This window comes from Salvelinus alpinus, chromosome 26 (genome assembly GCF_045679555.1).
Source record: "Salvelinus alpinus chromosome 26, SLU_Salpinus.1, whole genome shotgun sequence".
In the NCBI taxonomy this organism is placed as follows: Eukaryota; Metazoa; Chordata; class Actinopteri; order Salmoniformes; family Salmonidae; genus Salvelinus; species Salvelinus alpinus.
Window position 1 is genome coordinate 7208475 of NC_092111.1, and position 72089 is coordinate 7280563.

The 72089-nt window shown below is 44.1% G+C and overlaps 1 protein-coding gene across 2 annotated transcripts; it reads left to right on the plus strand.

Annotated features, from left to right (window-relative positions):
- The first annotated feature begins 12820 nt into the window (after positions 1-12820).
- On the plus strand, positions 12821-54243 carry LOC139554532 (prolyl endopeptidase-like). 2 transcript variants are annotated; one of them, XM_071367393.1, is made up of 15 exons: positions 12821-13000; positions 13943-14017; positions 14116-14249; positions 40981-41111; positions 41370-41579; positions 43102-43223; positions 43538-43643; positions 44052-44243; positions 45650-45847; positions 46142-46245; positions 46335-46471; positions 46636-46730; positions 47086-47217; positions 48109-48265; positions 48428-54243. In XM_071367393.1, the coding sequence occupies exons 1-15, from the start codon at positions 12959-12961 to the stop codon at positions 48720-48722; spliced, it is 2130 nt and encodes a 709-aa protein (XP_071223494.1). In that variant the 5' UTR covers positions 12821-12958; the 3' UTR covers positions 48723-54243. The 2 variants fall into 2 exon arrangements, with proteins under 2 accessions (XP_071223494.1, XP_071223495.1); XM_071367394.1 differs by lacking the exons at positions 12821-13000; positions 13943-14017 and having other exon boundaries at positions 14132-14249; positions 41003-41111.
- The last annotated feature ends 17846 nt before the right edge of the window (positions 54244-72089 follow it).

Consider the following 72089-nt stretch of genomic DNA (forward strand, 5'->3'; position numbering starts at 1 on the left):
TGGATATAGAGGGTGCAGTTCACTACCTCAGGAGTAAATGTCAGTTGGCTATTCATGTACGAGCATTCAAGACATGCAGATTGTACACCAAGTAATTGCCTATATAAGGAAGACAAAGTGAGAACTCACACTTTCTCAGTAGTGTCTTTACCCACCAAAGTTGGAGATGCCATATGACTAGTGTCAGACAAAAATATCTAACCACAAAATTCACACCCCTGGGTACTGTAGCATGCTATCAGAGAGGAAAGAGGGAGGTATGTAGCTTCACAAATAAGTATACAGCACTCTTTTCTGCAGAATCCTTGTCTTGTCTACATTCGTAAGACCGTGCACCTTTGCTAGCATAACCTAATGACATTATCACTGCAAGCAATACAAGTAATACAACAATGGTCTGCGATAGCAAAGCTGTGATAGTATTGGTCTTGGGATGTAAGGATCATTCATGTTGCCCATCTACAGCTAAATGCTATTCATGTGGTAGCATAGCTAAAATCTCTTTGTCTGAGCTCAGTTACAGTAGTTGGAAACAGCATGGTACAAGTTCATTCACTTACATTTTTATAGTAGACCTGGGCCCAGATTCACAAAACCTTCTTAATTAAGAAGACATTTCTTCTTAACTGCCAGGTCTAGATTTAAGGAGAAAGTTAAGCAAAGTTGCTATTCCTTAAAAAGGTTATTGGAATTTTTCTTGCGCTATTTCTTATGTTTCTCTTTAAGCAAAAAGTGAAGAAAAAATTAGATTCTTGAAAATAAAGTTATTGGAAATGTGCTTAATTCGAAGATAGCTAAACCCTTGTTTTAAACTCAGGGCCGTGAGAGAAAAAGCTCATGAAAGCAATTGAACATGTTGAATTCACTCCCGAATTTAATCTGAAAGTTTCAGTATTAATTATTTTAAACGCAAGAACATGTTTTAGAACAGTAATTTTACTAAGAAATATGCTAACATGATTGCCATTGCTAGCTAGATAACTAGCTAAAACGGCTGCCAAGCAACACATCTTAAGAAGATTTGTAAGAAGATATTTGAGAAGTTCGTAAGAAAATAAGAAAATCTTAAGATATTGTTGAGGAATTGCACTTACGAACTATCTTATGAAGTCCTATTTTTTTTCTTACGTTTTTGTGTAAGAAGTGTTTTGTGAATCTGGGCACTGTAACTCTAACATTGTGATACTGTGGCTTCCAGGCTTCCAGACTAAAATCACACAGGTAGATAATGAATATCTCCTGTTTTTATTCAGGAACTTCTACCAGCACCTGTATATACAGTGTATCACGCTACTCACTGCCTTATGGGATACTTCTGAGAAGAGTGGTGTAAACCAGCTTTTAAGGGGAATATCTTCAAAGAGACTGAGCTAAAGTCTGAACGGTCTGATTTTGAGGCTATGAATCTATCAGAGATGTAAATTCTCTCAACTCTCTAATATTTATTTTGTACATAGGACGTAGTGGCAGGGGATGTTGCATGGTGTCTGTGCCCTGGACTGTGGCTAGCTCATGCTTGCTACTGTAACTTAGTTTGTTAGCTGGCTAGCACACACTACCGACACTAGTTAGCAAACTTCCAGATTTTAAAACCATTAGGCCTAGATTTTTGGTAGCTTAGCCTCTTATGGCTCAAAAATCAGCAGTAAGTATCAGCAGTGGAAAGAGGTGGCCATTTCAAACGGCCTCGTACTCAATTCTTGCTCGTTCAATATGCATATTATTATTACCTTTGGATATAAAACACCTTCTAGTTTCTAAAACAGGTTTAATTATTTCTCTAAGTGAAACATAACTCTTTTTACAGCCCATTTTCTGTAAAAAGTGACATTTCCAAGAAGCTATGTCTCTCTTCAAGATACTCTCTATAAAAGGCCTTGGCACTTAGGACTGTACAAACACGTCACACATCTTCCCCTGGTTGTCATGCGGAAGTGAGAGAAAAAATGACTTGATTATCTCTGTCAGGGACTGAAAAGAACATCTTTGAGTGATAAGTGCGCACTTTATTTTTTTTTCTGGGCGCGAAGTAGGAACTGGACTGCGCTCCTGGAAAACACTCGTTATAGGTGAATATGACCTCCAGCTTCGATTTTCTTTGATACATGTCACAATCTCATCCTAAAGTATGTTTTTTCAATATACTTTAATTATATTATTGAAATTTATTCTGGACTTTAGACGTGATGCGATGCAAGAATTTTGTCAAGACGGAGAGGTTAGCACGGCATGGCCAGTGTGCCATGCTAATTCAACAGGGACATCGTTCGTTCTAGGTCCAAATGAACACGGTTCTGAACAAAGGACCCTTTGGAGAACATTCTGATGGAAAATCAACAAAGATAAGGACCCAATTTGGGATGCTTTTTCATATATCTGTCGAACTGTGCTATCGCTAGCGTTTGACTAGAATCAATGCTGCTGTGTGTTAGCTATTGTAGTAAGCTAATATAACGATATATTGTGTTTTCGCTGTAAAACACTTCAGAAATCGGAAATATTGTCTGTATTCACAAGATCTTTCTCTTTCATTAGCTATCCACCATATATTTCTCTGAAATGTTTTCTGATGTGTAATAAGGTAGTTGACGTTGGTGTCTGTATTTTCTCTGGCTACTCCCGTGCGATTTCTTACTGTAGCTATGATGGTAGCAGTAATGTAAAACTGATTTATAGCTAAAATATGCATTTTTTTTGAACAAAACATAGATTTATTGTGTAACATGTTATAGGACTGTCATCTGAGGTAGTTTTTTCTAGGTTATTTAGGTTGGTTTTAGGTTAGTTAGGTTGGCTTGTGCATGCTACTTCATCCTACTTGTGCTGTGAAAAATGTCTGTCTTTTTTATTTGGTGGTGAGCTAACATAAATATATGTGGTGTTTTCTCTGTAAAACATTTAAAAAATCGGACATGTTGGCTGGATTGACAAGATGTTTATCTTTCAAATGCTGTATTGGACTTGTTAATGTGTGAAAGTTAAATATTTTACAAAAATAGATTTTGAATTTCGCGCCCTGCACTTGAAGTGGCTGTTGTCATATTACGCCCGGTGCCGGGCTTGCAGCCTGAAGAAGTTTTAAGCAAGCACACGGTAACTTGCTATCTAACTTGAATTCTTTATTGATGTGAACCATTACATTTGTGTTTAATGTAACTAGCATGCTCAGTCTAGCTAACTTTCCCTGTTTTTACTATGTTTATTCTGTTTTTGTTAGCTGGAGCATGCACATGCTAATACAAGCTCCTTAACGTCTGTTTTTTTGCTGTGTGACAAAACTATTTGATTTGTGTTAGCTGGGGCCGGCACTTACTAACTCATGATAGCCGTTTTATTTTTAAGTTGGGACACGCTAGCTTTTTAATTTTACTATAGATCCACATTATTCGATTTTTGGGAAGATTTGTCATCATGACAGTTGTAGCTTATCCCCACACTAATTAGAAAACATGCTCAATTCCACAATCAACAAACACAGGCTTTATCCACATGCCACATACGTACGACCTCCAAAATACCCCCTCAGAAGTGGATGAGGGGTGTTACACTGTCTGCGTGGGCTAGGGGTTAACAGGTGGGCTCGTCTACAGGGGCGAACCACCAAAAACCCCCAGAGCGACTTTACCACAGATCCGTCTACCAGACATGGAGGATTTGGGCCCAAATCCTACAGATCAATAAAAGTGTCTGCTAATTACGCTGGTAGCGAGAGGGGAAAAAGAATGAGAGGAGGAGGAGGAAGAGTGGAGTATCCTATGCTGATTCAGTGGTGTCTAGACAGTGGAAAAACCCCAGACAGACACGCCCAGGGAGCAAAGCAGGAGAAGTACAGTGGATGAGGTTACCTGACTCACACATCACTAGGCAATAACATATCTCTTAGTCCCATTATAGTCTCTCTCTCTCTCTCTCTCACACTGTCCCTCAACTTATGGCAGGCAGCTATGTAGTGCGCTGCCAACCCACAGCTCTCTGCGTCCTCCCCCAACAGGACGGGTAGCCTATCCTCATCAGAGAGGTCTTTGAAACCTTGAAGAAGGGTTTCAAATTTTGGGAAATGACACTCTCTAATTGTTTTATATTTTTGACATTTTATCAGGAAATCTCTCTCTCTCTCTCCACTTATTTCTTGGCACTCTTCAGTTCAGTGTTACCGCAATCGGTTTCTCTGACCTCAATCCCCGCCCCCCACCTCCTTCTACTCCCTCCTTCTTCTATCCATCATCATCACTTTGACCTAATTCTCCATATTTAATCTGCTTTTTCTCCCCTTTCTGACAACAATCAACCCCCTAATTGTCTTTAATCCTGCTAGTCTTTAACTGTCCCTCTAGGCCCTACGTGTGCTCTGCCATGGGGATGGAAAACAAATATGATAACACGACTGTATATCTGGTATATTGCCACCACCACCACTCCCTCCTCATCCCATCTATTACAACTGATTCATAATACATGGAAATTGGACCGGCGTATTTCATGTAGCGAAAGATAAGGGAGGAGATGGTTAGTACTTCCGATCAAATGAGTAGCGTACAATAACATTTTAGTGGTGTTTCGATTTGATTTTGTTATCTGAAAGGAATAGAAATGTATGAGAATATGGGAATATTTTTAATATAGTGGTAAAATGTCATGAATTATTTCAGTTGTGTATTCACTGGTAATCATGAGCGAGATGATGTGAAAAGGAGGTGAGACATACCATTCAAATCAAGCTCTTGGTACTAAAAAGCAGACAAAATGTATTGAAGGGAGGAACATAATTATCATAGCAGTAAGGTAAGGAATAATACATGTACCTTCTGTTGTAATAATGGACATCTAATGTATGTCATGTCTGCCAATGTCCATGAAAAGTAACAATAAGCCTAACCAGATGTAAACACATTCATAAATACTCCCAAGCCTGGCTTTATATGATGTCTAAAGACAACACATCTGCACATTGTCAATTTCTATATGAGGAGTTTATAAAGCACCACGCTCAATTGTAATATGGCTTACAATCTAGCATTTCTGAGCCAAACATATTAGCTTTGACTACTAAGCAGATGATCACCAATGGAAAGGTTTGTGAGGTACATCCGATATTGAATTTATAACCACAATGATAATCAAAATATTCTATATGATATGTAATCACAGATTATCACTTGTCAGCCCCTCATCCTCTACACCATCTGTTGAGGAGGGGGCTGATCACAATGCTCCCCTCACTGTGTGTGTGTGTTTGAGTTCTGCAATTACCTGACAATGTAATGAGTGAACGCATCATATATGCTCTGAGCTCTTTCTTTCCCTCTCTCTTTATCTATGTGTCTTTTTCAGTGCCCTAACAAGGTCTCCACATCACCCCTTAATTTGGCAGTGAACAGAGAGCAAGTACAGTTCCAGCCACCACCAAGTCCTCTCCCTCTCAGGCTGTCTGTACACTGTGCACTGTACACTGTGCACTGTGGCAGTCTCGTGGCTTCTCTATAATCTGACTGGCTAATCCCAGTGCAAATTGGCAGGCTACCTGACTCTATGTGTTAGTCCATTAGCCCATATGCACGGAGGGAGGGAGGACCACTGTCTCATCGGCCTGTCTGGCTCTGGCTGCTTTCATTACCACCCATCTGTCTGTGGCCTGGTCTGCTTTCCTCCCCACTAAACCCAGCCACACCACACTTTAGTTAGAGCAGGCCAGGTAGGGCTGTATGCGTGCTGACTGATCGATCAATCAGCTCACAGAGTTGCAGTATGGTGGTACGGTAATGGATAGGAGATGCTGCTGTCCTAAGTGCTAAGTCCCAAGTCTTGTTGGCGTTGTCATCATCATCACCAGTCGTCAGATTCATTGCTCTCATATTTATCTCCACTGATGTATCATATCATTGCATTTAACAGTTCATACTTATCATCATCATCATCATGCTCACCATCCTCTTTTTTGCTTATCTGGCAAAGATAAGTGTACTTTAAATGTTCTGTCTTTTCTGTCAATCCCTGCCAACTACATTTATAAATGGGCATTACTGATGCAAAAAAAGTTAATGTTCCACTATTTCAAGCTTCCTTTGTCTGGGGCTGTGTCCCAAATGCTACCCTCTTCCTAAAGGGTTCTTCGGCTGTCCCCATATGATAATCCTTTTTTGTTCCAGGTATAACCCTTTTGTTCCCTGTTAGAACCTATTTTGGGTTCCATGTAGAACCCTCTGTGGAAAGGGTTTTACATGGAACCCAAAAGGGTTCTACCTGGAACCAAAAAGGGTTCTTCAAAGGTTTCTCCTATCGGGATAGTTGAATAACTCTTTAAGGTCCTAGATAGCACCTTTTTTTCTAAGAGTGTATTCCCTATGGGCCCTGGTCAAAAGTAGTGCACTAATTAGGGAATAGGATGACATTTTGGGATACAGACTTGCTTTTCACTGCAACACTAATTAGACCAAAATTAGCCTTCTGTATGACTCAATGATTATCTTCCCTCACCCCTCCCTCCCTCCTTCTCCAAGTCGTTTTCACAGCTTTATGGATTAGACAGATTAAAACGTCTGAAACTCAAAACCTGTTTTTGTTCTCTCCAACTTTAGGGCTAATCCATGATGCGCTACGGCTGCGCCATATCACAACAACTGTCTGTTTAGACAAAACCCTTTTATTCCTCAGTAAATTCATATCTGAAACCGCAATAGAGAAATAACAGTACATTGTGGAGGCTCACAGCCTCACATTCACACTAAGCTGAAAAAGAGTTTGTGTAAAATATGCACTCTTATGACTCAAATAATGTTACTCCAAAAGTTGAACTGTTTACAGCATCTTGTTTTTGAATGTGTACAGCATCTTGTTCGACTGTTTACAGCATCTTGTTTTTGAACGTTTACAGCATCTTGTCTCTGGCTGTTTACAACATCTTGTTTTTGAACGTTTACAGCATCTTGTTCGACTGTTTACAGCATCTTGTTTTTGACTGTATCTTGTATGCTTTTTTATGCTTCACAAACAATGTTTCTGTTTCACAAAATCATATGGAAGCATGCAACACAGACCTCAAGCCTTAGACACATGAAAAACAAACATATCACTAATAGTCTACTATTGAAAAGTAGTAGTAGCAGCAGCTGTTTTTGACAACAAAAACAGTGAAGCGATCAGTCAGATATTATTATCTGCTTATCTAATTTCTCTAAAAGTGTTGAGTGTTGAGAGGACCACCCAGGGTTGGTGTGTGATGTGTAGTGGTGTTTGGTCAGTGGCTTGCCTCTGTAGTTCCTCCACACACCCTGAGGAGAGACTATCTGTCTGTCTGCTAGAGTCAGGGGAGTCCAAAACACCTGCTCCAATGGGGGGGGGGGGGGGGGGGGTTGATGAGGCATTGTCAGAAATCCCTCCAATCTCCTTCAAGTTAAACAACAAGAGTGATTCACTCTCTCTCAAGGCCGTACACAGTGATCATTAACCTCAGGAACGGAATTAGGCATCATCACACTATTTCAATAGAAAGCACAGTAGATGGCAAATTGTTGACATCAACTTCTTCTTATAACCAGATTGTGTTATAAGGAAAAGTGTCTAGCAGAATGGGGAGTTGTGAACCGGGAAAAAGGTTGATTGGCGACATCATTTCCTTTTGGGTGTGACTTGCTGAATGTCTAATAGTCAGGTGACTTAAAAAAAATCAGAATATGTTCTCTTTTATCACATACTGCGTCAATAACAACACTATGGTCTATGAAAGGATGTACTACCCTCTCCCATTCTTGTGAATAGTTTGTGCATAGTGTACAGTACGTTTAAACATATACGATTGTGTCTGTGCATTCAAGAGAGTATGTAGGTATTTATTATATGAGTGTGTGTCCAGGCATGTATGTACTTCTATACAAATCTATACGTGCATAATCTGTGTGATGCTCCTGTCACGTCTACCATGTTGACGCATGTCTGTCAGCCTGCCCTCTAAGGTATGGCTAATGTGGGGGTGTTTTAGTTCCCGGAATGGAAGAAGACAGACAGGGTGGAGAGACTTCAGAGCAGGATGGGCCAGTGTGTTTGGGCCTGAGGTGAGGACGGATAGCCAACCCCTGAGGACACAGATAGGTGAGTGCTGTCAGGACACAGGATGAAACAACACCACAGGAAAGGTAGTGTTGCTAACGCAGATCTGTCCATACCACCACCACCTCTACTGTGTTGCACAACAGGATCCTGGAACAAAAGCATCATACACAAGTGTAATACTGCAAAATCCTGCTGAGAGAGGGAGAGAGAGAGAGAGTATATTGTGTTTGTTCATAAATGCTTGATACCCAGGAATAGGCTTCTTAATTTAATTTTAAAAACATTTGTTGGGACAGTTTGTCTTATCTTAATGTCTTTGTTGTTTGTTGCCATTTTTGTTTGCCCAATACAAACCTCTGCTGAAATTTGGGAAATTACAAGACAACTCATTGACATCAATGCCAGAAAAATGTCCCCGGATCTCTGCCAAGTCTCTGCCAACTGGCATTTAATTGACCTGCCTCAATGGTGTGTGTGGGTGTTTTTTGTTGGGTTATGTTTGTTTTAGAGTGCGAGGGTATGCACTTTCCAGGCAGTGGTGTAAAGTACTTCAGTAAAAATACTTTAAAGTACTACTTAAGTATTTTTTTTGGTATCAGTACTTTACTATTTACATTTTTGACAACTTTTACTTTAAATTCACTACATTCCAAATGAAAATAATGTACTTTTTACTCCATACATTTTCCAAAGTACTCGTTACATATACATTTAGAAGCTTTTGATAGGTTAATTGACATCATTTGAGTCAATTGGAGGTGTACCTGTGGATGTATTTCAAGGCCTACTTTCAAACTGTGCCTCTTTGCTTGACATTATGGGAATATCTAAAGAAATCAGCCAAGACCGCAGAAAAAAAAATTGCTGCTCAGCAAGGAAGAAGCCATTGCTCCAAAACCGCCATAAAAAAGCCAGACTACTGTTTGCAACTGCAAATGTGGACAAAGATTGTACTTTTTGGAGAAATGTCTCTGGTCTGATGAAACAAAAATAGAACTGTTTGGCCATAATGATCATCATTATGTTTGGAGGAAAAAGGGGAACGCTTGCAAGTCGAAGAACACCATCCCAACCGTAAAGCACGGGGTGGCGGCATCAAGTTGTGGGGGTGCTTTGCTGCAGGAGGGACTGGTGCACTGCACAAAATAGATGGCATCATGAGGGAGGAAAAATATGTGGATATATTGAAGCAACATCTCATGGCATCAGTCAGGAAGTTAAAGCTTGGTTGCAAATGGGTCTTCCAAATGGACAATGACCCCAAGCATACTTCCAAAGTTGTGGAAAAATGGCTTAAGGACAACAAAGTCAAGGTATTGGAGTGGCCATCACAAAGCCCTGACCTCAATCCTATAGAAAATGTGTGGGCAGAACTGAAAAAGCGTGTGCGAGCAAGGAGGCTTACTAACCTGACTCAGTTACACCAGCTCTGTCAGGAGGAATGGGCCAAAAACCCAACTTATTGTGGGAAGCTTGTGGAAGGCTACCCGAAGTGTATGACCCAAGTTAAACAATTTAAAGGCAATGCTACCAAATACTTATTGAGTGTATGTAAACTTCTGACGCACTGGGAATGTGATGAAAGAAATTCAAGCTGAAATAAATCATTCTCTCTACTATTATTCTGACATTTCACATTCTTAAAATAAAGTGGTGATCCTAACTGACCTAAGACAGGGAATTTTTACTTGGAATAAATGTCAGGAAATGTGAAAAACTGATTTTAAATTTATATGGCTAAGGTGTATGTAAACTTCCGACTTCAACTGTATATATAAACTCAACATAAAAAGAAACGTCCTCACTGTCAACTGCATTTATTTTCAGCGAACGTAACATGTGTAAATATGTGTATGAACATAACAAGATTTAACAACTGAGACATAAACTGAACAAGTTCCACAGACATGTGACTTACACAAATCGAATAATGTGTCCCTGAACAAAGGGGGGTCAAAATCAAAAGTAACAGTCAGTATCTGGTGTGGCCACCAGCTGCATTAAGTACTGCAGTGCATCTCCTCCTCATCGACTGCACCAGATTTGCCAGTTCTTGCTGTGAGATTTTACTCCACTCTTCCATCAAGGCACCTGCAAGTTCCCAGACATTTCTGGGGGGAATGGTCCTAGCCCTCACCCTCCGAACCAACAGGTCCCAGACGTGCTCAATGGGATTGAGATCTGGGCTCTTCGCTGGCCATGGCAGAACACTGACATTCCTGTCTTGCAGGAAATCACACACAGAATGAGCAGTATGGCTGGTGGCATTGTCATGTTGGAGGGTCACGTCAGGATGAGCCTGCAGGAACGGTACCACATGAGGGAGGAGGATGTCTTCCCTGTAACGCACAGCGTTGAGATTGCCTGCAATGACAACAAGCTCAGTCCAATGATGCTGTGAAACACCGCCCCAGACCATGACTGACACTCCACCTCCAAATCGATCCCGCTCCAGAGTACAGGCCTCGGTGTAAAGCTTATTCCTTCGACGATAAACGCGAATCCGACCATCACCCCTGGTGAGACAAAACCGCGACACTTCAGTGAAAAGCACCTTTTGCCAGTCCTGTCTGGTCCAGCGACGGTGGGTTTGTGCCCATAGGCGACATTGTTGCCGGTGATGTCTGTTGAGGACCTGCCTTGCAACAGGCCTACAAGCCCTAGGTCAACCATCTCTCAACCTATTGCGGACAGTCTGAGCATTGATGGAAGGATTGTGTGTTCCTGGTGTAACTCGGGCAGTTGTTGTTGCCATCCTGTACCTGTCCCGCAGGTGTGATGTTCGGATGTACCGATCCTGTGCAGGTGTTGTTACACGTGGTCTGACACTGCGAGGACAATCAGCTGTCCATCCTGTCTCCCTGTAGCACTGTCTTAGGCGTCTCACAGTACGGACTTTGCAATTTATTGCCCTGGCCACATCTGCAGTCCTCATGCCTCCTTGCAGCATGCCTAATGCACGTTCACGAAGATGAGCAGGGACCCTAGGCATCTTTCTTTTGGTGTTTTTCAGAGTCAGTAGAAAGGCCTCTTTAGTGTCCTAAATTTTCATAACTGTGACCTAATTGCCTACCGTCTGTAAGCTGTTAGTGTCTTAACAACCGTTTCACAGGTGCATGTTCATTAATTGTTTATGGTTCATTGAACAAGCATGGGAAGCAGTGTTTAAACCATTTACAATGAAGATCTGTGAAGTGATTTGGATTTTTTAAAATTATCTTTGAAAGACAGGGGTCCTGAAAAAGGGATGTTTCTTTTTTTGCTGAGTTTATAAATATACATACATATATATAATATGTATGTATCTGTGTGTATACATATAATGGTGTGTAAAGACAGTGTATGAATAGAAAAGGTGTGTACAGTAGTAGTTATATAGGATGAGCCATGGCTAGAATACACTATATACATATACAGTGGGTAAAACATTATGTAAACATTATTAAAGTGACCAGTGTACATGGAGGAGTAGCACACATAAGGACTTTGAAACGTGGTCCCTGTCACACTCCTGCAACATGCGTATTTCAACAACCCACACACAAAACTACTCTCTCTCCAAAATGTAGTAAGCAATCCCCGAAAATACACAATCCAACCAATGCACTTCTATTATATTCATACAATTATTAACACCAAACAAAATCCCTTGTTCATACACACTCAGATTTCCCCCTGGGTTTATATGTGCCAGTGCTACTGAAAGACTTTAAATAGTGTACTGGTGTACTCATCTTGGTAAAGTCATGTCGTCCAAGAAAAGGAAAACACTGCAATAACCTTTTAATAAATAAGACCACTTATGTATTGAAAAAAAGTTATTATTGCAAACTTTTTTTTTTTGGAACAATGTAGATTTCTACCCCTGTTCTTTGCTCTAGTCATGCCCCCACTGACTGTGTCCTGCACTGACCTACCTGACTGAATCGATGATGGCATCATATTATCATTGTGGTGGCAGGTAGCCTAGTGGTTAGAGCATTGGGGCAGTATCTGAAAGGTTGCAGGATCAAATCCCTGAGCTGACAAGGTCAAAATCTGTTGTTCAGCCCCTGAACAAGGCAGTTAACCCACCCCATCCCTGCTAGGCTGTCATTGTAAATAAGAATTTGTTCTTAACTGACTTGCCTAGTTAAATAAAAAAATGTAAATAACTTGTTGGAAGCTGGGCAGACCCATGTTGTAAGTGTGTCAGTCCCATAGAGATATTTATGGTGTCTGTGAGAGCATGGGTGGCGCCATTGAGGCCATCTCCATTTTCAAGTAGTCTATTTACTTCTATGAGTTGGTAAACAAACTGAAAGGGTGCCACCAAAGGGTGTGTTGTTTGAAAAGGTATAAAGCCAAGGTTGCCAATTTACTGCCACCTGGAGTTATGGAATGTTTGCTCACAAGTAGAATTCATTGGCTGATCCGTCCTGATGACCTGGATGGAATTATGTGATCCTTCCTTAACCTATAGGAAGTCCCACCCAGTTGACTACTTAAAAATTGTGAAAGTCCTCAATGGCGCTCCCCATGCTAAAATGGGCTTTTGGGCACTAGATTCTTCTATCTATCTATATTGTCAAACCCGAGAGAAGTAACATGATTAGTCATTTGAATCCGACTGAAGGAGTACATTTTATTTTAAAAATTACTTTTTGGAATATTAGGAGTATGTTTTTCCCCCTTCCTCCTTTTCTTCTATTATTTGGCAGTTTTCACCCCATCCAGCAGGTGGCACAGTTGGTGTACTTCGCCATAAAAGAACATAGAAGTAAAACATGATTTCACTTTCACTTTGGGCTACCTGTCACTGAGTCTTTCAGGGTGTGGAGTAGTACAGATAGGCAGGCGTGCTAACAGAAAATGGAAAAGGACTGATGGAAAAAAGTCTTGAAGAGACATACGAACACATTTAGACACTACCATGACATTTAAGTACCCGGCAGCTCGGAGAGATGAGAGTACGGTCGGTGTCAAATTTGAACAGCTCTCTCTATCTCGCACTCTCTCTGCTTCCTCTCTCTCTCGACCATTCTGTCTTAAAGTGGTAGGCGCACAAGCAGGAAAAGATTGAATCTTATTAAGAGAGCAAAAAATAGTAGGCCTTCACTCTGTGCAAAGTCAGTCTGGCTGAGCCACAGAGAAAGCATCCCTAAATAGGTCCCATTATGGCGCCTGTGAGCAAACAGACAGCAGCATTGGTGCAATCTCAATTTCAAAGTAGTCTTTTTGGGGGGGGTGGATCCCTCCTGATGACCCAGTTGGACATGATTTCAACAGAGTCACCAGGAGGGATCAGCCAATGAAGTTGGAAGTCCCACACAGTTGACTACATTAAACTACATTAAAATGGTGGAAGCCCTCAATGGCACTGCCCATGCTAAAGAGGCCTTTTGGCAACTAGAGGCCTCTATCATTCTCTATGGGCTAGGCTGAGTAACCCTGAGAAAAAACATGGTTTCTGTTTCCCATTTGGTTTAGCCTCTACAGGTTCTAACAAAGGCCTGTAGTTCTGAGTAAGACTGCTACTTTTATCTTTCGTGTCAAAATCAATCAAATCAAATGTTATTTGTCACATACACATGGTTAGCAGATGTTAATGCGAGTGTAGCGAAATGCTTGTATCATACACTGTTGTAGGCTATAAATCAGTCGGTAAATGTTTCATATTTAATTCATCTGAATTTCATTGGTCATTGCCACATCAAACCTCATTCAATCAATGTCATATTTAAATAAGGCAATTTATTGACATTCTGTCAATTTATTGACATTCTGTCAGCTGTCAGCCAACTCTGCTGTGGAGTCATTACGCATCCTTTCCAAACATTGTGTGACATAGCCTCTTTCTTTCTCTTTCCGTACATGCAGTCATACTTACAGTAACTGTTGTATTTCTATCCTGTAGGTGGATGACTACCATGGGGTTAAGATATGCGACCTGTATGCCTGGTTGGAAGATCCTGACAGTGAAGAAACTAAGGTGGAATCTGCAAAGACACATAATGACAAGGGATTTGTTTCAGTATTGCAGCTACCTATTCCTGAACACTGACGTGTTTGTATGTTTGTTTTGCCCAGGCCTTTGTGGAAGAACAGAATGAGCTGTCCATGCCATTCCTGGAGCAGTGTGCGGTCAGGCCTCAGTTTCACCAGCGGCTAACTGAGCTCTACGACTACCCCAAATACAGCTGCCCCTACAAGAGAGGAAACAGGTTAGGAACTAAAATACAGCTGCCCCTACAAGAGAGAAAACAGGTTAACTAAAATACAGCTGCCCCTACAAGAGAGAAAACAGGTTAACTAAAATACAGCTGCCCCTACAAGAGAGGAAACTGGTTAGGGAGTAAAATACAGCTGACCCTACAAGAGAGGAAACAGATAGGAACTAAAATACAGCTGCCCGTACAAGAGAGGAAACTGGTTAGGGAGTAAAATACAGCTGCCCCTACAAGAGAGGAAACTGGTTAGGGAGTAAAATACAGCTGCCCCTATAAGAGAGGAAACTGGTTAGGGAGTAAAATACAGCTGCCCCTACAAGAGAGGAAACTGGTTAGGGAGTAAAATACAGCTGACCCTACAAGAGAGGAAACAGATAGGAACTAAAATACAGCTGCCCCTACAAGAGAGGAAACTGGTTAGGAACTAAAATACAGCTGCCCCTACAAGAGAGGAAACTGGTTAGGGAGTAAAATAAAGCTGCCCATACAAGAGAGGAAACTGGTTAGGGAGTAAAATACAGCTGCCCCTACAAGAGAGGAAACTGGTTAGGGAGTAAAATACAGCTGCCCCTACAAGAGAGGAAACTGGTTAGGGAGTAAAATACAGCTGACCCTACAAGAGAGGAAACTGGTTAGGGAGTAAAATACAGCTGCCCCTACAAGAGAGGAAACTGGAGTAAAATACAACTGCCCCTACAAGAGAGGAAACTGGTTAGGGAGTAAAATACAGCTGCCCCTACAAGAGAGGAAACTGGTTAGGGGGTAAAATACAGCTGCCCGTACAAGAGAGGAAACTGGTTAGGGGGTAAAATACAGCTGCACATACAAGAGAGGAAACTGGTTAGGGAGTAAAATACAGCTGCCCCTACAAGAGAGGAAACTGAAGTAAAATACAGCTGCCCCTACAAGAGAGGAAACTGGTTAGGGAGTAAAATACAGCTGACCCTACAAGAGAGGAAACTGGTTAGGGAGTAAAATAAAGCTGCCCCTACAAGAGAGGAAACTGGTTAGGGAGTAAAATAAAGCTGCCCCTACAAGAGAGGAAACTGGTTAGGGAGTAAAATACAGCTGCCCCTACAAGAGAGGAAACTGGTTAGGGAGTAAAATACAGCTGCCCCTACAAGAGAGGAAACTGGTTAGGGAGTAAAATACAGCTGCCCCTACAAGAGAGGAAACTGGTTAGGGAGTAAAATACAGCTGCCCCTACAAGAGAGGAAACTGGTTAGGAAGTAAAATACAGCTGCCCCTACAAGAGAGGAAACTGGTTAGGGAGTAAAATACAGCTGCCCCTACAAGAGAGGAAACAGATAGGAACTAGAATGCAGCTGCCCCTACAAGAGAGGAAACTGGTTAGGGAGTAAAATACAGCTGCCCCTACAGGAGAGGAAACTGGTTAGGGAGTAAAATAAAGCTGCCCCTACAAGAGAGGAAACTGGAGTAAAATACAGCTGCCCCTACAAGAGAGGAAACTGGTTAGGGAGTAAAATAAAGCTGACCCTACAAGAGAGGAAACTGGTTAGGGAGTAAAATACAGCTGCCCCTACAAGAGAGGAAACTGGTTAGGGAGTAAAATACAGCTGCCCCTACAAGAGAGGAAACTGGTTAGGGAGTAAAATAAAGCTGCCCCTACAAGAGAGGAAACTGGTTAGGGAGTAAAATACAGCTGCCCCTACAAGAGAGGAAACTGGTTAGGGAGTAAAATACAGCTGACCCTACAAGAGAGGAAACTGGTTAGGGAGTAAAATACAGCTGCCCCTACAAGAGAGGAAACTGGTTAGGGAGTAAAATACAGCTGCCCCTACAAGAGAGGAAACTGGTTAGGGAGTAAAATAAAGCTGCCCCTACAAGAGAGGAAACTGGAGTAAAATACAACTGCCCCTACAAGAGAGGAAACTGGTTAGGGAGTAAAATACAGCTGCCCCTACAAGAGAGGAAACTGGTTAGGGAGTAAAATAAAGCTGCCCCTACAAGAGAGGAAACTGGTTAGGGAGTAAAATACAGCTGCCCATACAAGAGAGGAAACTGGTTAGGGAGTAAAATACAGCTGCCCCTACAAGAGAGGAAACTGGTTAGGGAGTAAAATACAGCTTCCCCTACAAGAGAGGAAACTGGTTAGGGAGTAAAATAAAGCTGCCCCTACAAGAGAGGAAACTGGTTAGGGAGTAAAATAAAGCTGCCCCTACAAGAGAGGAAACTGGTTAGGGAGTAAAATACAGCTGCCCCTACAAGAGAGGAAACTGGTTAGGGAGTAAAATACAGCTGCCCCTACAAGAGAGGAAACTGGTTAGGGAGTAAAATACAGCTGCCCCTACAAGAGAGGAAACTGGTTAGGGAGTAAAATACAGCTGCCCCTACAAGAGAGGAAACTGGTTAGGGAGTAAAATACAGCTGCCCCTACAAGAGAGGAAACAGATAGGAACTAGAATGCAGCTGCCCCTACAAGAGAGGAAACTGGTTAGGGAGTAAAATAAAGCTGCCCCTACAAGAGAGGAAACTGGTTAGGGAGTAAAATACAGCTGCCCCTACAAGAGAGGAAACTGGTTAGGGAGTAAAATAAAGCTGCCCCTACAAGAGAGGAAACTGGAGTAAAATACAACTGCCCCTACAAGAGAGGAAACTGGTTAGGGAGTAAAATACAGCTGCCCCTACAAGAGAGGAAACTGGTTAGGGAGTAAAATACAGCTGCCCCTACAAGAGAGGAAACTGGTTAGGGAGTAAAATAAAGCTGCCCCTACAAGAGAGGAAACTGGAGTAAAATACAGCTGCCCCTACAAGAGAGGAAACTGGTTAGGGAGTAAAATACAGCTGCCCCTACAAGAGAGGAAACTGGTTAGGGAGTAAAATAAAGCTGCCCCTACAAGAGAGGAAACTGGAGTAAAATACAGCTGCCCCTACAAGAGAGGAAACTGGTTAGGGAGTAAAATACAGCTGCCCCTACAAGAGAGGAAACTGGTTAGGGAGTAAAACACAGCTGCCCCTACAAGAGAGGAAACAGATAGGAACTAGAATGCAGCTGCCCCTACAAGAGAGGAAACTGGTTAGGGAGTAAAATACAGCTGCCCCTACGAGAGAGGAAACTGGTTAGGGAGTAAAATACAGCTGCCCCTATAAGAGAGGAAACTGGTTAGGGAGTAAAATACAGCTGCCCCTACAAGAGAGGAAACTGGTTAGGGAGTAAAATACAGCTGACCCTACAAGAGAGGAAACAGATAGGAACTAAAATACAGCTGCCCCTACAAGAGAGGAAACTGGTTAGGAACTAAAATACAGCTGCCCCTACAAGAGAGGAAACTGGTTAGGGAGTAAAATAAAGCTGCCCATACAAGAGAGGAAACTGGTTAGGGAGTAAAATACAGCTGCCCCTACAAGAGAGGAAACTGGTTAGGGAGTAAAATACAGCTGCCCCTACAAGAGAGGAAACTGGTTAGGGAGTAAAATACAGCTGCCCCTACAAGAGAGGAAACTGGAGTAAAATACAACTGCCCCTACAAGAGAGGAAACTGGTTAGGGAGTAAAATACAGCTGCCCCTACAAGAGAGGAAACTGGTTAGGGGGTAAAATACAGCTGCCCGTACAAGAGAGGAAACTGGTTAGGGGGTAAAATACAGCTGCACATACAAGAGAGGAAACTGGTTAGGGAGTAAAATACAGCTGCCCCTACAAGAGAGGAAACTGAAGTAAAATACAGCTGCCCCTACAAGAGAGGAAACTGGTTAGGGAGTAAAATACAGCTGACCCTACAAGAGAGGAAACTGGTTAGGGAGTAAAATAAAGCTGCCCCTACAAGAGAGGAAACTGGTTAGGGAGTAAAATAAAGCTGCCCCTACAAGAGAGGAAACTGGTTAGGGAGTAAAATACAGCTGCCCCTACAAGAGAGGAAACTGGTTAGGGAGTAAAATACAGCTGCCCCTACAAGAGAGGAAACTGGTTAGGGAGTAAAATACAGCTGCCCCTACAAGAGAGGAAACTGGTTAGGGAGTAAAATACAGCTGCCCCTACAAGAGAGGAAACTGGTTAGGGAGTAAAATACAGCTGCCCCTACAAGAGAGGAAACTGGTTAGGGAGTAAAATACAGCTGCCCCTACAAGAGAGGAAACAGATAGGAACTAGAATGCAGCTTCCCCTACAAGAGAGGAAACTGGTTAGGGAGTAAAATAAAGCTGCCCCTACAAGAGAGGAAACTGGTTAGGGAGTAAAATAAAGCTGCCCCTACAAGAGAGGAAACTGGTTAGGGAGTAAAATACAGCTGCCCCTACAAGAGAGGAAACTGGTTAGGGAGTAAAATACAGCTGCCCCTACAAGAGAGGAAACTGGTTAGGGAGTAAAATACAGCTGCCCCTACAAGAGAGGAAACTGGTTAGGGAGTAAAATACAGCTGCCCCTACAAGAGAGGAAACTGGTTAGGGAGTAAAATACAGCTGCCCCTACAAGAGAGGAAACAGATAGGAACTAGAATGCAGCTGCCCCTACAAGAGAGGAAACTGGTTAGGGAGTAAAATAAAGCTGCCCCTACAAGAGAGGAAACTGGTTAGGGAGTAAAATACAGCTGCCCCTACAAGAGAGGAAACTGGTTAGGGAGTAAAATAAAGCTGCCCCTACAAGAGAGGAAACTGGAGTAAAATACAACTGCCCCTACAAGAGAGGAAACTGGTTAGGGAGTAAAATACAGCTGCCCCTACAAGAGAGGAAACTGGTTAGGGAGTAAAATACAGCTGCCCCTACAAGAGAGGAAACTGGTTAGGGAGTAAAATAAAGCTGCCCCTACAAGAGAGGAAACTGGAGTAAAATACAACTGCCCCTACAAGAGAGGAAACTGGTTAGGGAGTAAAATACAGCTGCCCCTACAAGAGAGGAAACTGGTTAGGGAGTAAAATAAAGCTGCCCCTACAAGAGAGGAAACTGGAGTAAAATACAGCTGCCCCTACAAGAGAGGAAACTGGTTAGGGAGTAAAATACAGCTGCCCCTACAAGAGAGGAAACTGGTTAGGGAGTAAAATACAGCTGCCCCTACAAGAGAGGAAACAGATAGGAACTAGAATGCAGCTGCCCCTACAAGAGAGGAAACTGGTTAGGGAGTAAAATACAGCTGCCCCTACGAGAGAGGAAACTGGTTAGGGAGTAAAATACAGCTGCCCCTATAAGAGAGGAAACTGGTTAGGGAGTAAAATACAGCTGCCCCTACAAGAGAGGAAACTGGTTAGGGAGTAAAATACAGCTGACCCTACAAGAGAGGAAACAGATAGGAACTAAAATACAGCTGCCCCTACAAGAGAGGAAACTGGTTAGGAACTAAAATACAGCTGCCCCTACAAGAGAGGAAACTGGTTAGGGAGTAAAATAAAGCTGCCCATACAAGAGAGGAAACTGGTTAGGGAGTAAAATACAGCTGCCCCTACAAGAGAGGAAACTGGTTAGGGAGTAAAATACAGCTGCCCCTACAAGAGAGGAAACTGGTTAGGGAGTAAAATACAGCTGACCCTACAAGAGAGGAAACTGGTTAGGGAGTAAAATACAGCTGCCCCTACAAGAGAGGAAACTGGAGTAAAATACAACTGCCCCTACAAGAGAGGAAACTGGTTAGGGAGTAAAATACAGCTGCCCCTACAAGAGAGGAAACTGGTTAGGGGGTAAAATACAGCTGCCCGTACAAGAGAGGAAACTGGTTAGGGGGTAAAATACAGCTGCACATACAAGAGAGGAAACTGGTTAGGGAGTAAAATACAGCTGCCCCTACAAGAGAGGAAACTGAAGTAAAATACAGCTGCCCCTACAAGAGAGGAAACTGGTTAGGGAGTAAAATACAGCTGCCCCTACAAGAGAGGAAACTGGTTAGGGAGTAAAATACAGCTGACCCTACGAGAGGAAACTGGTTAGGGAGTAAAATACAGCTGCCCCTACAAGAGAGGAAACTGGTTAGGGAGTAAAATACAGCTGCCCCTACAAGAGAGGAAACTGGTTAGGGAGTAAAATAAAGCTGCCCCTACAAGAGAGGAAACTGGAGTAAAATACAACTGCCCCTACAAGAGAGGAAACTGGTTAGGGAGTAAAATACAGCTGCCCCTACAGGAGAGGAAACTGGTTAGGGAGTAAAATAAAGCTGCCCCTACAAGAGAGGAAACTGGAGTAAAATACAGCTGCCCCTACAAGAGAGGAAACTGGTTAGGGAGTAAAATAAAGCTGACCCTACAAGAGAGGAAACTGGTTAGGGAGTAAAATACAGCTGCCCCTACAAGAGAGGAAACTGGTTAGGGAGTAAAATACAGCTGCCCCTACAAGAGAGGAAACTGGTTAGGGAGTAAAATAAAGCTGCCCCTACAAGAGAGGAAACTGGTTAGGGAGTAAAATACAGCTGCCCCTACAAGAGAGGAAACTGGTTAGGGAGTAAAATACAGCTGACCCTACAAGAGAGGAAACTGGTTAGGGAGTAAAATACAGCTGCCCCTACAAGAGAGGAAACTGGTTAGGGAGTAAAATACAGCTGCCCCTACAAGAGAGGAAACTGGTTAGGGAGTAAAATAAAGCTGCCCCTACAAGAGAGGAAACTGGAGTAAAATACAACTGCCCCTACAAGAGAGGAAACTGGTTAGGGAGTAAAATACAGCTGCCCCTACAAGAGAGGAAACTGGTTAGGGAGTAAAATAAAGCTGCCCCTACAAGAGAGGAAACTGGTTAGGGAGTAAAATACAGCTGCCCATACAAGAGAGGAAACTGGTTAGGGAGTAAAATACAGCTGCCCCTACAAGAGAGGAAACTGGTTAGGGAGTAAAATACAGCTTCCCCTACAAGAGAGGAAACTGGTTAGGGAGTAAAATAAAGCTGCCCCTACAAGAGAGGAAACTGGTTAGGGAGTAAAATAAAGCTGCCCCTACAAGAGAGGAAACTGGTTAGGGAGTAAAATACAGCTGCCCCTACAAGAGAGGAAACTGGTTAGGGAGTAAAATACAGCTGCCCCTACAAGAGAGGAAACTGGTTAGGGAGTAAAATACAGCTGCCCCTACAAGAGAGGAAACTGGTTAGGGAGTAAAATACAGCTGCCCCTACAAGAGAGGAAACTGGTTAGGGAGTAAAATACAGCTGCCCCTACAAGAGAGGAAACAGATAGGAACTAGAATGCAGCTGCCCCTACAAGAGAGGAAACTGGTTAGGGAGTAAAATAAAGCTGCCCCTACAAGAGAGGAAACTGGTTAGGGAGTAAAATACAGCTGCCCCTACAAGAGAGGAAACTGGTTAGGGAGTAAAATAAAGCTGCCCCTACAAGAGAGGAAACTGGAGTAAAATACAACTGCCCCTACAAGAGAGGAAACTGGTTAGGGAGTAAAATACAGCTGCCCCTACAAGAGAGGAAACTGGTTAGGGAGTAAAATACAGCTGCCCCTACAAGAGAGGAAACTGGTTAGGGAGTAAAATAAAGCTGCCCCTACAAGAGAGGAAACTGGAGTAAAATACAACTGCCCCTACAAGAGAGGAAACTGGTTAGGGAGTAAAATACAGCTGCCCCTACAAGAGAGGAAACTGGTTAGGGAGTAAAATAAAGCTGCCCCTACAAGAGAGGAAACTGGAGTAAAATACAGCTGCCCCTACAAGAGAGGAAACTGGTTAGGGAGTAAAATACAGCTGCCCCTACAAGAGAGGAAACTGGTTAGGGAGTAAAATACAGCTGCCCCTACGAGAGAGGAAACTGGTTAGGGAGTAAAATACAGCTGCCCCTATAAGAGAGGAAACTGGTTAGGGAGTAAAATACAGCTGCCCCTACAAGAGAGGAAACTGGTTAGGGAGTAAAATACAGCTGACCCTACAAGAGAGGAAACAGATAGGAACTAAAATACAGCTGCCCCTACAAGAGAGGAAACTGGTTAGGAACTAAAATACAGCTGCCCCTACAAGAGAGGAAACTGGTTAGGGAGTAAAATAAAGCTGCCCATACAAGAGAGGAAACTGGTTAGGGAGTAAAATACAGCTGCCCCTACAAGAGAGGAAACTGGTTAGGGAGTAAAATACAGCTGCCCCTACAAGAGAGGAAACTGGTTAGGGAGTAAAATACAGCTGCCCCTACAAGAGAGGAAACTGGAGTAAAATACAACTGCCCCTACAAGAGAGGAAACTGGTTAGGGAGTAAAATACAGCTGCCCCTACAAGAGAGGAAACTGGTTAGGGGGTAAAATACAGCTGCCCGTACAAGAGAGGAAACTGGTTAGGGGGTAAAATACAGCTGCACATACAAGAGAGGAAACTGGTTAGGGAGTAAAATACAGCTGCCCCTACAAGAGAGGAAACTGAAGTAAAATACAGCTGCCCCTACAAGAGAGGAAACTGGTTAGGGAGTAAAATACAGCTGACCCTACAAGAGAGGAAACTGGTTAGGGAGTAAAATAAAGCTGCCCCTACAAGAGAGGAAACTGGTTAGGGAGTAAAATAAAGCTGCCCCTACAAGAGAGGAAACTGGTTAGGGAGTAAAATACAGCTGCCCCTACAAGAGAGGAAACTGGTTAGGGAGTAAAATACAGCTGCCCCTACAAGAGAGGAAACTGGTTAGGGAGTAAAATACAGCTGCCCCTACAAGAGAGGAAACTGGTTAGGGAGTAAAATACAGCTGCCCCTACAAGAGAGGAAACTGGTTAGGGAGTAAAATACAGCTGCCCCTACAAGAGAGGAAACTGGTTAGGGAGTAAAATACAGCTGCCCCTACAAGAGAGGAAACAGATAGGAACTAGAATGCAGCTTCCCCTACAAGAGAGGAAACTGGTTAGGGAGTAAAATAAAGCTGCCCCTACAAGAGAGGAAACTGGTTAGGGAGTAAAATAAAGCTGCCCCTACAAGAGAGGAAACTGGAGTAAAATACAACTGCCCCTACAAGAGAGGAAACTGGTTAGGGAGTAAAATACAGCTGCCCCTACAGGAGAGGAAACTGGTTAGGGAGTAAAATAAAGCTGCCCCTACAAGAGAGGAAACTGGAGTAAAATACAGCTGCCCCTACAAGAGAGGAAACTGGTTAGGGAGTAAAATAAAGCTGACCCTACAAGAGAGGAAACTGGTTAGGGAGTAAAATACAGCTGCCCCTACAAGAGAGGAAACTGGTTAGGGAGTAAAATACAGCTGACCCTACAAGAGAGGAAACTGGTTAGGGAGTAAAATACAGCTGCCCCTACAAGAGAGGAAACTGGTTAGGGAGTAAAATACAGCTGCCCCTACAAGAGAGGAAACTGGTTAGGGAGTAAAATAAAGCTGCCCCTACAAGAGAGGAAACTGGAGTAAAATACAACTGCCCCTACAAGAGAGGAAACTGGTTAGGGAGTAAAATACAGCTGCCCCTACAAGAGAGGAAACTGGTTAGGGAGTAAAATAAAGCTGCCCCTACAAGAGAGGAAACTGGTTAGGGAGTAAAATACAGCTGCCCATACAAGAGAGGAAACTGGTTAGGGAGTAAAATACAGCTGCCCCTACAAGAGAGGAAACTGGTTAGGGAGTAAAATACAGCTTCCCCTACAAGAGAGGAAACTGGTTAGGGAGTAAAATAAAGCTGCCCCTACAAGAGAGGAAACTGGTTAGGGAGTAAAATAAAGCTGCCCCTACAAGAGAGGAAACTGGTTAGGGAGTAAAATACAGCTGCCCCTACAAGAGAGGAAACTGGTTAGGGAGTAAAATACAGCTGCCCCTACAAGAGAGGAAACTGGTTAGGGAGTAAAATACAGCTGCCCCTACAAGAGAGGAAACTGGTTAGGGAGTAAAATACAGCTGCCCCTACAAGAGAGGAAACTGGTTAGGGAGTAAAATACAGCTGCCCCTACAAGAGAGGAAACAGATAGGAACTAGAATGCAGCTGCCCCTACAAGAGAGGAAACTGGTTAGGGAGTAAAATAAAGCTGCCCCTACAAGAGAGGAAACTGGTTAGGGAGTAAAATACAGCTGCCCCTACAAGAGAGGAAACTGGTTAGGGAGTAAAATAAAGCTGCCCCTACAAGAGAGGAAACTGGAGTAAAATACAACTGCCCCTACAAGAGAGGAAACTGGTTAGGGAGTAAAATACAGCTGCCCCTACAAGAGAGGAAACTGGTTAGGGAGTAAAATACAGCTGCCCCTACAAGAGAGGAAACTGGTTAGGGAGTAAAATAAAGCTGCCCCTACAAGAGAGGAAACTGGAGTAAAATACAACTGCCCCTACAAGAGAGGAAACTGGTTAGGGAGTAAAATACAGCTGCCCCTACAAGAGAGGAAACTGGTTAGGGAGTAAAATAAAGCTGCCCCTACAAGAGAGGAAACTGGAGTAAAATACAGCTGCCCCTACAAGAGAGGAAACTGGTTAGGGAGTAAAATACAGCTGCCCCTACAAGAGAGGAAACTGGTTAGGGAGTAAAATACAGCTGCCCCTACGAGAGAGGAAACTGGTTAGGGAGTAAAATACAGCTGCCCCTATAAGAGAGGAAACTGGTTAGGGAGTAAAATACAGCTGCCCCTACAAGAGAGGAAACTGGTTAGGGAGTAAAATACAGCTGACCCTACAAGAGAGGAAACAGATAGGAACTAAAATACAGCTGCCCCTACAAGAGAGGAAACTGGTTAGGAACTAAAATACAGCTGCCCCTACAAGAGAGGAAACTGGTTAGGGAGTAAAATAAAGCTGCCCCTACAAGAAAGGAAACTGGTTAGGGAGTAAAATACAGCTGCCCCTACAAGAGAGGAAACTGGTTAGGGAGTAAAATAAAGCTGCCCCTACAAGAGAGGAAACTGGAGTAAAATACAACTGCCCCTACAAGAGAGGAAACTGGTTAGGGAGTAAAATACAGCTGCCCCTACAAGAGAGGAAACTGGTTAGGGAGTAAAATAAAGCTGCCCCTACAAGAGAGGAAACTGGAGTAAAATACAGCTGCCCCTACAAGAGAGGAAACTGGTTAGGGAGTAAAATACAGCTGCCCCTACAAGAGAGGAAACTGGTTAGGGAGTAAAATACAGCTGCCCCTACGAGAGAGGAAACTGGTTAGGGAGTAAAATACAGCTGCCCCTATAAGAGAGGAAACTGGTTAGGGAGTAAAATACAGCTGCCCCTACAAGAGAGGAAACTGGTTAGGGAGTAAAATACAGCTGACCCTACAAGAGAGGAAACAGATAGGAACTAAAATACAGCTGCCCCTACAAGAGAGGAAACTGGTTAGGAACTAAAATACAGCTGCCCCTACAAGAGAGGAAACTGGTTAGGGAGTAAAATAAAGCTGCCCATACAAGAGAGGAAACTGGTTAGGGAGTAAAATACAGCTGCCCCTACAAGAGAGGAAACTGGTTAGGGAGTAAAATACAGCTGCCCCTACAAGAGAGGAAACTGGTTAGGGAGTAAAATACAGCTGCCCCTACAAGAGAGGAAACTGGAGTAAAATACAACTGCCCCTACAAGAGAGGAAACTGGTTAGGGAGTAAAATACAGCTGCCCCTACAAGAGAGGAAACTGGTTAGGGGGTAAAATACAGCTGCCCGTACAAGAGAGGAAACTGGTTAGGGGGTAAAATACAGCTGCACATACAAGAGAGGAAACTGGTTAGGGAGTAAAATACAGCTGCCCCTACAAGAGAGGAAACTGAAGTAAAATACAGCTGCCCCTACAAGAGAGGAAACTGGTTAGGGAGTAAAATACAGCTGACCCTACAAGAGAGGAAACTGGTTAGGGAGTAAAATAAAGCTGCCCCTACAAGAGAGGAAACTGGTTAGGGAGTAAAATAAAGCTGCCCCTACAAGAGAGGAAACTGGTTAGGGAGTAAAATACAGCTGCCCCTACAAGAGAGGAAACTGGTTAGGGAGTAAAATACAGCTGCCCCTACAAGAGAGGAAACTGGTTAGGGAGTAAAATACAGCTGCCCCTACAAGAGAGGAAACTGGTTAGGGAGTAAAATACAGCTGCCCCTACAAGAGAGGAAACTGGTTAGGGAGTAAAATACAGCTGCCCCTACAAGAGAGGAAACTGGTTAGGGAGTAAAATACAGCTGCCCCTACAAGAGAGGAAACAGATAGGAACTAGAATGCAGCTTCCCCTACAAGAGAGGAAACTGGTTAGGGAGTAAAATAAAGCTGCCCCTACAAGAGAGGAAACTGGTTAGGGAGTAAAATAAAGCTGCCCCTACAAGAGAGGAAACTGGAGTAAAATACAACTGCCCCTACAAGAGAGGAAACTGGTTAGGGAGTAAAATACAGCTGCCCCTACAGGAGAGGAAACTGGTTAGGGAGTAAAATAAAGCTGCCCCTACAAGAGAGGAAACTGGAGTAAAATACAGCTGCCCCTACAAGAGAGGAAACTGGTTAGGGAGTAAAATAAAGCTGACCCTACAAGAGAGGAAACTGGTTAGGGAGTAAAATACAGCTGCCCCTACAAGAGAGGAAACTGGTTAGGGAGTAAAATACAGCTGCCCCTACAAGAGAGGAAACTGGTTAGGGAGTAAAATAAAGCTGCCCCTACAAGAGAGGAAACTGGTTAGGGAGTAAAATACAGCTGCCCCTACAAGAGAGGAAACTGGTTAGGGAGTAAAATACAGCTGACCCTACAAGAGAGGAAACTGGTTAGGGAGTAAAATACAGCTGCCCCTACAAGAGAGGAAACTGGTTAGGGAGTAAAATACAGCTGCCCCTACAAGAGAGGAAACTGGTTAGGGAGTAAAATAAAGCTGCCCCTACAAGAGAGGAAACTGGAGTAAAATACAACTGCCCCTACAAGAGAGGAAACTGGTTAGGGAGTAAAATACAGCTGCCCCTACAAGAGAGGAAACTGGTTAGGGAGTAAAATAAAGCTGCCCCTACAAGAGAGGAAACTGGTTAGGGAGTAAAATACAGCTGCCCATACAAGAGAGGAAACTGGTTAGGGAGTAAAATACAGCTGCCCCTACAAGAGAGGAAACTGGTTAGGGAGTAAAATACAGCTTCCCCTACAAGAGAGGAAACTGGTTAGGGAGTAAAATAAAGCTGCCCCTACAAGAGAGGAAACTGGTTAGGGAGTAAAATAAAGCTGCCCCTACAAGAGAGGAAACTGGTTAGGGAGTAAAATACAGCTGCCCCTACAAGAGAGGAAACTGGTTAGGGAGTAAAATACAGCTGCCCCTACAAGAGAGGAAACTGGTTAGGGAGTAAAATACAGCTGCCCCTACAAGAGAGGAAACTGGTTAGGGAGTAAAATACAGCTGCCCCTACAAGAGAGGAAACTGGTTAGGGAGTAAAATACAGCTGCCCCTACAAGAGAGGAAACAGATAGGAACTAGAATGCAGCTGCCCCTACAAGAGAGGAAACTGGTTAGGGAGTAAAATAAAGCTGCCCCTACAAGAGAGGAAACTGGTTAGGGAGTAAAATACAGCTGCCCCTACAAGAGAGGAAACTGGTTAGGGAGTAAAATAAAGCTGCCCCTACAAGAGAGGAAACTGGAGTAAAATACAACTGCCCCTACAAGAGAGGAAACTGGTTAGGGAGTAAAATACAGCTGCCCCTACAAGAGAGGAAACTGGTTAGGGAGTAAAATACAGCTGCCCCTACAAGAGAGGAAACTGGTTAGGGAGTAAAATAAAGCTGCCCCTACAAGAGAGGAAACTGGAGTAAAATACAACTGCCCCTACAAGAGAGGAAACTGGTTAGGGAGTAAAATACAGCTGCCCCTACAAGAGAGGAAACTGGTTAGGGAGTAAAATAAAGCTGCCCCTACAAGAGAGGAAACTGGAGTAAAATACAGCTGCCCCTACAAGAGAGGAAACTGGTTAGGGAGTAAAATACAGCTGCCCCTACAAGAGAGGAAACTGGTTAGGGAGTAAAATACAGCTGCCCCTACGAGAGAGGAAACTGGTTAGGGAGTAAAATACAGCTGCCCCTATAAGAGAGGAAACTGGTTAGGGAGTAAAATACAGCTGCCCCTACAAGAGAGGAAACTGGTTAGGGAGTAAAATACAGCTGACCCTACAAGAGAGGAAACAGATAGGAACTAAAATACAGCTGCCCCTACAAGAGAGGAAACTGGTTAGGAACTAAAATACAGCTGCCCCTACAAGAGAGGAAACTGGTTAGGGAGTAAAATAAAGCTGCCCATACAAGAGAGGAAACTGGTTAGGGAGTAAAATACAGCTGCCCCTACAAGAGAGGAAACTGGTTAGGGAGTAAAATACAGCTGCCCCTACAAGAGAGGAAACTGGTTAGGGAGTAAAATACAGCTGCCCCTACAAGAGAGGAAACTGGAGTAAAATACAACTGCCCCTACAAGAGAGGAAACTGGTTAGGGAGTAAAATACAGCTGCCCCTACAAGAGAGGAAACTGGTTAGGGGGTAAAATACAGCTGCCCGTACAAGAGAGGAAACTGGTTAGGGGGTAAAATACAGCTGCACATACAAGAGAGGAAACTGGTTAGGGAGTAAAATACAGCTGCCCCTACAAGAGAGGAAACTGAAGTAAAATACAGCTGCCCCTACAAGAGAGGAAACTGGTTAGGGAGTAAAATACAGCTGACCCTACAAGAGAGGAAACTGGTTAGGGAGTAAAATAAAGCTGCCCCTACAAGAGAGGAAACTGGTTAGGGAGTAAAATAAAGCTGCCCCTACAAGAGAGGAAACTGGTTAGGGAGTAAAATACAGCTGCCCCTACAAGAGAGGAAACTGGTTAGGGAGTAAAATACAGCTGCCCCTACAAGAGAGGAAACTGGTTAGGGAGTAAAATACAGCTGCCCCTACAAGAGAGGAAACTGGTTAGGGAGTAAAATACAGCTGCCCCTACAAGAGAGGAAACTGGTTAGGGAGTAAAATACAGCTGCCCCTACAAGAGAGGAAACTGGTTAGGGAGTAAAATACAGCTGCCCCTACAAGAGAGGAAACAGATAGGAACTAGAATGCAGCTTCCCCTACAAGAGAGGAAACTGGTTAGGGAGTAAAATAAAGCTGCCCCTACAAGAGAGGAAACTGGTTAGGGAGTAAAATAAAGCTGCCCCTACAAGAGAGGAAACTGGTTAGGGAGTAAAATACAGCTGCCCCTACAAGAGAGGAAACTGGTTAGGGAGTAAAATACAGCTGCCCCTACAAGAGAGGAAACTGGTTAGGGAGTAAAATACAGCTGCCCCTACAAGAGAGGAAACTGGTTAGGGAGTAAAATACAGCTGCCCCTACAAGAGAGGAAACTGGTTAGGGAGTAAAATACAGCTGCCCCTACAAGAGAGGAAACAGATAGGAACTAGAATGCAGCTGCCCCTACAAGAGAGGAAACTGGTTAGGGAGTAAAATAAAGCTGCCCCTACAAGAGAGGAAACTGGTTAGGGAGTAAAATAAAGCTGCCCCTACAAGAGAGGAAACTGGAGTAAAATACAACTGCCCCTACAAGAGAGGAAACTGGTTAGGGGGTAAAATACAGCTGCCCCTACAAGAGAGGAAACTGGTTAGGGAGTAAAATACAGCTGCCCCTACAAGAGAGGAAACTGGTTAGGGAGTAAAATAAAGCTGCCCCTACAAGAGAGGAAACTGGAGTAAAATACAACTGCCCCTACAAGAGAGGAAACTGGTTAGGGAGTAAAATACAGCTGCCCCTACAAGAGAGGAAACTGGTTAGGGAGTAAAATAAAGCTGCCCCTACAAGAGAGGAAACTGGAGTAAAATACAGCTGCCCCTACAAGAGAGGAAACTGGTTAGGGAGTAAAATACAGCTGCCCCTACAAGAGAGGAAACTGGTTAGGGAGTAAAATACAGCTGCCCCTACAAGAGAGGAAACAGATAGGAACTAGAATGCAGCTGCCCCTACAAGAGAGGAAACTGGTTAGGGAGTAAAATACAGCTGCCCCTACGAGAGAGGAAACTGGTTAGGGAGTAAAATACAGCTGCCCCTATAAGAGAGGAAACTGGTTAGGGAGTAAAATACAGCTGCCCCTACAAGAGAGGAAACTGGTTAGGGAGTAAAATACAGCTGACCCTACAAGAGAGGAAACAGATAGGAACTAAAATACAGCTGCCCCTACAAGAGAGGAAACTGGTTAGGAACTAAAATACAGCTGCCCCTACAAGAGAGGAAACTGGTTAGGGAGTAAAATAAAGCTGCCCATACAAGAGAGGAAACTGGTTAGGGAGTAAAATACAGCTGCCCCTACAAGAGAGGAAACTGGTTAGGGAGTAAAATACAGCTGCCCCTACAAGAGAGGAAACTGGTTAGGGAGTAAAATACAGCTGACCCTACAAGAGAGGAAACTGGTTAGGGAGTAAAATACAGCTGCCCCTACAAGAGAGGAAACTGGAGTAAAATACAACTGCCCCTACAAGAGAGGAAACTGGTTAGGGAGTAAAATACAGCTGCCCCTACAAGAGAGGAAACTGGTTAGGGGGTAAAATACAGCTGCCCGTACAAGAGAGGAAACTGGTTAGGGGGTAAAATACAGCTGCACATACAAGAGAGGAAACTGGTTAGGGAGTAAAATACAGCTGCCCCTACAAGAGAGGAAACTGAAGTAAAATACAGCTGCCCCTACAAGAGAGGAAACTGGTTAGGGAGTAAAATACAGCTGACCCTACAAGAGAGGAAACTGGTTAGGGAGTAAAATAAAGCTGCCCCTACAAGAGAGGAAACTGGTTAGGGAGTAAAATAAAGCTGCCCCTACAAGAGAGGAAACTGGTTAGGGAGTAAAATACAGCTGCCCCTACAAGAGAGGAAACTGGTTAGGGAGTAAAATACAGCTGCCCCTACAAGAGAGGAAACTGGTTAGGGAGTAAAATACAGCTGCCCCTACAAGAGAGGAAACTGGTTAGGGAGTAAAATACAGCTGCCCCTACAAGAGAGGAAACTGGTTAGGGAGTAAAATACAGCTGCCCCTACAAGAGAGGAAACTGGTTAGGGAGTAAAATACAGCTGCCCCTACAAGAGAGGAAACAGATAGGAACTAGAATGCAGCTGCCCCTACAAGAGAGGAAACTGGTTAGGGAGTAAAATAAAGCTGCCCCTACAAGAAAGGAAACTGGTTAGGGAGTAAAATACAGCTGCCCCTACAAGAGAGGAAACTGGTTAGGGAGTAAAATACAGCTGACCCTACAAGAGAGGAAACTGGTTAGGGAGTAAAATACAGCTGCCCCTACAAGAGAGGAAACTGGTTAGGGAGTAAAATAAAGCTGCCCCTACAAGAGAGGAAACTGGAGTAAAATACAACTGCCCCTACAAGAGAGGAAACTGGTTAGGGAGTAAAATACAGCTGCCCCTACAAGAGAGGAAACTGGTTAGGGAGTAAAATAAAGCTGCCCCTACAAGAGAGGAAACTGGAGTAAAATACAGCTGCCCCTACAAGAGAGGAAACTGGTTAGGGAGTAAAATAAAGCTGACCCTACAAGAGAGGAAACTGGTTAGGGAGTAAAATACAGCTGCCCCTACAAGAGAGGAAACTGGTTAGGGAGTAAAATACAGCTGCCCCTACAAGAGAGGAAACTGGTTAGGGAGTAAAATAAAGCTGCCCCTACAAGAGAGGAAACTGGTTAGGGAGTAAAATACAGCTGCCCCTACAAGAGAGGAAACTGGTTAGGGAGTAAAATACAGCTGACCCTACAAGAGAGGAAACTGGTTAGGGAGTAAAATACAGCTGCCCCTACAAGAGAGGAAACTGGTTAGGGAGTAAAATACAGCTGCCCCTACAAGAGAGGAAACTGGTTAGGGAGTAAAATAAAGCTGCCCCTACAAGAGAGGAAACTGGAGTAAAATACAACTGCCCCTACAAGAGAGGAAACTGGTTAGGGAGTAAAATACAGCTGCCCCTACAAGAGAGGAAACTGGTTAGGGAGTAAAATAAAGCTGCCCCTACAAGAGAGGAAACTGGTTAGGGAGTAAAATACAGCTGCCCATACAAGAGAGGAAACTGGTTAGGGAGTAAAATACAGCTGCCCCTACAAGAGAGGAAACTGGTTAGGGAGTAAAATACAGCTTCCCCTACAAGAGAGGAAACTGGTTAGGGAGTAAAATAAAGCTGCCCCTACAAGAGAGGAAACTGGTTAGGGAGTAAAATAAAGCTGCCCCTACAAGAGAGGAAACTGGTTAGGGAGTAAAATACAGCTGCCCCTACAAGAGAGGAAACTGGTTAGGGAGTAAAATACAGCTGCCCCTACAAGAGAGGAAACTGGTTAGGGAGTAAAATACAGCTGCCCCTACAAGAGGAAACTGGTTAGGGAGTAAAATACAGCTGCCCCTACAAGAGAGGAAACTGGTTAGGGAGTAAAATACAGCTGCCCCTACAAGAGAGGAAACAGATAGGAACTAGAATGCAGCTGCCCCTACAAGAGAGGAAACTGGTTAGGGAGTAAAATAAAGCTGCCCCTACAAGAGAGGAAACTGGTTAGGGAGTAAAATACAGCTGCCCCTACAAGAGAGGAAACTGGTTAGGGAGTAAAATAAAGCTGCCCCTACAAGAGAGGAAACTGGAGTAAAATACAACTGCCCCTACAAGAGAGGAAACTGGTTAGGGAGTAAAATACAGCTGCCCCTACAAGAGAGGAAACTGGTTAGGGAGTAAAATACAGCTGCCCCTACAAGAGAGGAAACTGGTTAGGGAGTAAAATAAAGCTGCCCCTACAAGAGAGGAAACTGGAGTAAAATACAACTGCCCCTACAAGAGAGGAAACTGGTTAGGGAGTAAAATACAGCTGCCCCTACAAGAGAGGAAACTGGTTAGGGAGTAAAATAAAGCTGCCCCTACAAGAGAGGAAACTGGAGTAAAATACAGCTGCCCCTACAAGAGAGGAAACTGGTTAGGGAGTAAAATACAGCTGCCCCTACAAGAGAGGAAACTGGTTAGGGAGTAAAATACAGCTGCCCCTACAAGAGAGGAAACAGATAGGAACTAGAATGCAGCTGCCCCTACAAGAGAGGAAACTGGTTAGGGAGTAAAATACAGCTGCCCCTACGAGAGAGGAAACTGGTTAGGGAGTAAAATAAAGCTGCCCCTACAAGAGAGGAAACTGGTTAGGGAGTAAAATAAAGCTGCCCATACAAGAGAGGAAACTGGTTAGGGAGTAAAATACAGTTGCTCCTAAAAGAGAGGAAACCAGTAGGAGCTAAAATACAGCTGCCCCTACAGCTGTCTAGTGATGTTACTTTTGATACCGGAGCACCGGTAAATAGAAATAGAAATCGCTATTGCAGCTAACTTCGAAGCAGTGTGCCGACGCATGTATCCCTTTATCAAAATGACGTCATCCATGATGTCCGAAGCTTAGTTTGATCACGTGCTTTTTCAAACCGTATGTTGCAAAATGCGAGATCCCATTGATTTCGCCGTAGTTCCGGTGCTTTCTTCTACTCCAAGCTGCTTTCAAACACCGACCTCTACTGGACAGTTAAAAACAAACTGCAGACATCTCAGAACAAATTAGTCAGGATGATTGTTAAACTTCCAGCACCTACTCATCTTAACCATTCCCACGTTGAAGGACTCAGATGGCTCAACGTGGAGGAGAGAGTCTGTCAGAATAAAGTGTGTCTTGTACATATGCTTGTCCACGGTATGGTCCCCAGGTACTGACTATATGCAACGACTTTAACTTGGTCCGCGATAACCATAGCTCATCTACTAGAGCGAGTGAAACTGACGTTGTTCCTTTTAGATGTAATAGTGGTATGGGGAAAGAAACCTTTTTTTGTACTCAGCTGCCATTCTTTGGAATAGTCTTCCAAAGAATTTGAAACATATAAACTCCATAGGCAGTGTGAAGTTCTCACTATAAAAATAGCTAATTAGTAGCATGTCTCAAAAGTGAGTCGTAAGACTACATACAATACGTGGGTGAGATGAAAGTACCTAGGATAGCATATGGTCTGCCTTTTGGTGCCTATTGTGTATCATATTGTAATTGTCCTGTGTGTGTATAGACAGTAACCAGTCAAACGTTTGGACACACCTACTCATTCAAGGGTTTTTCTTTATTTTTACTATTTTCTACATTGTAGAATAATAGTGAAGACATCAAAACTATGAAACAACACAATATATTTTATATTTGAGATTCTTCAAAGTAGCCACCCTTTGCCTTGATGACAGCTTTGCACACTCTTGGCATTCTCTCAACTAGCTTCAACTGGAATGCTTTTCCAACCATTTGAAGGAGTTCTCACATATGCTGAGCACTTGTTAGCTGCTTTTCCTTCACACTGCGGTCCAACTCATCCCAAAAGATCTCAATTGGGTTGAGGTCGGGTGATTGTGGAGGCCAGGTCATCTGATGCAGCACTCCTGTCACGACTTCCACTGAAGTCGTTTCCTCTCCTTGTTCGGGCGGTGTTCGGCGGTCGGCGTCACCGGTCTTCTAGCCATCGTCGATCCACTTTTAATTTTCCATTTGTTTTGTCTTGTTTTCCTACACATCTGGTTTCCATTTCCCTCATTTAAGTGTTGTGTATTTAACCCTCTGTTCCCCCCATGTCCTTGTGTGGAATTGTTTGTTTGTAAGTGCTTGTGCACTATGTTACTGGTGCGCGTCGGGTTTTGTACCCATGTAGGTTCTTTTTTATTTGCCGTTGGTTTTGAAATTAAACTGCTCCGGCTATTACCTATTTCTGCTCTCCCACGTCTGACTTCACTGCCACCAGTTCTGCAGCCCTTACAACTCCATCACTCTCCTTCTTGGTCAAATAGCACTTACACAGCCTGGAGGTGTGTTGGGTCATTGTCCTGTTGACAGTCCCACTAAGCGCAAACCAGATGGGATGGCGTATCGCTGCAGAATGCTGTGGTCGCCATGTTGGTTAAGTGTGCCTTGAATTTTAAATAAATTACTGACAGTGTCACCAGCAAAGAACCCCCACACCATCACACCTCCTCCTCCATGCTTCACAGTGGGAACCACACATTATCCGTTCACCTATTCTGCGTCTCACAAAGACACAGCGGTTGGAACCAAAAATCGCAAACTTGGACGCATCAGATTAAAGGACAGATTTTCACCATTCTAATGTCCATTGCTCATGTTTTTTGGCCCAAGCAAGTCTCTTCTTCTTATTGGTGTCCTTATGTAGTGGTTTCTTTGCAGCAATTTAACCATGAAGGCCTGATTCACGCAGTCTCCGCTGAACACTTGTTGAGATGTGTCCGTTACTTGAACTCTGTGAAGCAATTATTTGGGCTGCTGTTTCAGAGGCTGGTAACTCTAATGAACTTATCCTCTGCAGCAGAGGTAACTCTGGGTCTTCCTTTCCTGTGGCGGTCCTCATGAGAGCCAGTTTCATCATAGCTCTTGATGGTTTTTAAAACTTCTTATGGCTGCAGCAGCAGTATTGAGTAGCTTGGATGAAAAGGTGCCCAGAGGTGCCCAGAGTAAACTGCCTGCTCCTCAGTCCCAGTTGCTAATATGTGCATATTATTATTAGTATTGGATAGAAAACAATTTCTAAAACTGTTTGAATGATGTCTGAGTATAACAGAACTCATATGGCAGGCAAAAACCTGAGAAAAAAATCCAACCAGGAAGTGGGAAATCTGAGGTTTGTAGGTTTTCAACTCATCGCCTATCGAAAACACAGTGGGATATGGGTCAGTTTGCACTTCCTTCCTACGACTGTCAACAGTCGTTAGAACCTTGTCTGATGCTGCTACTGTGAAGTGGGGCCGAAGGAGAGGGGAATGAGTAAGGTCTGCCATGAGCTGACCATGCTCTGACCATGCGCGTTCACATGAGAGGGAGCTCTGTTCCATCGCACTTCTGAAGACAATGGAATTCTCCGGTTGGAACATTATTGAAGATTAATGTTAAAAACATCCTAAAGATTGATTCAATACATCGTTTGACATGTTTCTACTGACTGTTACGGAACTTTTTGACATTTCGTCTGCTTTTAGTGAACGCGCTTCGTGACTTTGGATTTGTTTCCCAAACGCGCTAACAAGAGTAGCTATTTGGACATAAATGATGGACATTACCGAACAAAACTAACATTTCTTGTGGAAGTGGGAGTCCTGGGAGTGCATTCCGACGAAGATTAGCAAAGGTAAGTGAAGATTTATAATGCTATTTTTAACTTTTGTTGACTCCACTATTTGGTGGGTAACTGTATGGCTTCCTTTTGTGGCTGAACGCTGTTCTCAGATATATTGAATATTGTGCTTTTGCCGTAAAGCTTTTTTGAAATCTGACACAGCGGTTGCATTAAGAACAAGTTTATTTTTAATTCTATGTAAAACATGTATCTTTCATCAAAGTTTATGATGAGTATTTCTGTTATTTGATGTGGCTCTCTGCAATTTCTCCGGATATTTTGGAGGCATTTCTGAACATGGCGCAAATGTAAACTGAGGTTTTTGGATATAAATATGAACTTTATCGAACAAAACATATATGTATTGTGTAACATGAAGTCATATGAGTGTCATCTGATGAAGATCATCAAAGGTTAGTGATTAATTTTATCTCTTTCTGCTTTTTGTGACTCCTGTCTTTGGCTGGAAAAATGGCTGTGTTTTTCTGTGATTTTGCGGTGACCGAACATAATCGTTTGTGGTGCTTTCGCTGTAAAGCCTTTTTGAAATCGGACACTGTGGTGGGATTAACAATAAGTGTATCTTTAAAATGGTGTGAAATAATTGTATGTTTGAGGAATTTTAATTATGAGATTTCTGTTGTTTGAATTTGGCGCCCTGCACTTTCACTGGCTGTTGTCATATCGATCCCGTTAACGGGATTGCAGCCCTAAGAAGTTTAAGACAGCACTTGAAGAAAAGTTCAAAGTTCTTGAAATTGTCTGGATTGACTGACCTTCATGTCTTAAAGTAATGATGTACTGTCATTTCTCTTTGCTTATTTGAGCTGTTCTTGCCATAATATGGACTTGGTCTTTTACCAAATAGGGCTATCTTCTGTATACTACCCCTACCTTGTCACAACACAACTGATTGGCTCAAACGCATTAAGAAGGAAAGAATTTCCACAAGTTAACTTTTAACAAGGCACACCTGTTAATTGAAATGCATTCCAGGTGACTACCTCATGAAGCTGGTTGAGAGAAAGGCAAAAGTGTGCAAAGCTGTCATCAAGGCAAAGGGTGGCTACTTTGAAGAATCTAAAATATTTTTTGATTTGTTTCACTTTTTTTTGGTTACTACATGATTCCATATGTGTTATTTCATAGTTTTGATGTCTTCACTATTATTCTACAATGTAGAAAATAGTACGATTAAAGAAAAACCCTTGGATAAGGAGGTGTGTCCAAACCTTCGACTGGTACTGTATAAGACATTGATCGTTGTATACTGTATTTTATGGGTATGTGAGACAAGGGAGATTTACCTGTCCTATTTAGCTCATTTTATGAAGAAAAACAACAATTATGTCTGTCATTGTTTGTTGCTACTACCATTGCTACCTAACCTACCTACTTAGCAGGTAGAGACAGACCTATGGTACTTTCAAGGATGTGAGGGTACGAGGTCAAATCCTATTTAGATTTTTTTTTTTCTGCAGTTGTTCAAATAATTTTTTTAATGTAGTATAGCTTCCATCTTCAGCATCTTAAATAATGGCAAACTGTAGATTCAGTTTTTGAAAAATAGTAAACTTGAAGGCAAAAAATGGAGGCATAATGTAAAATGCAAACCTGGTATTCCAATTGATTATAAGCTACCAAAGCCAACGACTTACCGCTGCGGCAAGGCGTTTTGCTAAAAACATGCTGCTATTTATTACTGATCAGAAGATGTCATTAATGTGCATTGTGAACAGATAATGAAGCTCCGAGCAGAGTATGTGAGCTGAGCTGGAGTGGGGTGGAGCGAGATTCCCAAAGGCTGGAGTGTCTGCCTTCTCGCCCACTTCAATTTCGATCCAGTAGCGCTCACTTCACGAGCACGGGGCATGCCCGCCCCAGCATACATTTGTGGTCTACTTGGGTGCCGCTATAGCCCCTTGCTTTAGCGAAGTGAAATATTTTCAAAAAGAAACTAATATAACACACAGGTGCTAAATCAATGAGTCTGGCATATTCTCACATTCAAGGAGCTTTCCATTTTGATTGGGTTATTTTGCCTAAAAACCTTTAGGCCTACCTATAGAAAAATAAAGAGTGGCAAGAGAGGCCAAAAGGGTGTTTAGCTTCCCCAGTGGCTCTGCAGGTGTGGAGAGGATATTCTCCACTGCTGGCCGTCTCTCCAGGCACCATCGCATGAGTCTGAAGACAAAGACTGGCCAAACTCATGTCTCATTTAAAAAATTCAAAAGGCACTAATAAGTAATTTTTCATTTAATTTGTCTTTAATTCTAAGCAAGTCACAGCTCCCAAGTGGCACAGCAGTCTAAGGCACTGCATCTCAGTGCTAGAGGTGTCACTACAGACCCTGGTTCGATTCCAGGCTGTATCAAATCTGGCCGTATTTCGGAGTTCCAAAGGGCGGCGCACAATTGGCCCAGCGTCGTTAGGGTTTGGCCGTCACTGTAAATAAGAATTTGTTCTTAACTGACTTGCCTAGTTAAATAAATAAAATATTTGCGCATGTTATAGACTATAATGATTTAATATAACGAAATGTTGTTTAAATGCTGAGGGCTTTATGTCCCTACCAACCTATTGTCTCGCACTCGCAAATGCTTCACAATGTATTTCTTTGTAGGCTATAGCCAGTGGTGGAAAAAGTACCCAATTCTCATACTTGAGTAAAAGTAAAGATACCTTAATAGAAAATGACTCAAGTAAAAGTAAGTCACCCAGTAAAATACTACTTGAGTAAAAGTCTAAAAGTATTTGGTTTGAAATATACTTAAGTATCAAAAGTAAATGTAATTGCTAAAATATACTTAAGTATCCAAAGAAAAAAAGTGTAAATAATATAAAATTCCTTATATTAAGCAAACCAGACCATTTTCTTATTTTATTTTAATTTACGGACGAAGCATGTGTTTAGTGAGTCCGTCAGATCAGAGGCAGTAGGGATGACCAGGGATGTTCTCTTGATAAGTGTGTGAATTTCCTGCAAAGCATTCAAAATGTAACAAGTACGTTTGGGTGTCAAGGAAAATGTATTGAGTAAAAAGTATACAATTTTCTTTAGGAATTTAGTAAAGTAAAAGACTGTAAAAAATATAAATAGTAAAGTACAGATACCCCCAAAAAACTACTTAAGTAGTACTTTCAAGTATTTTTACTTAAGTACTTTACACCACTTGCTATAGCCTTGAAATAATTGCAATAATATAGCCTAAATAATTAATTATCATTCCTTCTCACGCTCCCTGTCTGGCTCCTGACCTATTTAGATTGTTTATATGCTGTTTAATATGACATGTAGCCTATTTTGAAATTATGTCCGCTTCTTACAGTCACATTTTCATGCTTATTCAAATAATTTTCATTCAAATCCATATGGTTTGGTTTCAATACTTAAAAAGAAATTGGTAGGTCCAGGTAGTCACAAAATAGATGATTAAATTGTGATTTTAATTAATGGAGCAAATTTGGAGCTGCAGTGTGTTTTCCTGTGAGCGCGGCGTGGTTTTTAGCTGCGTTGTACGCAGCTTTTGCACACTAAAGGCCTCTATCGTTCTCTATGTGAAATAAACATATTAGGAACTAAAATACAGCTGCCCCTACAAGAGAGGAAACCGGTTAGAAAGCAGTTTAAGGACTAATCAAAAGGATTCAGTGCTGAGCTGGAACAAAAGCCTGCACACTTATTTACAAGAAAATGCACAAAAAGAGAGAACTATGCAATACCTGCATGTGTGGAACTTACTCCTCAGCCTTGGCACTACCCAGACTCTCCCTAAAGCTGGCTTTCTGACCAAACTGAGCAACCGGGGAAGAAGGACCATGGTCAGGGAGGAGACCAAGAACCCATTGACCACTGACGGAATGACAGAGTTCTTTGGTTGAGATGGGAGTACCTGCCAGAAGAACAACAGTCTCTACAGCACTTCACCAATCTGGGTTTTATAGGTGAGTGGGCCGACTGAAGCAACTCCTGAGAAAAAGGCACATAACGGCACGCCTGGAGTTTGCAAAAAGGCATGTGAAAGGCACTGCGAGCATAAGGCAAAAGATTCTGTGGTCTGATGAGACGACAACGCAAACCGCTATGTCTAGAGAAAACCAGGCATCACCTGTCTAACACCTGTCTAACACCAAACCTACCGTGAAGCATGGTGGTGGCAGCATCATGCTATGGGGATGTTTTTCAGTGGCAGGGACTGGAAGACTGGTAGGGCTAGAGGGAACAATGAATGGAGCCAAATGCAGGAAAATCCTTGACGAGAACCTGCTTCAGAGTGCAAGCTACCTTAGACTGGGGCAAAGATTTACATTCCAACAGGACAATGACCCCAAGCATACAGTCAAATAAATGCTGGAATGGCTTCAGAACAAGAATGTGAAAGTCCTTGAGTGGCCCAGCCAAAGCCCAGACTTGAATCCCATTGAAAATCTGTAGAAAGACTTGAAGATTGCTGCTCCCATCTAACTTAAGAGCTTGATAAAATCTGCAAATCCAGATGTGCAAAGCTGGTACAGACACACCCAAGACGACTCAAAGCTGTAATCACCGCCAACTGCGCTTCTACAAAGTATTGACTCGGGTGAGAATACTTACGTAAATGAGTTTTCAGAATTTCATTTTCAATACACCTGCTAACAAAATGTTTTCACTTTGTCATAATGTGTCTATTTCATTTTTTAAATTCAGGCTGTAACATAACAAAATGTGGAATAAATCAAGGGGTATACTTTCTGAAGGCACTGTATGTGTGTCTGATGCTCTCCATGGTAGAACAAATATAACTAGTTTCCTCAGTCCATAGGTATTTCTACTCCCATAACCAGGGCCTGCAGAACCAGGATGCGCTCTATGTGCAGGACTCTCTGGACGGACCGGCCACAGTCTTCTTTGACCCAAACACACTGTCTGCGGATGGGACTGTAGCCTTGAAGAGTGAGCTGATTACTGTAACACAACGTTTTATAGTGTGTTTGTGTGTATGTCTCAACCCTGAGTCCTCACAATTCCTCCTCCTCTCTTGTCAAGCAATTGACATTTCTATTCTGTTATTAGATTTTATCGCTGTGACAAAGGTGGAGTATATTACTAATTAACACAAATGATAGGCCCACTTTACATGATACATCACACAATGTAATATCTATTTTTTCCTTTTCCTCTCTCCTTGCCTCGCTCTCCTTCTCCTTTCAGTGGGGCGCTTGTCAGAGGAGTGCGAGTACTTTGCGTATGGCCTGAGCTCCGGTGGCTCCGACTGGGTGACGGTGTACTTCCTGAAGGCTGATGACCTCGTGACGCTGCCTGATGTCCTGGACAGGGTGAAGTTCAGCTGCCTGGCCTGGACCCACGATGCCCGTGGGGTGTTTTATAATTGTTACCCCCGGCAGGACGGCAAGGCTGATGGTGAGACACACACACACACACACATGAAATCTACTGTATACAGTACAACATAGTATACAGTGCATTCAGAAAGTATTCAGACATCTTGACTTTTTGCACTTTGTTACGTTACAGCCTTATTCTAAAATGTATTAAATAGTTTTTCCTGATCACTCCTCTGACAAGCGCCCCACACAATACCCCATAATGACAAAGCAAAAATTGAAATATCACTTTTACATAGGAATTCAGACCCTTTACTCAATACTTTGTTGAAGCACCTTTGGCAGTGATTACAGCCTTGAGTCTTCTTGGGTATGACGCTACAAGCTTGGCACACCTGTATTTGGGGAGTTGCTCCCATTCTTCTCTGCAGATCCTCTCAAGCTCTGTCAGGTTTTTCCAGAGATGTTCAATCGGGTTCAAGTCCGGGCTCTGGCTGGGCCACTCAAGGACATTCAGAGACTTGTCCCGAAGCCACCTCCGGCGTTGTCTTGGCTGTGTGCTTAGAGTCATTGTCCTGTTGGAAGGTGAACCTTCGCCCCAGTCTGAGGTCCTGAGCGCTCTGGAGCAGGTTTTCATCAAGGATCTCTCTGTACCTTGCTCCGTTCATCTTTCCCTCGATCCGGACTAGTCTCCCTGTCCCTGCCTCTGAAAAACATTCCCACAGCATGATGCCGCCACCACCACCATGCTTCACCCTAGGAATAATGCCAGGTTTCCTCCAGACGTGTCGCTTGGCATTCAGACCAAAGAGTTCAATCTTGGTTTCATCAGATCGTTGTCCTTCTTGAAGGTTCTCCCATCTCCACAGAGGAACTCTAGAGCTCTGTCAGAGAAACCATTGGGTTCTTGTTCACTTCCCTGACCAAGGCCCTTCTCCCCCAACTGCTCAGTTTGGCCGGGCGGCCAGCTCTAGGAAGACTCTTGGTGGTTCCAAACTTCTTCCATTTAAGAATGATGGAGGCCACTGTCTTCTTGGGGACCTTCAATGCTGCAGCGATTTTTTGGTACCCTTCCCCAGATCTGTGCCTCTTATACGATCCTGTCTCGGAGCTCAATGGACAATTCCTTCGACTTCATGGCTTATCTTTTTCTTTGACATGCATTGTCAACTGTGGGACCTTTTTATATAGACAGGTGTGTGCCTTTCCAAATCATGCCCAATCAATTGAATTTACCACAGGTGGTCTCCAAGTTGTAGAAAGAAACATCGTAAGAATGATCATTCGAAACAGGATGCACCTGAGCTCAATTTCGAGTCTGAAAACAAAGGGCCTGAATAGTTATGTCAATAATTCGTTTTTTACATTTAATACATTTGCAAACATTTCTTAAAACCTGTTTTCACTTTGCCATTATTGGGTATTGTGTGTAGATTGATGAGGATTTTTTTTTTTTTTTACCCATTTTAGAATAAAGCTGTAACGTAACAAAATGTGCAAAAAGGGAAGGGGTCTGAATACTTTCTGAATGCACTGAACCTACTGTACAAGTGCACAGACACGTTGAAAAACACACAGCTTTCTGCATTGCTCCACAGGCACAGAGACCACATCCAACCTCAATCAGAAACTCTACTACCATGTGATCGGCACCAACCAATCAGAGGACATCCTGGTGGCTGAGTTTCCTGACCATCCAAAATGGCACAGTGGAGTAACAGTGAGTCTAAAGAGAATGTTTTTTCTTTACATTTCTCACCTGTTGTCCACCACATTCTCCATATGAATCTACTGCTGGTACACTGTCACTCTTTTTCTCATCTCCCTCACTTCTCTCCTCCACCTTGTTTGACTCTTTCTCAATCCCGGATCGATCTTTTGATCTCAGTTTGTAAGTAATGACTTGCATTGTTAATGTAGGGATAGCATCAGCTAGTAGTAAAGTGTCAAATCATTTGTATTTCTCACTCACCCTCCTTGTCCCCCTCTCTCACAATCTTACTCTCTCTGTCTCTCCATCTTCCTTCTCTTCAGGTGTCGGATGACGGCAGGTATGCAGTGCTCAACATCACAGAGGGCTGTGAGCCAGTCAACCAGCTGTGGTACTGTGACCTGGAGAAGCTACTCAATGGCATCACAGGTCTGTCCCTACCATTTTAATCAGACCCTGTATGAATACCTGACATCATAGGTCTCAATACTAGCTCTCATTGTCCTGTACAGATGCAGTCAAATATATTTGCACGATTCACTATTTCTTCCAAAATAAATGTAAAACATTTGGTATTTGATTTCCAACTGCACAGGACCAAGAAAAATAAATCAAAACTGAATGAGATTTTTCACTTCAAAGTAAAAACTGGCCTGTACTAAATTATTCACAAGTTAATGTGGTTGGAGGAAAGGGATTGTCATTTACTCGTACTTTATCTCACCTGTGGTAAGTTTCCTACAGGGTAAATATAGCCATTCAACTACATTCTGCTCCATTGCACTCACTTGTATATTGCATGTGTGCCAATATATTTGACTGCATCTGTACTTATAGGCCTGCTGCCTTGGGTGAAGCTGGTGGATAACTTTGAGGCGCAGTACTCTTACATCACCAACGAGGGTAGTGTGTTCACCTTCCGCACCAACCTGGATGCCCCTCGCTACTGCCTGATCAACATTGACCTGGAGAAACCAAACAAGGAGCACTGGAGGACCCTTCTACCCCAGCACGACAAGGACGTCCTGGGTAAGAGAAACCTGAGCAGTGGTATCCAACCCTGGTTCTGGAGAGCTACAGAGTGTAGCTGATTTTGGATTTTGTTCCAGCCCACCACTAAAACAACTGATATGACCTAATGACCTAATCATGATGATGGGGATAAGCCAAATGTGTTTTTCGTGTTGGGCTGAAACTAAAATGTGAGTTTCTGTGTGAGTATCCAGGAACAGGGTTGGAGACCGCTGGACTAAAGGAGCTAAAATAAGTTTAGTATGGTCAGGCTACTTGCCAAGTTTCACTTTTTAGATTTGAATGTGTATGTGTCAGTCTATCAACCACAGTGAGTGGGAACTTCTTGGTCTTGGTTAACCCACTTTCGTCATAGCATGCAACTTTGCAAGTACGGGAACTTTGTCTCAATGAATCACGTTTTAAATCTAACACCTGCAAGATGTTTGTGACGTAGCAAGCAATTTTGTCAGCCCTAGTTCATAAGATACTTCCAGGCATTGTAAGAGCTGGCACGCGTCTTCAATGTAGTCGGGCAGGAACATGTCATATGTGAGTTACTTCTCATTTAAAGTTTATCCCTTTTACATACCACAAGGATGTTCTTCACCAAACCATATTGGTACCATATTGACTAATATCATTAGAGCAGTGGTGTGTCATCTGCCTATCATTCTGTTAGCTGAGAGATTTTAATCAGGACTGGAAGTGGGGCCACAGATGTTTACTGCCGTATCTGTGGTTGAGGGTGAGCTTTGGAGGTTTTAGGAGGTTATACCAGGTGGTTTGCGATGTATGCTCAGTGTATTAAGGGCCGTGGGTGTGTGGCTCTCTCTCTCTCTCTCTCTCCATTCCTAGAACAATACACACACATGAGTATAATGTTAACAGCATGTGCTGTACACACGCACACTCTTGGAAATCAGCAAATTCAAGCTACATTATTGACATTTGTTCTATTTATACTCGACTTGACTGACTAGCATTGCACTTCTTCATTTTGGTTGAACTCCCTATACTAGAATATCCGGTGTAGTTGCTGTATCTTAGACAAAGTCCATTTGAGAGGGGAAAGGAGTTAACAGGAAGTCTGTGTCCCATGCTGTACTACAGTTACGGAAAGCAGACTGCCGTCTATTGGACAAGAGAAAGAACAGCCTGTGAAGAATACCTAACACAGTATACTTCAACATTGTAAAACAAAACAGAAATTGCATCCCCCTTGCAATAATTTTCCATGAAATTGGATCCTATATATGTCAGGTTATTGGTGCGTTATGCCTTCCTTATAATCCAAAGCCAGTTTCATTATTTAGCTGCCAATGGTTCAAGTTTTAAACAGAAATAACCGATTCTAGACGTGTTGATATGCTCAGAAGGAACCCAAGTAGGCTACATGTAAGAATTCTCTGTCTTGCTTATAGGCTCCGTGGCCTGTGTGAACCAGCTCCACCTGCTGGTCAACTATGTCCACGACGTGAAGGACATCCTGCAGTTGTATGAGCTGTCCACTGGTGGTCTGGTCAGAGATCTGCCTCTGGACGTGGGCACTGTGGTGGGCCTCAGCTGTAAGAAGAAACACTCTGACTTCTTCTACAAGTTCACCTCCTTCACCACGCCAGGTACTGGACTGTCTCCTAGGGGATACTCAACTTATTTTGTGGTGTTAGACATGAAAAGGATATGGGATTTTCATTGGCATAACCTGAGGTGTTTACACCTCCTTGCCTTTTCACTTAATTATGATTCATTAGGGTTAATATTCACACTGTTAGTATGGAGTGGCTTACATTCAACACAAAGGAAGACTAGCTTTCAATACTACGGTTTGGGTGCCCTCCCTGCCAACGTCCTTATTATCTATAACCTTTGACCTCTCCAGGACCTCTAACCCCTATGTGTCGTGTCCCTCCCAGGTGTGATCTACCACTGTGACCTGAGCCAGGCGTCTCCAGAACCCACAGTGTTCAGACAGGTGGATGTGAAGGGTATCCAACAGGAGGACTATGAAACCAACCAGGTAAGACAACAGCAGATTACAACTACTTACAGTAACAACTTAACAGTATCTTGACACTCTCAGTATGACAACATTGCTGTGTGTTTCAGGTGTTTTACCCCAGTAAGGATGGAACTAAAATCCCCATGTTCCTGGTGCACGCCCGGGGTCTTAAGAAGGACGGATCACATCCTGTCTTCCTGTACGGATACGGAGGCTTTGAGCACTCTATCCAACCATACTACAAGTTAGTATCACAACGCATGGACCTCCAACAGAACATTATGTACATTTCCCCTCCAGGAATTCACAAGTATAGAATTCATCCAAGTGACCTGTATTCTGAGTCGGTGTGATTTGAGTGACACCTGTCCATCACCCCTCCCCTCGCTGTCTCTCTCGCTCTGTCAGGGTTCCGTACCTGCTGTTTGTCAGACACCTGGGGGGAATCCTGGCTGTAGCCAACATCAGAGGAGGAGGGGAGTACGGACAGACCTGGCACAAAGGTACTGTATCTTCCCCACCTAAAGACGCATAGAAATAGGTTAAATACAGCAACAGTATGTTAAACCTACGGACTGTGATTCGCTAGTTTTATATTCACTAGCACAGCTTTCCACTGTTTTGCCTTCACCTGTTATGCTTGGGGGGGGGGGGGGGGGATACGATGAGCAATGGAAACTAGCAATGGAAACTTGTAGCTATGACTATTGATACTCGGACCCAGTCTCTCTGTAACTCAGTTGTCAGAGCATGGCACTTGCATGGCCAGGATAGTGCGTAAAAGTGTCTGCTAAATGGCATGTTATCTATGGACTATGGCAGTATCCCGTCTAGAGTTGAATTCCTTCTTCTGTCTAGGTGGTGCCCTGGGGAACAAGCAGAATTGCTTTGATGACTTCCGGTGTGCAGCAGAGTATCTGATCCAGGAGAACTACACCACAGCCAGCCGCATAGCCATCAACGGCGCCTCCAACGGGGGACTGCTCGTAGGTATGGAGAGGGGATGGCGTTTAAGGCCATCTTTCTAAATGGTCTCCTAGTTCGGTCAATCATAACCGCATTCTCTTTAAATGTTTTATATCTTCAGTGTAATTGTTAATGTAAAGTCCATCAAATAGTATTTATCTACTTAGCTGCAATTAATTCAGTGATTAGACAGCACATTAAACAGTAGTTAGCTACATCATTTAAAAAGACCGCCAACCATATTGCATTGTACAAATCCAACTGAAGAGTACTTCCTTATTTTAAGTGGCTATTTAGGAAAGATTGGATGTTGCTGTAGTGTGTGTGTGTGTGTGTGTGTGTGTGTGTGTGTGTGTGTGTGTGTGTGTGTGTGTGTGTGTGCGTGTGTGTGCTTGTCAAAGAGTGAGTCGGGTATGTTTAAGTGTAAGACAGGTCTCTCTCTCTCTCACGAAACGCATCGAGAACCTCACAGCCGATAGACTGCCGATAGGTATTTAATCACACCTGTTCCTTCTCTTGCAAGAACAAAAGCGGTACCTGTTGCATGCCGACCCGGTGGTGATGAACTTACCGATTGCTTGTCAGTGGCAAACAACTTCACTTTGAGCCAATCAGAGAGCACAAACCCCCACTTGGAGGTTTTTATTTAATTAAAAAAATAATAATAGGGATTTTTTTCGTATGTATGAGCCAGTCACACTGTTCAGAGGTGCTAAGTACTGTCGGCAGGCAAACGTTTTACTATCCTACTGGTGTCTATGGCCATTTAGGAAAGATTGGATGTTGGTGTGTGTGTGTGTGTACTTGCCAAAGAGTGAGTCGGGTATGTTTTAGAAGTGTCATTAATCATATAACAAGTGTAAGACATGTCTTTCTATCTCTCTCTCTCACACACACACACACTTTCAAACCCAGCGGCGTGTGTGAATCAGTGTCCAGACCTGTTTGGCTGTGCTGTGGCTAAGGTTGGGGTGATGGACATGCTCAAGTTCCACAAGTTTACCATCGGCCACGCCTGGACCACTGACTACGGCTGTGCAGACCACCCTGAGCAGTTCAAATGGCTCATCAAGTAAGTCTGGCATACTCAAATCACACACACACACTAAACATACAACACATACTGAACATAAACACAAATGCATTGGACGCCACATTGTAGCTCTGCATGTAATTTGTACAATAAATATTTGGTAGAACTCAATTCTCTCTCTCTCCCTCCACTCACCCTCAGATACTCCCCTCTCCACAACCTCCCCCCTCCCCCTCACATTGGCGCTGCCTACCCTGCCATGCTCCTACTGACTGGTGACCATGACGACCGGGTGGTGCCCCTCCACACCCTGAAGTACTGTGCCACACTGCAGCACGGTGTGGGCAACAGCCCCGGGCAGGCCCAGCCTCTTATGGTCCGGGTAGACACCCGCAGTGGGCACGGGGCAGGAAAGCCTACCACTAAGGCAATCCTGGAGGATACGCACATCTTCTCATTCATCGCTCAGACACTGGGGCTGAGCTGGAGAGAGTGAGGAGGAAGAGAGGGGAGTGAAGAGCTAGAGCAGTGGTCACCAACCTTTTCTGAGTCAAGATCACTTTCGTAGTCAAAAAGCAAGCCGAGATCTACCTCAGATTTAAAAAAAAAAAAAACATGACTTAAAAATTGAACATTAACCTAATAAAAACAGTTCTGTAGGAATGAGGTTTGTGCAGTAGGCCTAATACATTATCACTGCATATTGGCTATATGCCTGGCCTGCCAATATTGTTCTTCTCAGACCATATTATATATTTTTTAAACTCAAGCTGTAACGGCAGCCTTCCTCTTCGTCTGAAGAGGAGGTGTAGCAGGGATCGGACCAAGACGCAGCGTAGCTCGTGTTCAACATGATTTTAATCAACAACACGAAAACGTGAACACTTACAAAATAACAAAATAACAAACGTGGCTTACCGATACAGCCCTATCTGGTGCAGAGAAAACACAGAGACAGGAAACAACCACCCACAATCCCCAACACAAAACAAGCCACCTATATATGATTCCCAATCAGAGACAACACAAAACATCTGCCTCTGAGAACCATATTAGGCCAAACATAGAAACAGACAAACTAGACACACAACATAGAATGCCCACCCAGCTCACATCCTGACCAACACTAAAACAAGCAAAACACACAAGAACTATGGTCAGAACGTGACAGTACCCCCCTCCTGAGGTGTGGACTCCGAACGCACCCCCTAAAACTCTAGGGGAGGGTCTGGGTGGGCATCTGTCCGTGGTGGCGGCTCCAGCGCAGGACGAGGCCACCACTCCACCATTGTCTTTGTCCCCCTCCTTAGCGTCCTTTGAGTGGCGACCTTCGCCCCCGACCCTGGTCTAGGAACCTTCACCAAGGTCCCCACTAGATTGAGGAGACAGCTCAGGACAGAGAGGTAGCTCAGGACAGAGAGGTAGCTCAGGACAGAGAGGTAGCTCCGGACTGAAGGGCAGCTCCGGACAGAGAGGCAGCTCCGGACAGAGAGGCAGCTCCGGACAGAGAGGCAGCTCTGGACTGAATGGCAGCTCCGGGCTGAGGGGCAGCTCCGGGCTGAGGGGCAGCTCCGGGCTGAGGGGCAGCTCCGGGCTGAGGGGCAGCTCATGACTGGAGGGCAGCTCCAGTCTCATGACTGGAGGGCTGCTCATGACTGGAGGGAGGCTCATGACTGGAGGGCGGCTCATGACTGGAGGGCGGCTCTGGCAGCTCCTGACTGGCGGGCGGCTCTGGCAGCTCCTGACTGGCGGGCGGCTCTGGCAGCTCCTGACTGGCGGGCGGCTCTGGCGGCTCCTGGGATCGGACCAAGACGCAGCGTAGCTCGTGTTCAACATGATTTTAATCAACAACACGAAAACGTGAACACTTACAAAATAACAAACGTGGCTTACCGATACAGCCCTATCTGGTGCAGAGAAAACACAGAGACAGGAAACAACCACCCACAATCCCCAACACAAAACAAGCCACCTATATATGATTCCCAATCAGAGACAACACAAAACATCTGCCTCTGATTGAGAACCATATTAGGCCAAACATAGAAACAGACAAACTAGACACACAACATAGAATGCCCACCCAGCTCACGCCCTGACCAACACTAAAACAAGCAAAACACACAAGAACTATGGTCAGAACGTGACACAAGCTTTGATAATAGAATAGGTCAGTTGGTGTAGCACTTGCTAGGCAAAGCTCGCAAGTGCGAGCATAAATTGAAATAATTTGCAAATAATTTGCTTTTTCATTTTACTGGACTGATGGGACCTGAATCTGATGGTCATGGTGCTTTCAAGACAACTGGGTTCTCTGAAAAAAACGAGGTCAATGAGTGATCTTCAGGTCGGAGTTCTAGAAATATGTGTGAGTTTCCGACTTGGATGACCGCTCCAAACTATTTTTCCCATTCGGATCAATTTTTCCCCCCAAGTTCCCAGTTGTCTTGAACACACGGAAGTCAGAGATTTTCGAGTTGCCAGTTGTTTTGAACACGGCATTAGTCTCATCAGAAGGGAGGGAGAGAGCAGCAGAGGGTTTGCCTCTCACTGTCCCTGCTCTTTCCTTTCTTTCCTCTGGTGAGACTGACCAGAGAGGGGACACAGTCTTCCACCTGATGGCGAAACTCGAGTCGCACAACATCTGCCTCATGCACAAATGTATGTTGTTCCTATGACCAAAGAACGTGAAATATTCCTCATTATGAATTCAAATAGACGCGGCGAGCTGCTAACAGTGAGAAAGACGCAGATATATCAATACACCTGGGTCCTCATTGTAGGGTGATTCTGTAACTACTTGCACTTCTATGTCCTCGGGGTAAATGTTTAGGATTTTATTTCAAAAATAAAATTTAAAGGTCATTTGTTTGTTAAGTTCACACTACAATCACCCCAGAATTTTTTAACACCTCTATCAACTTCTTTTGCTACTTTTATACCTCGAATATCACGGTTTTGCCCTTGTCCCCGACCCAGGCTTTTGAGCTTCTGCTATGTTTTTCTATGAGAAAGCATAAATAATTACACATTATGTTATCTACTAGAAAAAAATAGTAAATGAAATTAAATCTATGTCAATATTTGTGAGTATGCCCTTTATTGTTTTTTTTTACACCAAATATACCTATCTTTTGGTAGTGGTGACATTTCCATCAGAGGACAAATTCCTCATGAATAAAGTTTATTCAAGAGAATGTGAATTTAGTTACCATGGAAACTTATTGTGACACTGAAGCACATGGCTGCAGCGAACAGTTGTTCCAGATGTGATGTCCAGAAGTTGAAGAAAAATATGTCAGTCATTTCCAAACAGGCTACAATTTCTTTAATTTGTGGTAGAATTTTGTAAGAATGTGTATATTTATATATTTGGTGTAAACTATATCCTAGTTGTAATACTAGCCAAAGCATGCTGAACAGCCTGTAATTTTTTCTCCAAAAACTAGAAGCCTTATTTCCATCAGTAATTTCCATCAAACTTAACTGTGGTGGAAATAAATGACAGAATGTGGTGGAAATGACACATTCTTTCTGTTATTAGTTTTTACTTTAGGCTTATTTAATCATATTTTAAATTATTTTAATCTAGAAAATGCTCCAAGGTGTGCACAAGTTGAAAACTAAGTAGTATTTCTCTTTGTTTTTAGAAGATGCCACATAAAACAGCACAGAGGTCACAGACATACTGTAGAAACAAAATAAAAAATGATCCTATACGATTCCAGGAACATCTGCAAAAAGACAGGAAGAGATACTGGAAGAAAAAAAGAGAAGGGAGAAGTGAAATCTATCTCTGAGTTACAAAGTGAGAACAAAAAAGCAAGAGAAGGCAATGGAAATGCAACCAACGGAATAGAAGACAGACTTTAAAGAGAACAGTTGCAATGGAGACCTACCTATCAGGCAACACACCACCTCACTCACCAGATGACTTGCAGCCAGAGGACAATATACCTGCCCCTAACTTACCTGCCGCTAATGCACTGCATGATACCCCTTCCTCATAGTCTGCAACAGGACTGAGAAGTTGAATACTTGCTGGAAGGGAAAAGGTTGGAAGAGGTCGCTCAAAAACATACAGAGATCTTTGCATGACAAATGTCAAACTTGATAATGCTTTACGGAAAGCTGAGAAATACAAAAAAGGTATGATTGACTGAAAATGGAGAGAAGATTCCCCAAAGACAAAACAGCAAATGAAGGGAACCCCCCCGAAAGACTTAAGGATTTTATTGTTTCAAAATGCCTTCATTGCAGAGTTAAAGCAAAAGTAGCAAAACATGTGCAGTGCCAAGGACAAACAAGTGGCTTCGAAAATGTTCAGAGGCAACATCCTGAGAAAGTATGGCCCGGTAAAATCAAAATCAAATCAAATGTATTTATATAGCCCTTCTTACATCAGCTGATATATCAAAGTGCTGTACAGAAACCCAGCCTAAAACCCCAAACAGCAAGCAATGCAGGTGTAGAAGCACGGTGGCTAGGAAAAACTCCCTAGAAAGGCCAAAACCTAGGAAGAAACCTAGAGAGGAACCAGGCTATGAGGGGTGGCCAGTCCTCTTCTGGCTGTGCCGGGTGGAGATTATAAAAGAGTCCAAAGTCAAAGCCACAAACTGAGAATTTGGATTTTCAGCAAAAGCAATGAGGGCAAAATGAAAACAGGCCAACAAGTATTCGATACTACAGGAAAAAATTGTGTAACAGAATTAGCACAGCCACAGAAGAGAAAATCACTAGATTATATGAATGCGATTTCAACAGCAGAGCAACAACAGGGGAAAAGGACACACTAACGAGGAACAAGAAGAAAAAGCAGAAGTGTTTCTTGAACGGCACAATTCAGAACCTTTATCAGAAGTTTAAGAGGGAATATTCAGAGATCCAAATGTCCTACTATGAATTCTGCAAATGCATCCTGTTTGGGTTGTCAAGACAACAGTCCAGGACAGGGACACACGCCTCTGCAAACCCAGAGGAACCTCCAGTTCATGACAGAAAACTACAACATCACAAAGTGATCAGCTGCAGCAACATTGAGAACCTTATTGAGTCTTTGTGCTGTGAGGAACTGAAGAAAGAGTGCATGTATAGCGAGTGCTCCCTTTGCCAAGCAAAAGAGCTTAAACATCTGACTTTGACGCTGGTGAGCAGACATGGTGGTTTGAGTGGAAAAACAAAGCTGAAGAGAGAGAGAGAGAAGAAAAACAAAGAGGGAAACATGGAGAAGTTCACTGTACATTTGACAGTAAAAGAAAAGGTGTGTGGCACACTGCAGATTCTACTGGAGGACTTCTCCAAGGTATTGAAAGAGAAGTTGGGGAAACACATGTACAACATTTGACACCAATACTCCAAGCTGAGAGAATTAAAAGAGAATCTGTGGAAAAGAGGAGATCATAGTGCATATTGACTTTGCAGAGAACTACCTGTGTAAATACGCCAGTGAAATACAGGCAGTTCACTTTGATGATTCTCACAAGCAGGTGACCCTCCACACCCATGTTGGATATACCACAAATTATACAGTTTCAGTTTGCTCACTGAGCTCTTCTATGACCCCTCTGCTATCTGGGCCCATCTCTCAAAAACACAGGCCTACTTCCTTGAGCTCTGCCCATCGGCTACTTTTGGAATCTTTGTCTTATATTAATTAAACGTCTAACAGTGGTTGTTGTTTAAAATGTTTGCAATAAAATATTGTTTTCATCTTTTTTTCTTTTTTTACAAAAGATGTCATTTCCACCACACCCATATTTGAGGTAAATGAGTATACTATGTATAATTTACATTGAATGATTTGTTTTAGATATGGAAATCATATGGTTGTTATCATAAAAAGGTTGGGTGGAAATATTTAATTTTTCATGATACATAAATGTTTTCAGAAGTCACAAAGGCAAGTTTATAGATTCAGGGGTCGGGTTGAATTATTATTAGGAAAACCTTAAATCAATTAATTAATTAATGTACAAATGTGTTATTAATAAATTGTATGATTTCATTTTCAACTAAAATGGATGTTTATTGACATGATGGAAATGACATTGTCTACGCCTAATTTCTGACAGTTTGCAGAGCCCAAATGCCCGAAGTTGCAGAATCCCTCAGTAGGGTGACTGGCGTTTTTATGTTTTGTAATAGTGTTCAATAAAAACAGTGTTGAATAAACGTAGACATGAACTCGCTCATAAAAACAGCAGCTCTTTGCTGTATTCTTTGACAGTCTCTCTCGGCATGGTTTAAACACTAAAAGAAGCGCAAGCCTTTATTTCGATGATCAACTAGGAATGCCTTGAAGATTGACTAGGAATGCCTTGAAGATCGACCGGTTGGTGACCACTGAGCTAGAGAAAGGTGAGAGAAAAGAGTAGCGGGGGAGATTAGCAGAAATTGAGGAGGTTCGGGAGAGGAGTTTTGGAGAATGAATGGGGGAAGGGAGGGACATTTAAAGAGTGGCGTGAGGATGAGGGAAGAGAGTACCTTGCGCTGGGAATACAGGTGGTGTTTGACAAGCTACTGTACTGTGTTTTGCCGACTCTTTAGAAATATATTCGTACAACAAAACAAATAAAACCTACAAACGAACTAAATTATACTCACTTCAGTCAAAAACATTTTTTCTCGTAAACACCAACTTTGTAACAAAGCCGAACTTTTGTATCAATATGTTTTAAATCAAATTGTATTTCTTCCATTGTTCTGCCAATTTCGCACTTTTTAAACGCCAACGTTCTTTCCTTTTAATTGAAATTCTTTAGGTGGGTAAGGTGGCTTCCGTTATTTTTCTAGGATGCACTTGTCCTCTATACCCAGTAGGTGGCAGTATGTTGTAACGAAATAGCTCTATGGATCCTCAATTCCTGACTGTGCAACCTTTGCTGTCCAATACAATTATGAACAGTCCTCACCCATGACTGACGAGAGTCTTATCAAAGTACTACCCCCCCCCCCCCCAAAAAAAAACACACACAAAATGGATACCTTGCTCTATTGTGCCATCCATCATAGCCTGAAAGCTTTTTGCTTTTGAAATGGACACATTTCAAGGTCTTTCAGCTTATTTGTTTTAAATGTGTTTAACAAGCGCAGGTGGATTTTAAATGTGTTTAACAGCTCCACCTTCAACACCATAGTGTCCTCCAAGCTCATCACTAAGCCCTGGGTCTGAACCTGTCCCTGGGCAACTGGGTCCTGGACTTCCTGACGGGCCGACCCCAAGTGGTGAAGGTAAGCAACGACACCTCCGCCACGCTGATCCTCAACACTGGGGCCCCACAGGGGTAGGTGCTCAGCCACTCCTGTACTCCCTGTTCACCCATGACTGCGTGGCTACGCACATCACAAACTCAATCATCAAGTTTGTCAACGACAACAGTGGTAGGTCTGATTACAAACAATGATGAGACGGCCTACAGGGAGGAGGTGAGAGCCCTGGTGGAGTGGTGCCTGGAAAATAACCACTCCCCTCAACGTCAACAAAACAAAGGAGCTGATCGTCGACTACAGGACACAGCAGAGAGAGCACTTCCACATTGACAGGGCCGCAGTGAAGAGGGTCAAAAGCTTCAAGTTCCTCGGCATGCACATCACTGACGACCTGAAATGGTCCCTTCACACAGACAGTGTGGAGAAGGCACAACAGCGTCTCTTCAAACTCAGCAGGCTGAAGAAATTCGGCTTGGCCCCTAAGCCTCTCACAGACTTCTACAGATGCACCATTGAGAGCATCCTGTCAGGCTGTATCATCGCCTGGTACGGCAATTGCGCCGTCCGCAATTGGTGTACCAGGCAATTGCTCCTCCAGAGGGTGGTGTCGTCAGCCCAACGCATCACCGGGAGCACACTGCCTGCCCTCCAGGACATCTACAGCACTCGGTGTCACAAGAAGGCCAAGAAGATCATCGAGGATCTCAGCCACCCGAGCCACAGCCTGTTCACCCCGCTACCATCTAGAAGGAGGAGACTACAGGTGCATCAAAGCTGAGACCGAGAGACTGATAAACAGCTTCTATTGCCAAGCCATCAGACAGTTAAACAGGCACCACTAGCTGGCCTCTGCCCAGTACCCTGCCCTGAACCTTAGTCACTGTTACTAGCTGGCTACCACCAGGCCTAAATAATTCGTTAGGCCCTAATTTATGGATTTCACATGACTGTGCAGCCAATCAGAATTAGTTTTTCCCCATAAAAAGGGCTTTATTACAGACAGAAATACTCCCCAGCTGTCCGGCTGGCTGGTCTCAGACAATCCCGCATGTGAAGAAGCAGGATTTGGAGGTCCGAGGCTGGCATGGTTACGTGTGGTCTGCGGTTGTGAGGCCGGTTGGACGTACTGCCAAATTCTCTAAAATGACGTTATGGTAGATAAATGAATATTCACGACTCTGGCAACAGCTCTGGGGGACATTCCTGCAATCAACATGCCAATTGCATTCTCCCTCAACTTTAGACATCTGTGGCATTGTGTGGTGTGACAAAACTGCACATTTTAGAGGCCTTTCATTGTCCCCCAGCACAAGGTGCACCTGTGTAATGATCATGCTGTTTAATCAGATTATTGATATGCCACACCTGTCAAGTGGATGGATTATCATGGCAAAGGATAAATGCTCACTAACAGGGATGCAAACAAATTTGTGCTCACAATTGTAGAGAAATAAGCTTTTTGTGTGTATGGAAAAATTCTGTGATATTTTATTTCAGCTCGTGAAACATGGGACCAACACTTTTTACATGTTGCGTTTATATTTTTGTAAAGTATAACTCAAAAGGATATTCAATGTCTTCTTTTTTATTTTTACCCATATAGTACCAATAGGTGCCCTTCTTTGCGAGGCATTGGAAAACCTCCTTGGTCTTTATGGTTGAATCTGTGTTTGAAATTCACTGCTCAACTGAGGGACCTTACAGATAATTGTGTGGGGGGCTACAGAGAAGAGGTAGTCATTAAAAAATCACGTTAAACACTATTTTTGCACACAGTGAGTCCATGCAATTTACATGAAATGTTAAGCACTCCTGAACTATTGTAGGCTTGCCATAACAAAGACATTCCAGCTTTTCATTTTGAACTAATTAGCAAAAATGTCTAAAATCATGATTCCACTTGGCCAGTGACACAACTAAATGTGGAAAAAGGGTTACCACCCTGGTCTCTGACAGGTATGGGCCTGCACCCCCCCCATGTGCCCCCCTATAATGTCACCAGCCCACTACACTCTGGGTGCCAGAACGGGGACCAGGGATTCTGTGCCCCCCCCCCATTAAATTTGTATCCAATCTAAGCTTCCCATCATCTCCTCTCACTCTGCAAACTGTGTTCCAGGGGTAGAATCTAATTCAGCAGCGTGACAGATGTTGTGGCCAGTGGTGCGTGCAGTTCAGCTCCCTCGTTAGCAAATTCAGAGCGCACACCTGTTTTACTTATCACATTCCTACTTTCCCACCGAATTGATTTTTTTTAGGAAGGATGAAAAATTGCCATTTTGCACACATGGCTGGGTTTGGTGACAGGTGCTGTATGGATGGGGCGGGTTTAGAGGTCATACAGTGACCCTGCCACATAAATCATCTGGAGAGACACTGAATCAGAGGGTTGGGATTACGGCGGGGTGGAACTCATCAGACAGGGGATTCAGAAATGCAGGATGAAATTCATCTATTGGCACTGTTGCACATGTAGGAGAGCAAGGGATTGACTAGCTAAATTATGTTGTTTCGTTTAACATGAGTGTACTATGTTGAAAATGATTTTACCTCCATGTGGAATCTACCTGGTGTGATCAGAGCTTATACACCTTCAGCTAGTCCTTTATTTACCTCTATCTTTCGCTCATTCCTTAAATCTTTCATCGTTAACGCATACATCTGACACATCAGCGCTGCGTATTCCTCAACATGCCTTATTCCCCCCCAAACTGTTGGGAACACTCCTTAATTGAGCCCCTAGACCCGGGAAATTGCCAAAATCTGTGCCGAGACGAATGGTCCTGGCCCGGCTTTTCCGCCTAGCCAAATTAATTATCTGGTGTGTCGCGCGCCCCTACAAACACCATCCGTCAAAGGCTCCCTAATCGATTTATTCACAGACTCCCCGTCTAACACCACTGTGTCTCTCACTCAGTTCACCTGGGGCTAGGGTCACGGCCCAGGTGGTGTTTAATTGTTTGGTCTACCAAGGTGTTTTGTAAGACAAGGAACAAAAACATTTCCTTTTTATGTTGTGTAGTTTTGCATCTAATGGTTGAGTTGGGGTGACGAAAAGGGCAAAAGACACATGGCGATGGTAGAGGGTGGTAGGGTGGCTGTGGCTCGGCCCAAATTTGACAGTCTGGGCACACGCTCGTCTGGCGGGGGCCTAATGGCGTTTGATGTGTGGCCCCTCTGTCCCTAAGGAATCCTGTCGACAGGCTGAAGGGAAGATCTGCTGCCAAAAAGTCATCTGAAATCAGCCCTGCAAATAACCAGCCACTCCACCCAGAGACAGGAGGTTAAGGCTTTGGTGATTTCACAGTGATTTGTGAAGTTATATAGTGCTGAGTGTATATAGCAAGCTCAGGTATCCAAAGGAAAAAGTAGACAACGAAAACGAAAGTTTAACAGACTTTTTAGCCCAACTGTATTTTACGCATTTGCCAACTTTTAAAGCTTTTGAATGTGGCCCCATATGCTTGAATATCAGGGTAGGGTTTTGTCTTTATGCACACAGCAGAATAAGTGTATGCCATGCCTGCTGCTGTTTTCAGTCTGTGAACAGTTACGTACCAAGGGAACAAAGTTACACTTCCCCCAAACAGAAAGAAAAGCCACCTTCCTGCAAGGTGCTCTGATGTTAAAAAATACGAATACATTTACATTCCTATGCAGGCCCAGGTCTCTGCAGGTGAAAACAAGCTTTTCCTATTTGGTTAAAGAATATGAGTTGCAAACACTAGCAGAGTGGCACAGCACTCTTTTCTTCATTACAACACATTGAAAAAGACTGTCCATATAATATATGTGGAGCAGCAACCAGGATTGCCCTCCAATAAATAATTAGAGCCTCTTATACAATACCCCCAATCTACCAGAGAGCCCTAGTCTCCTCCAAGGGCCACAATTGATGTTTGGGTTACGAGGGCCTCTTTATTAAGCTGCACTTCAATAAAGTATATCATCCTATTTGTGGGACTAATATGGCCCAATGCGATCCTCAATTAAATATAAATGACATAGCAAATTGAAAAATTAGGAAGGGAGGGAAGGGTAATTTGCTCCCAAACAGGGTAAAACCAATTCATTAGGAGAGTGGAGACAAGAGACAGGGTTACTGTCGTCCATTGAACAGCAGACTTTGAGCGTGGACCTTCATATACTCTCATTGAAGACAGACTGCTTTCTTTTCACTAGTTATACACTGAGTGTACAAAACATGAGGAACACCTTCCTAATATTGAGTTTCTCCCTCCTTTGCCCGCAAAACAGTCTCAATTTGTCCGGGCATGGAGTCTAAAGGTGTCGAAAGCGTTCCAGAGGGATGCTGACTCCATGTTGACTCCAATGGTTCCCTCAGTTGTGTCAAGTTGGCTGGATGTCTGGGTAGTGGACCATTCTTGATTCACACGGCAAACTGTTGAGCATCAAAAACAAAGCAGCGTTGCAGTTCTTGACACACTCAAACCGGTGCGCCTGGCACCTACTACCATAACCCATTCAAAGGCACTTAAATAGTTTGCCTTTTGTCTTAAAAATCCTTCTTTAACCTGTCTTCTTTAACCTTCATCTACACTGATTTGAAGTGGATTTAACAAGTGACATCAATAAAGGATCATAGCTTTCACCTGGATTCTGTTCAGTCTATGTCATGGAAAGAGCAGGTATTCCTAATGTTTTGTCCACTCTGTAGTTTACAATATACTGCCTATTAGATAGTAACTGAGTAAGTATGGTTCTGTAAATGTATGCAGTACAATTAGCAATTGAAAAAGGATGAGGAAAGTATATTGGGAGCCTCTTGAGTCAGTCTGGACGACAGGTCCATAGAATTGACAGTAGGCTACACGGACTGGTCTTTGTGTGTAGACTATTCAATAGGACATGATTATAGCCTATGCATAAGTGTGTGTTAATTTTCCTGTACATTCTCTGAATATACTGTATGAACTAAAGAGAGGAGGATGAATGTGGTGATTAAGGGCGCACCTTGGCACCCTTGATCTTTCTACACTTATCTCTGCAGTGTCAAATATGATCATCTTGGCACTGTGACAATATCTTCTTAATGTCCTACAGGGAGGTGATTATAGACCTTATCTGTGCTTTGGATCATCTGACACACACCTGTCTCTCCTGGCTTCACTGCAGTGGATGGGTCTCAGTAGACTAATATACTGATATAGGATTTAGAACTACAAAACTGTTGCACTGCTTTCAAAGGCAGCTGTATGTAAATTAAAGTGTCTATTATCCAGAGCAAAGTATTCTCTATTTATATTGTGAAAATACAGTATTTGACAATTGACTGTGCTTAGTCAAGAAACCTTACCCCTTGGACTGAAATAATACATTAGCTAAAGGTTTCAACTGAATATAGTAGTTGATAGAATGTTGCATGGGAGAGAGAGGGTCAGAACAGAACAGAATGTGGTAAACAACAGAACTCGACTCCCACTCATCCACACACAAACACACACACAGGTGGCTGCTGACATGTCCATCAGCGGGGCTGTCTCTAAAAAAAACACCAGAACAGAACTGTGTGTATAGAAGTGTTGTCCTCGCTGTACGGAACGCCAACGGAAATCCTGTTTCACTGTCATGCATCAGAGAGCTGTCAACCTTGAGACCCCTCTGCCTACTTGGTCAGCCAGAAGGCGTGAAAAGTGTCTTTAAGTGGCTCCGTCTTCACCCCTTTGCTGCCTAACCACTCCCCCAGAAAACAACTATACATCATGTGTTGCATATTTCTTCCACTACAACCACATCCTTTTCACATGATTGATAGCAGTGGTATACTGCCATGGGTGCCGGAGAAGATGGCAGATGTTTTACGTGCCCCCATTTTTCAAAATTATTTTGTACATAATGTTGCTGCTACCGTCTCTTATGATCAAAAATAACTTCTAGACATCAGGACTGCGATTACTCACCAAGGACTAGCAGAATCATCTGTTTCCTTTCAGGACTCTGACGAGCGCAACGCGAAGGATCTTCGGGAACATACCCCGATCTGCGTGAAGAGGAGGCGGAGAAAGAGGGGCCGAAGGTCCGGCTGCCTTCTGAGAATTTGCAGGCATCGAATAAACCCCCACTTCCCTCCATTCTGCTAGCAATCGTGCAATCTTTGGACAATAAAATCAACGAGTTACGCAGAAGATTAAACTACCAACGGGACATTCAAAACTGTAACATCTTATGCTTTATGGAGTCGTGGCTGAACAGCGACAACATCAACATACAGCTGGTTGGTTATACGATGTACCGGCAGGATAGAACAGCGGCGTCTGGTAAGACAAGGGGCGGCAGTCTATGTATTTTTGTAAACAACGGCTGGTGCACAATATCTAAGGAAGTCTCGAGCTATTGCTCACCTGAGGTAGAGTTTCTCATAATAAACTGTAGACCACACTACTTACCGAGATAGTTTCATCTGTATTCTTTGTAGCTGTTTACATACCACCACAGTCAGAGGCTGGCACGAAGACAGCATTGAATGAGCTGTATTCCGCCATAAGCAAACAACAAAACGCTCACCCAGAGGCGGCACTCCTAGTAGCCGGGGACTTTCATGCAGGGAAACTTAAATCCGTTTTACCAAATTTCTATCAGCATGTTAAATGTGCAAGCAGAGGAAAAATAACTCTGGACCACCTATACTCTATACACAGAGACGTGTCAGGTTTTGGCCAGGACTGTTCTGTTTTTTTGTCACTAGATGTCCCCATTGCACCTTTTTTGTACCTTTTGTTTTTCCCTTGCTCTAATTATTGTTTGCACCTGTATGTCGTTCCCTTGTTAGTATTTAATCCCTGTGTGTTCCTCAGTTCCTTGCTCAGTGTTTGTATGTTAGCACCCAGCCCCAGCCCAAGCCTTGTTGTGAACATATATTTTTCTCTTGTTGGATTTTCCAGAGGTTCTCTGGTTTTGTTCTTTTGTATTTTGGATTAGTCTTTTAAGGTTTGTTTTTCCCTTGCTGTTTTTACCACTTTGTGGATTTCTTTGTATTTTGGAAGATATCTATTTTTTATTAAACCACCATCTCTAGTACTGCTGTGTCTGCCTCATCTTCTGGGTTCTGCCGATTTAGTGACTGTTTCTCGCACCGGGTCCTGACAGAAACACTGAGCCATTAATATGAACCCAGAGGCAGCCAGTACCCAGGACTTTTTCCCCATGCTGACCCACCACGAGGGGACTGTCCAACGTCACGAAGCTGCTCTGGTTCAGCAAGAGGCCTTAATGGCTGGACATTCTCAACTTCTGTCGGAGATGATGACTTCCATAAAGCAGATTTCTGATCAACTTTCTCCTGCAACCGCTTCTGCTCCAGTTCATCAGATTCAAGTGCCCGTGGCAGTTAACCCCCTGGATGAACCTCGTCTGCCGCCTCCCCAACGGTTCTCAGGTGATCCGAGTGGTTGTAAGGGGTTTTTCACCCAATGTTCTCTCTCCTTCGAGCTGCAACCCTCGTCATTTCCCACCGACCGGTCCAAGATAGCATATATCATCACCCTGCTGTCGGAAAAAGCCCTAGCCTGGGCTACTGCTGTGTGGGATGCCCAAAGTCCCTGCTGTGCCAGCTACTCTACCTTTGCTGAAGAATTCAAGCGAGTGTTTCAAGGTCCTACCAGCGGTCCTGACTCAGCCAAACAGCTCCTGACTCTCCGCCAAGGTCGGCGCAGCGTGACGGACTATGCCATCCAGTTCCGCACGGTGGCAGCAGCGAGTGGCTGGAATGACGAGGCGCTCACAGTTTGCTTTTTGAAGGGTCTTTCCGACACCATCCAAGATGAACTGGCCACTCGGGAACCACCGGACAACCTCGAGTCCCTGATCAAGTTGGCTTCACGCATAGACCAGCGTCTGAGAGAGAGAGAGCTCAACCGTAGATCTCTCACCCTAGCTCCTATCGGTCCCAGCTCCGAGTCTCCACCTTTATCCCCGCTGACTCCACCGGAACCCATGCAGGTTGGACGCATCTCCCAGGCTGAGAGAGACCGCCGGATGAGGGAGCGATGCTGTCTATATTGCGGCAAACCGGGCCATTTCCTCTCCACGTGTCCCGGGCTCCAGGGTAAACGCACTCTCCCGTGCAGGCCTGGGAGGACGGTAACGGGAAACATAACCTCCTCTCATCCATCCAACTCCCGCCTGCTCATTCCAGTTACCCTTTCCTGGGACAACCACGAGCTTCCCCTTCAAGCCTTGGTAGACTCTGGAGCCGCAGGTAACTTCATGGATGGTGTCTGGGCGAAGGAGAATGGCGTTCCCTCTGAACCTCTAAGTGATCCCATAAGGGTTACTACGTTGGATGGAAGCCCTTTGGGATCTGGACTTGTCACTCGTGTCACTACCCCCTTGCGTCTTTCAGTTTCCCAACACCAGGAAGTGATGAACTTTCATCTGACCTCGTGTTCCGAGTTCCCTCTCGTCCTTGGATACCCCTGGCTTCACAGCCATAACCCTCACATCGACTGGTCTGTGGGCACTATCAAGCAGTGGGGTCCTACGTGCCAAGCCACTTGTATCTTCCCAAGTTCCCCGAGTTCCCCTCCCGAGTCTCTAGAATCCATCAACCTGTCCCGAGTTCCCGAGTGTTACCATGACCTCAAACCGGTATTTAGCAAACAGAGGGCCACCAAACTACCACCCCATAGACCTTACGATTGCCCCATCGACCTGTTTCCGGGCACCTGCCCTCCCAGGGGTCGGATCTTTTCCCTATCTCCTCCCGAACGAGCTGCTATGGATACCTACATCAAGGACGCTCTGGCAGCAGGCCTCATGCGTTCATCCACCTCGCCGGCGGGAGCAGGGTTTTTCTTTGTGGCCAAAAAAGACGGGGGATTACGTCCTTGCATCGACTACCGGGGACTTAATGCCATAACCGTCCGTAACCGCTACCCGCTACCCCTTATGGCCACAGCCTTTGAGCTGCTCCAGGAAGCAGTGGTCTTCACTAAGCTTGACCTGCGGAACGCATACCATCTTGTGCGGATCAAACCCGGTGACGAGTGGAAGACCGCTTTCAACACGCCTACTGGTCACTACGAATACTTGGTGATGCCCTTCGGCCTGACCAACGCCCCGGCTGTGTTCCAAGCGCTCATAAACGATGTGCTTAGGGATATGCTTAACATTTTCGTGTTTGTTTACTTGGATGACATCCTCATCTTTTCGAGCTCCCTTCAAGAACACACTAAGCATGTCAGACAAGTGCTCAAACGCCTCCTAGACAGCCATTTGTACGTTAAGCCGGAAAAGTGTGAATTCCATTCCTCTCGAGTACAGTTCCTGGGATTTGTAGTGGAACCCGGTCGAGTCCAGATGGACCCCAAGAAGGTAGGGGCGGTAGCAGATTGGCCCACCCCCAAGTCCGTTAAGGAAGTTCAGCGTTTCCTGGGCTTCACTAACTTCTACCGCAAGTTCATCAAGAACTTCAGCTCGGTGGCAGCCCCTCTCTCAGCTTTAACCAAGGGTGGCAACACAAGGTTTCTGTGGGGAAGAGAAGCTGAGACGGCCTTCCAAGGACTCAAGCAGCGCATCCTCTCTGCTCCCATCCTGACACTACCGACGGCGGATGAACCTTTTGTGGTGGAGGTAGACGCATCAGAGGTTGGTGTTGGAGCTGTCCTGTCTCAGAGGGGTGAAGACAAGAGGCTTCATCCTTGCGCCTTCTTCTCTCACCGGCTTACCCCGGCCGAGAGGAATTACGATGTGGGGGATCGTGAACTCCTAGCGGTTAAGATGGCATTGAAGGAATGGAGACACTGGCTCGAGGGGGCTTCTCAACCGTTTCAAGTGCTTACGGACCACAAAAATCTGGAGTATATCCAGCAGGCGAAGCGGTTGAACTCCAGACAAGCTCGATGGTCTCTTTTCTTCAGCCGATTCCAGTTTATTCTCACCTATAGACCCGGGTCGAAGAATCTCAAACCGGATGCCTTGTCACGAGTCTACTCTCCTGCCATTCGAGAAGATACTGACATGACTGTTCTTCCTGCCGCTAAGATCGTGGCTCCGATCTCGTGGCAAGTGGAGGATACCGTGAAACAAGCTCAAGCCATCGAACCGGGCCCTGGAGGAGGTCCTGCTAATCGGTTGTTTGTTCCCAAGGCAGCAAGGTCCCAAGTCCTTCTGTGGGGGCACTCCTCTCGCCTCACCTGTCACCCGGGCGTAGGTCGCACCTTGGAGTTCATCCAGCGTAAGTTCTGGTGGCCCACCATAAAAGAAGACGTTGCCACTTTCGTCAAGGCCTGTTCCGTGTGCTGCCAGGGCAAATCTTCTCACCTCCGCCCTCAAGGACTCCTTCACCCCTTATCTATTCCCCACCGACCCTGGTCCCATATCTCGCTGGACTTTATTACTGGCCTTCCTCCGTCCCATGGTAATACTACGATCCTAGTCATCATCGACAGGTTTTCTAAGGCGGCCAGGTTTGTTCCCTTGACCAAATTACCTTCTGCCAAGGAAACTGCTGAGTTGGTGATTAACCATGTGTTCCGAGTCTTTGGCATCCCGCAAGATATGGTTTCCGACAGAGGTCCCCAGTTCGCCTCAAGGTTTTGGAAGGCCTTCTGCCAACTCATAGGGGCCACGGCCAGTTTATCTTCAGGGTACCATCCGGAGTCCAACGGCCAAACTGAGAGGATGAATCAGGAGCTGGAAACCACCCTCAGATGTATGGTTTCCAACAACCCATCCACATGGTCATCCTTCATTGTTTGGGCCGAGTACGCGCACAACACCTTGTGCTCCTCCTCCACTGGTATATCCCCGCACGAGTGTCAGTTTGGCTATGCTCCTCTATTGTTCCCGGACCAGGAGGCAGAAGTCAGAGTGCCTTCAGCCTCGAGGTTCATCAGACGCTGTCGGCTTACGTGGAAGAAGGCCCGTCTTAATCTTCTGCGTTCCTCACAGCAGTACCAACGACAAGCCAACAGACGTCGCCGTCCCGGTCCTACCCTGTACCCCGGCCAGAGAGTATGGCTCTCAACAAAAAACTTACCGCTACGGGTGGAGTCTCGCAAGCTGTCCCAGAGATTCATCGGACCCTTTAAGATTGCCAGGAGAGTCAATCCCGTTACTTTTCGCCTGCACTTACCCAGATCCCTTAAAATCAATCCCACATTTCACATTTCTTTATTAAAACCTGTTGTTTTTTCTCCCCTTATTCCGGCAGGCAGACCTCCCCCTCCGCCCCGTGTCATCGGAGGCCAGTCGGCTTATACCGTCCACCGGATACTGGACTCCCGCCGGGTGCAGCGGTCCTGGCAGTATCTGGTGGACTGGGAAGGCTACGGTCCCGAGGAGCGCTCCTGGGTTCCTGCCAAGGACATACTGGACCCTGACTTCATTCGTCAGTTCAGGGCCCTCCACCCTGAGAAGGCTGGTAGGAACGTCAGGAGCCGTTCCTAGGAGGGGGATTCTGTCAGGTTTTGGCCAGGACTGTTCTGGTTTTTTGTCACTAGATGTCCCCATTGCACCTTTTTTGTACCTTTTGTTTTTCCCTTGCTCTAATTATTGTTTGCACCTGTATGTCGTTCCCTTGTTAGTATTTAATCCCTGTGTGTTCCTCAGTTCCTTGCTCAGTGTTTGTATGTTAGCACCCAGCCCCAGCCCAAGCCTTGTTGTGAACATATATTTTTCTCTTGTTGGATTTTCCAGAGGTTCTCTGGTTTTGTTCTTTTGTATTTTGGATTAGTCTTTTAAGGTTTGTTTTTCCCTTGCTGTTTTTACCACTTTGTGGATTTCTTTGTATTTTGGAAGATATCTATTTTTTATTAAACCACCATCTCTAGTACTGCTGTGTCTGCCTCATCTTCTGGGTTCTGCCGATTTAGTGACTGTTTCTCGCACCGGGTCCTGACAAGACGCATACAAAGCTCTCTTTCGCTCTCCATTTGGCAAATCTGACCACAATTCTATCCTCCTGATTCCTACTTACAAGCAAAAATTAAAGCACCAGTTACTAGATCAATAAAAAAGTGGTCAGATGAAGCAGATGCTAAGATACAGGACTGTTTTGCTAGCACAGACTGGAATATATTCCGGGATTCCTCCGATGGCATTGAGGAGTACACCACATCAGTCATTGGTTTCATCAATAAGTGCATCGATGACATCATCCCCACAGTGACCGTACATACATACCCCAACCAGAAGCCATGGATTACAGGCAGCATCCGCACTGAGCTAAAGGCTAAAGCTGCCGCTTTCAAGGAGCGGGACTCTAACCCGGAAGCTTATAAGAAATCTCGTTATGCCCTCTGACGAACCATCAAACAGGCAAAGTGTCAATACAAGACTAAGATTGAATCGTACTACACCGGCTCTGACGCTCGTCGGATGTGGCAGGGCTTGCAAACCATTACAGACTACAGGGGAAGCACAGCCGAGAGCTGCCCAGTGACACGAGCTTACCAGACGAGCTGAACTACTTATATTCTCGCTTCGAGGCAAATAACTCTGAAACATGCATGAGAGCACCAGCTGTTCCGGAAGACTATGTGATCATGCTCTCCGCAGCCGTTGTGAGTAAGACATTTAAACAGGTGAACATTCACAAGGCCGCAGGGCCAGACGGATTACCAGGACGTGACCTGCGAGCATTCGCTCACCAACTGGCAGTGTCTTCACTGACATTTTAAACCTCTCCCTCTCCGAGTCTGTAATACCAACATGTTTTAAGCCGACCACCATAGTCCATGTGCCCAAGAACACTAATGTAACCTGCCTAAACGACTACAGACCGTAGAACTCATGTCTTTAGCCATGAAGTGCCTTGAAAGGCTGGTCATGGCTCACATCCAACAGCATCATCCAAGAAACCCTAGACCCACTCCAATTTGAATACCGCCCCAACAGATCCACAGATGACGCAATCTCCATTGCACTCCACACTGCCCTTTCCCATCTGGACAAAAGGAACACCTATGTGAGAATGCTATTAATTGACTACAGCTCAGCGTTCAACACTATAGTGCCCTCAAAGCTCATCAATAAGCTAAGGACCCTGGGACTAAACACCTCCCTCTGCAACTGGATCCTGGACTTCCTGACGGGCCAACCCCAGGTGGTAAGGGTAGGTAACAATACATCCGCCACGCTGATCCTCAACACAGGGGCCCCTCAGGGGTGCGTGCTCAGTCCCCTCCTGTACTCCCTGTTCACTCATGACTGCACGGGCAGGCACGACTCTAACACCATCATTAAATTTGCCGATGACACAAAAGTGGTAGGCCTGATCACAGACAATGACCAGACAGCCTGGGGAGGAGGTCAGAGACCTGGTCGTGTGGTGCCAGGACAACAACCTCTACCTCAACGTGATCAAGACAAAGGAGATGATTGTGTACTACAGGAAAAAGAGTAATGAGCACGCCCCCATTCTCATCGTCAGGGCTGCAGTGGAGCAGGTTGAGAGCTTCAAGTTCCTTGGTGTCCACATCACCAACAAACTAACATGGTCCAAGCACACCAAGACAGTCGAGAAGAGGGCACAACAAAACCTATTCCCCCTCAGGAGACTGAAAATATTTGGCATGCGTCCTCAGATCCTCAAAAGGTTCTACAGCTGCACCATCGAGAGCATCCTGACTGGTTGCATCACTGCCTGGTATGGCAACTGCGAGGCCTCCTACCGCATGGCACTACAGAGGATAGTGCGAGCGGCCAAGTACATCACTGGTGCCAAGCTTCCTGCCATCCAGGACCTCTATAACAGGCGGTGTCAGAAGAAGGCCCTAAAAATTGCCAAAGACTTCAGCCACCCTAGTCATAGACTGTTCTCTCTGCTACCGCATGGCAAGCAGTACAGGAGTGCCAAGTCTATGTCAAAGAGGCTTCTAAACAGCTTCTACCCCCAAACCATAAGACTCCTGAACATCTAGTCAAATGGCTACCCAGACTATTTGCAGTGCCCCCCCCACTCTTTACACCACTGCTACTCTCTGTTGTCATCTATGCATAGTCACTTTAATAACTCAACCTTCAAGTACAGTTGAAGTCGGAAGTTTACATACATTTTAGCCAAATACATTTAAACTCAGTTTTTCACAATTCCTGACATTTAATCCTAGTACAAATTCCCTGTTTTAGGTCAGTTAGGATCACCAGTTAGGATTGCCTTTAAATTGTTTAACTTGGGTCAAACGTTTCGGATAGCCTTCCACAAGCTTCCCACAATAAGTTGGGTGAATTTTGGCCCTTTCCTGCTGACAGAGCTGGTGTAACTGAGTCAGGTTTGTAGGCCTCCTTGCTCGCACACGCTTTATCAGTTCTGCCCACACATTTTCTATAGGATTGAGGTCAGAGCTTTGTGATGGCCACTCCAATACCTTGACTTTGTTGACCTTAAGCCATTTTGCCACAACTTTGGAAGTATGCTTGGGGCCATTGTCCATTTGGAAGACACATTTGCGACCAAGCTTTAACTTCCTGACTGATGTCTTGAGATGTTGTCTTCAATATATCCACTTAATTTTCCTCCCTCATGATGCCATCTATTTTGTGAAGTGCACCAGTCCCTCCTGCAGAAAAGCACCCCCACAACATGATGCCGCGTGCTTCGCGGTTGGGATGGTGTTCATCGGCTTGCAAGCCTCCCCCTTTTTCCTCCAAACATGACGATGGTCATTATGGCCAAACAGTTCTATTTTTGTTTCATCAGATCAGAGGACATTTCACCAAAAAGTACGATCTTTGTCCCCATGCGCAGTTGCAAACCGTAGTCTGGCTTTTTTTATGGCGGTTTTGGAGCAGTGGCTTCTTTCTTGCTGAGCGGCCTTTCAGGTTATGTCGATATAGAACTCGTTTTACTGTGGATACTTTTTCCTCCAGCATCTTCACAAGGTCCTTTGCTGTTGTTCTGTGATTTGATTTGTACTTTTCTCACCAAAGTACGTTCATCTCTAGGAGACCGAACGCTTCTCCTTCCTGAGCGGTATGACGGCTGCGTGGTCCCATGGTTTTTGTACTTGCGTACTATTGTTTGTACGGATGAATGTGGTACCTTCAGGCATTTGGAAATTGCTCCCAAGGATGAACCAAACTTCTGGAGGTCTTGGTTACCTCCCGGACCAAGGCCCTTTTCACCCGATTGCTCAGTTTGGCCAGGCAACCAGCTCTAGGAAGAGTCTTGGTGGTTCCAAACGTATTCCATTTAAGAATGATGGAGACCACAGTGTTCTTTGGGACCTTCAATGCTGCAGACACTTTTTGGTACCCTTCACCAGATCTGCGCATCGACACAAATCTATCTCGGTGCTAAACTGACAATTCCTTCGACCTCATGGCTTGATATATGCTCTGACATGCACTGTCAACTGTGGAACCTTATATAGACAGGTGTGTTCCTTTCCAAGTAATGTCCAATCAATTGAATTTACCACAGGTGGACTCCAAGTTGTAGAAACATCTCAAGAATGATCAATTGAAACAGGATGCACCTGAGATCAATTTCGAGTCTCATAGCGAAGGGTCTAAATACTTATTTAAATAAGGTAATTCAGTTTTTTTTGTTTTTATAAATTAGCAAAAATGTATAAAAACCTGTTTTCACTTAGTCATTATGGGGTATTGTGTTAGATTCATGAGGATTTATCCATTTTAGAATAAGGCTATAACGTTAGAAAATGTGGAAAAAGTCAAGGGGTCTGAATACTTTCCGAATGCACTGTACATAACAGGCAGTGTTTAAGCTCTCCCCTCACTTTGGTGGCCGATGGGAGCAGAGGAGAAGCAATGTAAGGACCGCAGACGGCTGACCAGCTTGAGTCGGGGGGGGGGGGTTCTGGACTGAGGCTTATGCCGACCAAACAGCCCTGCTGGCCTCCCAGGAGCACCCCTATCTCTCACACAATCTGCAAGGCTGTTGTTCCTCCTGCACCAGGGAAACTGGAGCAAGGAGTTGTCCAATCGACAGGTAAAGGGCAGCGATTTAGGCTCTAGGCCAGAACAACTCCACTACTTCTGCTCCTCCATCCTGGTGCTGAGCGACTGTCTCTCAATCACTCAAACAGTGATCATGCACATGACACAGGGCAATGATTTTATGTCTTGTCATGTTTGACGGCGAGTTTGGTATTGGCATTCAAGGATTTGAGTGACAGTTTACGGGAAGAGTTGAGGCCCACCCTTCATGAGCGTAGGAATAGAAAAAAGTAAGAGTCTACTATGAAGCCGGTGACATTTTAGTGACCTTGCAAATGACAGTTGGTTACACTTGATGCTCAACATTAGTCAGCTACAAGACGCAATTTAATTCCATGAAATAAATCCCATCTTGCCAACTTTCATAAGGCACAAGTACAAATAATAGTTTTGAGGCGCATTTAACTCTACTACCACACATTACTGACCACATTACTATGCAACGTTTGTTTACTCTTTCTTCTAGGTAACTAATTTTTGCATTCAATTGCGTCATACAGTTGTACAGAGTCAATATCATAGCCTATCATATGTCAAACAGTGGCGCAACTCGTGTAATAAGAAACTCCATGTCAGGTGTGTCCCAATACTCCCTATTGGTGTAGATTGTGAAAAAGTCCCTTTGATTTTCCTCACCTTGCCCCCTTCCTCCAGTACGCTCCAGTCCCCTGAGACTCCATATTACGCTATATCACACGGCTTACCCTATCTTCTGAGGAATCAAAGCAAT

Coding starts and splice junctions, on each gene's coding strand:
- LOC139554532 (XM_071367393.1), top strand. CDS start 12,959: ATGACATTTAAGTACCCGGCAGCTCGGAGAGATGAGAGTACG. Junction 41,112..41,369: donor TGGGACTGTAGCCTTGAAGA/GTGAGCTGATTA, acceptor TTCTCCTTTCAG/TGGGGCGCTTGTCAGAGGAG. Junction 46,246..46,334: donor AGGACTATGAAACCAACCAG/GTAAGACAACAG, acceptor TGTGTGTTTCAG/GTGTTTTACCCCAGTAAGGA.